Source organism: Mycetomoellerius zeteki, unplaced genomic scaffold (assembly GCF_001594055.1).
Source record: "Mycetomoellerius zeteki isolate Tzet28-1 unplaced genomic scaffold, Tzet1.0 scaffold524, whole genome shotgun sequence".
Taxonomy (NCBI): Eukaryota; Metazoa; Arthropoda; class Insecta; order Hymenoptera; family Formicidae; genus Mycetomoellerius; species Mycetomoellerius zeteki.
The window spans coordinates 469-61,879 of record NW_017257528.1 but is presented as its reverse complement, the minus strand read 5'-3'; the positions used below and the strand labels follow the sequence as shown (position 1 = coordinate 61,879).

The following is a 61,411-nucleotide window of genomic DNA, read 5'->3' as shown; positions in this document are numbered from 1 at the left end:
CAGAACTCTGAACGAAGTGTATAGAAATCGTTGGAACTATTGTAGAACTATCGGAAAATGCCAAAAAGAAGGCTGGAACTGGCTGTTAAGAGGTACTTTACTCTTGTGGTGCGGTGCCAGCGCTCAGATTAAAAAATTATTTAAACATATTTAAATGGCAGAACTCTGAACGAAGTGTATAGAAATCGTTGGAACTATTGTAGAACTATCGGAAAATGCCGAAAAGAAGGCTGGAACTGGCTGTTAAGAGGTACTTTACTCTTGTGGTGCGGTGCCAGCGCGGTGCCAGCGCGCGGTTTTAATTATTATTTAAAATTACTTAGAGGCCGGAACTATTGTTAAAACCTATCAGGAACTGTAGAACTCATCGAGAACTATAAGATTACTTGTTTTCGATTGATTTTTTCGAATTTTGCGGTGCCACGGGAAGTTAGCACCTCAAATTTTCAAGTGTTATTTTTTTTAGCTAAATCAACGGAACTATTTATATAACTTATCAGGAACTATAGAACTATTGCGGGTGCCAATGGAACTCTTATCAAAACTTGCGGTGCCAAAAGATGAGGTGCCAACTTCACACACGTGGTGCGGGGATGGTCTGGCAAACGAGCCACTCAGAACGGCGCGCATGGGGAGGAGAAGGATAGCGCTTGAGCAGTAGGCTGGTCGGACGCTTGTATTCGCCTATCTTTAAACGTTAATATCTCGTTAAATATTGCGTCAACTGCAAAATGGTACAAAACTGTTTTGTTCCCCTTGATCCAATCTACGTCCCCATTGTGTTTCGATCCGTTTTTTTGAGACACCCTATATACATTAAAGTATACACATACATATGGGAACATATGTATACATGTGAAATCGTTCGTAAAATACGAACCTCTAACAATTGATAAAATCCCTTGTTAGTATATGTGTGCGTGTGTGTGTCTTGCACACAAGGCGTTCTATCGTGATTCGTCTGAGACAACACTCGCCAACAGGTAAGAGCCTGTGGCCCGTCTATAGGTTAGAGCCTATGACGCGACGAAAAACGCGCAAGCACAACGCTCGCCAACAGGTAAGAGCCTGTGGCCCGTCTATAGGTAAGAGCCTATGACGCAACGACACCGTGCAAGTATTCCGCAGAAATCTGCGTTAATCCCCTTCCCCTCTACGTGGCGTAGATGCAGGAAGTTTCCACTAAATATCTCACCTAACCTAGAACTTTACTTACTCGATTCTCCTCTTCTATAACGACCATGGTCGTTATATCTCTTAAATTCCTTCATCAAGCGTCTCATCTTTCTCTCTAATCTATTTTCCTTAGAACTTTCCGAACTAATGCTTCTGTATTTTCTCTTTCCCATCTTTATTTCCGGTAAGACGGAAAAAGTGATGTGGCCTCGGCACAAAGAAAAAGAATGACGCCCGGACCGGGATTATAGATGGTAGACATTTTGACTTTGAAGCTTGTGGCGCCCCGGCATATGGTTGAGGAGTACTACGTTTTATCTTGAGGAAGAGGCGCGAAATACAATTAGATATATAGGTTTTATATACAGGGTGAGTCACTTAAGATCGGCCACCCGAATAACACCCACAGTTTTGGAGATAGGAAAAAATGTTTCAGATGAAAGTGGAACGGTTTCAAGGGGGATATATTTTGGTCATGTTGTTTTTCTTCGAGGTGGAAGCGTCAAAAAAATATGAAGATCACCTCCTTTTTTTTAATGGAATTATATAATTTTTTTTACGTAATATGATTCCTTTAATTATTCTGCATAAAAGTATTAAGGTAGAGATATAAAAAAAACAGTAGTTTATGAAATATTTTATACTTTATTGTGACACATATTGACGTAAAATGTTAAATAATTCGTAAACTATTAATTTTTTTATAATCGCGCGTACCTTAATATTTTTATGAACAGAATAATGAGATGAATCAATTGGTGGAATGAAAATACATAGTTGCTTATTTAAAAAATTATCCATTTTACATACATATTTTTTTTTAAAGCAACTGTGTGTTTTCCTTCCATCAATTGATTCATCTCATTATTCTCTTCAAAAGTATTAAGGTACGATTATTAAAAAATTAATAGTTTACGAGTCATTTAACATTTTACGTCGATATATATCAGAATAAAGTATAAAATATCTCGTAAACTATTGGTTTTTTGATATGTCTACCTTAATACTTTTATATGCAGAATAATTAAAGGAATCATATTGTGTAAAAAAAATTATACAATTCCATTTAAAAAAATGGAGATGACCTTCAAATCTTTTTGGCGCTTCCACCTAGAAGAAAGACAACGCGACCAAAACACGTCTCTCTTGAAACCGTTCCACTCTCATTTGAAACATTTTTTCTTATCTCCAAAACTGTGGGCGTTATTCGGGTGGCCGATCTTAAGTGACTCATCCTGAATATAAGAATAAATAAAGATATGTAACATCATAGCTTACAATAATAAAATTAGACAAGTAAGCAATAATAACGTGTAAAAAAATGTCATATGGATTTCGTACAACTCATCTATTCACAATCTTGCATTGGATGCATTTCAATGTCTTCTCGAAGCCGAGGTATCCCAAGTCATTCTTTGATGGATTGAACAAAGAGGAATCATTAGCTCATCTCCTTTATGTTTACACGGGCCTCTTGAATGTAAGCGCCGATCTCTCCACTGTACGTTCCAATCTTTCAAAACATTCGTACTTTCGCTTCTTCTCTTCCTCGGACAGCGAAGAAAAACGTGCTCCATCCGTTTCGAGCTATCTCGATTGAATTCGCGACACGACTTATGCCCAATTTCTTCATTTCTAGATAACTTTATTCAAGAGATATCTTCCAGAATACAATGGAAATATCTCCTGGATAAGGTTATCCGCAATTTATCTGGAAGTGAAGAAATTGGGCATTAGGGCATCCCATAACTGTGTGTATTTCCTTATAAGCTAAACCGATTAGGCGCGTAATAGTTCCTAATTCAGCTCCTGATATGTATAACAAAAATATCGTATGTCATCGTACAACTCATCTATTCGCGATTCTCGTAAGGGTGGGATTTCATTTATGCGTTTTTGTCATACAACAAATTTTTCAAGCCTGTTGATTGGCTATACTCTTTAGGATAAAGAGATCCGAGGACCTCTTTGTCCTTCTCTCTCTCTCTCTCTCTCTCTCTCTCTCTCTCTCTCTCTCTCTCGTACGACAAAAACGCACAAATAAAATCCCACCCTAAGACTGCTACCGTTATCATAATTATCATCTTTTTACATGCTACGCGCGGTATTCCCTATTCCGCACGTCCTTTTATAGAAATCGACAGCGCTTTAGTCTTCATGGGGCGCTGCTCAAATGATTCGATAGCTATTTTTCTACAAACGATAATCAATCTTAATTGCAGCAAATACGGAGGCTTTCAAAAACTCTACAAATGAAATTAAATTTCAGAATTCGATGGGGATGATCTCATAGCGCAAGCGGTCAGTTTCTTCTCAGCCGGTTTCGATACGTCCGCAGTACCTATTGCTTTCACGTTATACGAACTCGCATTACAACCTGATATTCAGAACACCCTAAGAAAAGAAATACACCAAGCGCTCAACAATTTCAATGGAAAAGTTACATACGATATGGTGCGCTAAAATATTATCTGTTCCATCAAATAATTTCTGTAAAAAATGCTGATATAAATATTGTTTATATTTTTGCCGAACCAAATACTTTTTTCATCTACCGATTTCATTCCTAAGTGAATTTTAAAACTTGATAAATCTTCAATATGTAAAAATAACATTTTTATTCTACTAGATCACGTCGCTACCGTATATGGATATGGTGATGTCGGAAATTTTAAGAAAATATCCACCAGTGGGATTTCTGAATCGCAAGACAATGGAGACTTACCAAATACCGAATTTTAATCTAGTACTTGAGAAGGATATGCCGGTTTATATCCCAATGCTTGCTCTACATTATGATTCGGAATATTTTCCTAATCCTGAAAAATTCGATCCAGAGCGATTCAATGAAGAGAACAAACGTAATATGCCATCATGCGTTTACTTCCCTTTTGGAGACGGTCCACATGTGTGCATAGGTGAAGAAATTAATTTTAATTATCATATCAAGGAAAGATTAAAATTGCCAATCACACGCGAAATTAAAATCAGTAAAAAAAATGGAAGATGACTTTATAACTACACAAATTTAAAATTTTATATTTAGACAATTAAGTTACGTACGAGTTCTTGTATTTGAATTATAAAATTGAATTTGAAAACATAAATTAAGTAGCGTATATTTTAAGATGTTTTTTACATGCACAGATTGCGTTATAAATAAATTAGAAATAAAGAAATCGGCGGAAATAAATTATGATACCTATATATACAATTACTTAATATTGATGCGATAAAATCTCAAATCATGATCATTGATAGCGATTATGCAATATTATTCAAGACCTTTTTTAGTTTAACTAGACTCTATGATTACAGAGAATTATGGAATTGATAATTTCAATTAGTTGCAAATATAAGAAAAATAAAATCAATTAACATTTAGAAATTAATTTTTTTTTTTAAGATAATATAATAAGTTGTATATTATTGTACATTTTACAGGTACTCGCTTTGCATTTTTACTGATGAAATTGACGCTCATTAAAATATTGAATAAATATGAAGTAACACCATGCGAAAAAACTATGATACCAATGATCATTGACCCAACAATGGTTATGACAGCACCGTTAAATGGCGAAATATATCTCAACATGCGAAAAGCTAATACTGTTACTGATTAAAATTTGACAAAATAATATTGATATATTATGGTATAATCACATTTTTGTATTAACATTGTACCATTTACAGGCTAATCTGTAAGAATAAATCGAGAAATTTTTTAGCATGAAAAAACTTCAATTCTTACTTCATTATACTCTGGTAGTTGCAAAATGAGGAAAATTCAATTTAACTAAACTTCAGAATAATGACTCTACAACTATCAACATGAAACTTAAAATATATCTTGCTTACTTATTAAATTATAAAAGATAATAATTAAAGAGGGATTTTTGTCAAATATTTCTTCATCACCCGCAGAATGATGGTTTTTCTTTTATTCGTCGACATTGTAAATATACAGGGTGTTTCCAAATTAAATGGCAAAACTTCGGGAGCGTGTAGAGGAGTAAAAAACTAAGAAAAAAAGTCCTATAGACATATGCTCGTTTTTGCTCCGTTTCAGAGAAATCGAAAAAAAATGTTTACATTTCTTGCCATATCTAGCACCGATTGATATATATATATATATATACATATACAGCTATGTATATATCCATTTTCATTCACTTACTCTCATTTACAAAAAGACTAACGATCGATCACGCGGGCAAGCTACTCGCCGGGCGATCGACCATGTGGATTTACTTACAATTATGCATCTGTAATATGTAACTACGACATCTCGGAATCGAATGGAATGATTGATACCATATATCGATAGTATCTTTTATATATTACATATATAAATATATATATTTGTATATATATATTTTTATATATAAATATGTATACTTTTCTTCGCGCGTTTTGTTCAGTGACGGTTTATAATATGGTTTGCGATGATTTCAATTTGTAATATAAATAATACACACGATTACATATAACGTGTTGATCGTATACATAAGCAGCTCTAGTTCCCTTTTTCAAATATAATCCTTCTGATCGCATTTCATAGGAATGTTTATCTTATATATAACTCAACAGGATCGGAGGATTATATCTGAAAACATACATTCTAACTGTACAGATTACAAGACTGATAGAACTGGTTTGTATCTTTCTTTTTCTCATCAACACGCCTACGGTTAGAATAATATACACTAGATACTAGTGCATTAATTGCAAATATCTTTTCACATTTTTTTTGAAACCTCTCAAAAACGTCATTAAATGTAAAACAACAAATCAATGAGAAATAAGAAATTTTCAAAAGTTTTGTTAAAAGTTAAATATTTTTATTTCGAACGCTAACATAAATACAAAGTTAAAAATTACTGCAACGTGATTTGTTTTTATTTCTAACTGTGTCAGGAAGACGTTACAAATATTACGATTTTTTAATTTAGGTATCGATTATTCTATTTCGTCGTAGAATAGCAAAAGTAATGACACTATATTGACGCCAATTAATCTGATTAAAATAAATGTTTCTCATCAAACAAGATTAAGATTGAATTGAAGATGAAACAATCGTTCTTCAATTCTAAATGATATCGCGTAAAGGAAAGAAATACGCCGCCACTGAACAACAATAAATCAGTACATTTCTTCCGCAATGCGTGTGTGGGATTTCTATCGATACTTTCCACACAGAATTATACATGCTTCCATACACAATACCATAACATAATATCGATAACATTAAAATATCGCGCTAGTAACTCGCCCGCGAGCATTAACTATATTTTTGTTCTTCTCCCCTTAACTCTTCATATATATCAGGTAAATATATATAATCTATTTATTTATTTATATATATGTAATTACTTTTGTTCATTATGTGTACATGCATGTACGTATATACGTGTACATATATATCATATACATACATATACACATAGATATATACATATAGGATATTCCATTTTTATTGAATTATCTTATATCGATATAAATACAGATATATGCATCACATATATCTGTACATATATACACGTTCTTACGTGCATTCAAATTACGTCGTACGCATAAATTTTATATAATTAACATTCCCCTAACGATGAGACCGATGCAACAATCGCGACTGATTTCTTTTTTTCTTCTCTCTTGGCAATCGGTGACTTAATTTAACGCCATGTGGAAAAGGGACGGCGAGAGACGGAGAACGGATCTTGTATAAACACGAAATTTGTCCACGTGATTCAATTATTCGAATTCACGGAGGACACACATCGAGAGGTTTTGTATTAGAATTCGAAATCGCTACGATACACAAAGCTGTTTAAAAATAATATTAATCACAATTTGAAATGTCAACAAAGCTGCACTAGTTAACATCTTTATAACCGCGTTTTACTCAAATGTGTTTATTGTGCATTGAGCTTACGCCACTTCTACGAACATCTCATATGTCGCTATGGTAATAACATTTTATAAGCTCGTTAATTATTTTAATAATTATCGAACACTCAAAGGATTTCAAATTAGAAATGACATTATCATAGCGGATTACTTTTTAATAGCAATTGGTATCAATGTTAGCATACAGCAATTATTCAATAATTAATAATTTAATTTAACCATTAATAATTATTAAATGTAAAAATATATTTGATGATTGAGTAATAAATCAAATTAATTTTCTGTCAACACATCAAGCCGTCTTATTTTTACATGAGAACGAATACGTGGAGGAAAGCATGGAAGAAGTGAGAACTTTCTACAAAAGTTCTAAAACAGTTGCAAAACTTCTAAAGTTCCCTTTCATATTACTTCTCTGTGTAATATTAACTATAAAAGGAGCATTTTAAAAATTGGTAACTTTGGTTAAACAAGATTGTCGTATACACAATAAATTGATAATTTTGGTATAAAGGTATAATAATAAATAAAGTTAAGCGTGTTAAACACCGATTTCTTCTCTTCAATGTTAATATGAAAATGGAGACCACAATGAATTATGCGAACGCGTTTAAATGTATTTTATCCCAATAATTGACGACGATAATTGGAATATGAGAAAAATTCTAGAAGGACTAAAGATTCAATTGACGAGTAAAACGATGCCGTATAATACGGTTCGATTGGCCCATTGCATTCCTTTTCATATTATTAATATATTTCTTTTTTATTCATTTATTATGCATCTCTGATCATTAGACACTGGAGAAGCGATGATCAACGATCTTATAAATTGAATTTTACTCCACATTCTATTTTAAGAAACTTAGATTTTAATTTAAATATATTTTTTGGTTATCTCTGAAAATCGTTGATTATGTTTTAATTAAGTCTTTGAGAAATAGTCGAAAGTGTCGAAAATGTAAGAAATTGTAGATGAAGGTCTGACTAGTTTCGGAAAAAAGTACCCGAAAATACACTGATCCGAAAATATATTGACTAATTTTAAATTTAGAAGAAATTTATAAAAAACTATACACTAATGTTTTTATTTATAAGAGTCCTTGTATTAGAAAATTTAAAAAATTAAGATAATTTTTCATATTTGCATGGCAAGTCCGTTTAATATAATACAATAATAACTTTATTAAATAATTATTCATTTCTGTAAGGAGGACATACTTTTGAAAGATTAAAATCGAGAAATTCAAATTTTTCGCTACTGTATAATTAGAAAAAGTTTTAAAAATAATTTTTTAGTTTTTGAGTACCTTTTTCCAATATCGATCTTGAACACTAATAACGATCAGGCACAAAGAGCAAGCGATATAAATGAAAAAAGTACATTTGATTTTTTGTGGGATATAAAATAGAAATATTTTAAAAACAATTTAGTCATGATACAACTCTTCTACAATAAATACTTGATTGTTTCATTCAAGTTTAATCTATACAACTCGAGAAAAAAACTTGCAGTTTGATCATATTCTCATTAACATTATTAATTTGCAATGTTTTAGTATCCTTACATAAAAAAAAATTTTTTTAATTAATTTTTGTTTTCAAAAGTAATAAAAATAATATTTTCGCATTATTCACATTATCCTATTTTTATTTATTGAGAGATATTTCGCACAGTGTTTCATTGATTCGGATAAAATCTAATTGAGATTAGAATTTCTAGATAGAAATTTTATTTCTACGATTACTTAGTAATCTTATTTCGAGAATCAAATGCCTTTTTTCATCCACATCACAAATTGAAAATTTGATTATTTATTATTATAATATGCGTTATACATTAACGCCACTTTCTTATAATTGCATTTTTCTATTTGTTTCAAGTTTTCCTTTTCTTAAATATTCTTTACTATTTTTTCGACAGTAGCTTTCTTATATTGTAAGAAAATGTGAATACACTAATTTAATTCTGAAACTCGTGAAAGAGTTATAAAAGATTTACTGTGTCTGATATAATTATCTAGTTTTCGATTTTGTGTCCCGACAGCAGAATTTGCTGAATAAGAAGATTGCGCAATTAACACAATCTTTATTCTTTCTCTTATACATAGAGTTTAAAATTAAAATTAATTATTTAATGTTTTTACACATAGCTTTTCCGCTTGTGTCGTCATGCATTCAGTTCCATTTAATTTAATCGACAAATCCTAATTTTATGGCATGGAAAAAAAGAGAGAGAGGAACAAATCATTTATCAAATAATCGGTCAAATAATTGACAGAATCGTTCGCTCGTTCGTTCACTCGTTCGCTCGCACATCGAGTTTCTTCTCACGAAAACCGTCACAGAAAATAAAATGCGCCTGAAACCAACTCTTTTTCCTTAAAAACAATAACATAAGACTAGAATTCAACAATACATACGGTTTTTAATCGCTGTACAAACGTAGTTGATAAAGTATAAAAGTATAAACAGATAAACATGAAAAGCAAGACGCCGTATAGAAGTAATTCGCACATAATGCGTATGTTAAGAAACCAAAATTATGTGTTTGAATTTTTAAACGGAATAATCATAGGAGAGGACAGTTCGTCAAGAGATCCATGAAGAATTGGGTGCTTCTTTGTTTCGAAGTTTACTCTTTCTCGCAGTGTTTGATGTTTGATGAGACATTGAGAACATTTCACAATATTTCCAATCCGCCAATCTCTTTCAAAAAATTTTAGCCAGATTTGTTTTGCTTGATTAATACATCAGCGAAAACAAATCATTTTTCAAGCTTGATTGCACTTTAATGACGTAGCTAGATAAAAGACAGCCTGCGATACAATTATCAACAAAAAAAAAAAACAATTTTACTGAAGTATTTAAAAATTTAGCTACAAACAGATCTGAAAATAATTTTGTTGGATTATCAAAACACTTAAGTATATTGTACAATGAGTAATGCTACAAAAAGTTTTGACATTTTAGCAACTAGCTTAAGCGTCTTAATTTTGTGTGTGTGTGTGTGTGTGTGCGTGTGTGTGTGTGTGTGTGTGTGTGTGAGATGTGATGTGATGTGATGTGATGTGATTATCCTATATAATTATAATTATTTGATGGTCTAACAAAATTATTTTAAAATTTATATCTAGCTAAATTCGAGGAAGTTATACGATTTACAGATTATCTCAGTGTCTTGAGACATCGTTAAATGCCAACATTGCAGTTAACTTCATCAGGACAAGAAGCAATCTGATACTCTGGAAGTCATAGTTTTTCTAGGGAATTCTCTTTCTATACGCTGCTCAGATCTAGCTAAATTTTTTAATTCTTTAGCAAAATCGTCCTGTCCGTGTAGCGGAAATTTCTCCGATCAAATGAATCGATGAGACTTTTCACCGCGTGAATCTCAACGAACAGTGCAATAATTATTCCGACAAATCTATCTCATTTTCTCTTTTCACCGTGGCAACTGCCAATTTTAGGTAAGGTGAAGTTTTTGCGAGAATGAAAATAATCTAAGAATATTCTAGGATTCGAGAATATATGTGTATACATGTCTCTTTTTTTTCAGAATTGGAATAATCACATGTTTTTGGAAAACAGTTATATCTCCATTTTGAGAATATTGTCCAGGAATTTTGAGAATATTACCTAAAAACACGTGATCATTCTCAGGATATTCTAGAAGCAGTCAGAGAATATTCTCTTATCCTTACATCCTTGATTACATAGTTCGTGAAACTTAATCATCATACATCGATACAACAGAGCCATGTTTACATATCTACTTGTTTGTCTTCTTCCTCTTCCTTTCCGTTTAATTATCCACTTGCTCGTGTATATTATAGATTTATATATATTTTTTTTATGCACAATGGATATGTATATATCCTTATGTCTTTGTATACATCTGCACTTTACCTATATTTATATATGTATAGTAACGAACAACATTAATGATTACGCATTAGGCTACTCTTTAATTGGACAATAAATAAAATAGTTTATATATATAGCATACATTTCCTTGTATTCCACAGGCCGTAGGTGCCCTTCACAAATAAATGTATCTCGATTTTTGCGATCGTCATGATGTAAAACACTCAAAGTCGATAACACGAAATAATGGTCTGAGGATTCCTCTGCAAGAAGAATTTTAATTCAATAACGGTAATCATATATTGTATTTATCTAATGTTTTCTCGATAAATAGCATATGCTCGAGCAAATACGTTCATTCAAATTGACCGTTTCCAATATTATACATGGAGAATACATTTAATTCGTATATTACAAATTCATCGTGCACTGCGACATTGTGAATTACTCACAAGAATTTATAGTACATTTTATTTCGCAAAATAGAATATAGTTGACGCGTTCGATTGGAGATTTATCCACCGCAATTATTAATCTATTAACAACAATTACTGTCACGATGATAGAGAAGTACGCGAGGTAATTCTTGCATTAGAAAATTTAAACGTCTTAAAAAATCTTTTAGAAATCATTTTATTCGTTTCTTTTTTTATGAATGTAAAGATTTTCTCGGAAATTTCTTGGTCTAAATTAGCTTCTTTAGATATTGAACTTTCTCGCTCGAGTCTTAGCTATTGCAGCAGAACAAGTTCTCAGGCCACCAGCCGCGGAGGCTGAGTTTCTTGTCAGAGGAATCCTCGACCACCAGGACGTATCACTTGATCTCCTCTCTGCTTGGCGACCTCGGTGGATGCGGTGACAACGGCGTTTCGTTCGGATGTCTTTTTGGCCGGAAGCTAGCTGTCAATGAGGATATCCAGCCGCTTTGTGAGCCGTGATCATGCAAGGAATCGCTGTTGCTATTGCTCCGAGTGCTATCAATGCTCATACCAGATTTAAATCGCGAAAATAGTCCAGGTGACGATTTTTTCGTCGTAGCGGGTGAACAGAATGCGGAATGCTTCTTTCGTGACTTAGACACCTCTTTGCAAAGCATCGAGTCTAGACTACCTGTGTGAGGACGTTCCTCCGCCTTCTTAGGATCCAACACGCCTAATACAGCAGCCTCCGCTGCCTGTTTCGCCATTTTGGAAATATCTTCCATGCTGGCCGAACTTCTTCTAATTTCTATCTTGCCGAGATCTTCTTCGATATCGCAGCAGGTATCATCTGGATTGACTATAATTTCAGGCTGTTGATTCTTCGAACGAACGTCTATTTCAGGGAACTCGATGTCTAGAGTTTGTCGAGTCTTCGTTTCCTTCAAGCTTTGCGACTTGCCCTCGGGATTTGACAAGTTTCTGCGGTGCTTGGAAAACGAACGGGAGCCAGAACCGGCTGCCGGTAAAGCCTCCAAAGAAGTGGACGATCTCTTCTCTTTGGCAAATACCGTTCGCCAGCTCTTATTCTTACTATCTGTGGACTTTCGAACCTTTGGCAGAGTCATCGCCCGTTTGTCCACGGGCGACAACTCCACCACGGTTGCAATGGCTGCCTTGTTGCCGACCTTTACTGAGGACTTAAGCAAGTTGCAGCGCTTGCAAATAAACAATGAGTTGTTGTACCTCGACGAGGTAGTCGTGGCCGAACCACTACTAATCGAGTTACTCTTATTAAGCATCTTCGAAGTATGCTTCGGTTTCGGACTAGGCGAGTCCTTTGAGTCGAAGCTCATGCTAAGGCGATCCGTAAAGTTCCTCAGTCGTGAGAATAGAGACTTGTTATTCGGCCCAGTTTTGTCGTCGCAGCAACATCGCAAACCGATCGATTCCCGACTACTGTGAGCATCCCTGCGGCTTGATCTGTTTTCCTGATCGTTCTCTATGACATTGCTGGTTTTCCTCACATTGTTCTTCGGCTGCGAGCGGGCCTCCACCGCGACGACATTACCGTTTCCCTCAGGCGTCTTGCTTTCAATCTTGGCGTCTAAAATAATCGTCTCCTTCTCTGTCTCCTCAAGGATTCGCGTGCCTTCGGCAGACCTCGCGCTCACCGGTGAGCTCAGGTCACTGCTAAGATTCTCGCCTTTACTGCGTCTCCTTTCGTAATCGTGATCACGGACAGCTTTGGCCAAATCGTGATTGTGATAATCCAACGAAGACTTCTCCCGACTGTGGACGTCGAGCCGGTCAATGTACCCTCCGTAGAGATTTTGAACTTGAGCGTCTTTTCGCTGATCTCTACCTCCGTGGCGGTTTCCGGATCAGAGCTCTCGACATTTTCCGCCTCCTCCATCGTCAAATTTTCTGTGATATCATCGTCGGTGGAACGCGAACGCGAATGAATTGTAGTGGCGGACCTTTTTGAGCGCATGCTATGCGACGATGTAGACTTGATAACGGTGGACGAACTACCGGTAGCAGTTGATATGTTGGATGGGGCCGACTCCCCGACGTCTACGACGCTCCTCCGATGATGGCGCTCATCTTTGGCTGCTTCGTTCAGTCTGCGATAATACTCCAGAGCTTCTCTGACCGGTTGAACTATGAGATCCTGAAAAATAGAATTTCATACGGATTTAGTTACATAAACACACACACACACACACACACACACACACACACACACACACACACACACACACAAGTAACTATATATTGCTAATTACTTCCAGGCACAGATAGATAAGTTTATATATGAGAAGATGAAAAACCTGCAACTCGGGTAGAAGTTCACCGAGAGCTTCGAAGAGAGGGAGAAGAACTAGGCCGATGAAGCTAACTTGGGAGGACGGCTTGGTCACTTTATCGCGATCCATGAAGGGCGTAACCGGAAGGCCCTCGAGTTTCTCTGCGTCGCTCTGCTTGAAGAACTCTTGAAGCAATCTATCCAGCCACGGTTCCGCGACTTCCATCGGTCGTGCCTCGTTGCTTATATCAGCCACCTTGATCAAGATCATGGACAACTGCGAAACATAAATAAGAAATTAAATTGATCAGATTAAATATTTCATTAAATACTTCATCAATTATTAAATACTTTAGTCGTTGGTGGATTACCAAATTTATGTGCGCCTTGCTAGTGTAATCGAATTCGGGAGTAATGTCAATGAACTGGCCGAGGATCTCGTTGTGTCGAGCCATGTCGGTCGCTAGGATGCATCTTATGATGCCCTCGCGAACTATTCTATATGTAGGGTTGTCTAAGGATGCGAGAATGTTGCACTCGGGCGCCTCCAAGACCCGGAATGCCACAGAGCAATGATGATTCTCCAGAGGCGAGATATCGTTGTAGCGTAACGCCAGCTCAGTCCGCGCGTTTATTTGATAGATATTATTGTAGCCCGGATGGTCGAGATCGTGGCAAATACAGGAGACAATCAGTATGAGGACCTCGAGGTTGCCGATTTTCGACGGAAGGTCCACCGCCCAGGCTATCGCGTACATCTAGATACAATCGGTTAGCACTGAGCCGATAACTCAATTCGATCTGCTATAGATTAAAGCGTATTGTTATACATGTATTGTAATCGCTTGAGAAGTAATTTAATTATATTATACTGTAGAATAATGCAGTTAACGCCAATTAATAAGTGTAATCAAACAATTAGTGTAATAAACAATTAGTCATCGTAATTACTGCAATATTGTTCATCACGCTTATTATTATTATTATACATCTTCTTGCGTATCAACATGTAATTACAATCACGCTATCACATAACTGTTAATTATCTTCGCGGAAAATTGTGCGAATTAGAGCAGTACGAAGACGAAGAGATACTCACCATTTGTGCCACGCAGAAGCAGTGCCTGAAATTGTGAAATGGCACCTCGTTGTAATTATTGTAGACTTCGTAGAGGAAGTTCCTCAGAATCGGCAAGGGAATGTTGAATTTTTGAGGTAGGTCGAGCTCGACGAACATCGTCTGCAGCATCAGCAACAGCTCTTCGTCTTCCCACTGTCGCGCGTCGAAAGCCGGCGAGCGTAACCACTCGCGAACGTTCGACGAAACCGTCACGTCACTGAGAATGGTACAGAAAATTATATTTACCATTTTCTATCAAGACATGATGACATTTTCATATTCGTGATATGTGTGTGTTATTAACTTTACTAACTAATAATTAATTTAGATATGTTTAATTAAATTATTCAGTTAAATAGAATAATCTTAAGAAAACAGAAAGTTACTAATTAACCACTACGATTGATGATTAAATTAACACCTGTCGTCCTCTTCATCAGCATCATAGTAATTGTTTATTTCGTCACTATTTATTGCCTCGTTAGATAATCTATTTTATTTTATTCGAAGAAACAGATGAAATAAATCAATTTGAATATGTGAAACAAAATTGTTAAACATACAGAGAACTGTGCTAAAATTGATTTACCGAGAGGGTAAATACCGGAGCGTCAATTGCTGCGCGAAACTTAGCACCCGCGTCAGCAATCGGTCATCCAGGCACGCAGGATTAATCGGATTAATTGGTAGAGTACTTTGGCCAACAGCTCTTCGCTACTTTGACAGATAATGGGTTATCTGCTCATGCTGCTAAATCAACACGGGCTTAATATACGCTGAGACAAACGGGATTGTATCGGACGCGGCATCGATTTGCCGACATCACGTGGAGTATTGTCACTTATACCACCTCTCCCGAGAATAGCTACGTGCCTAAGAGATGCAATATCCGTCATAATTTATGATAATATACCAACCTAAACAATTGTAAACTCATTAAGTCCTGGAAATCTCGAGCCACATGTAATGCTGCACAACGTACGATGAAATTGTATCTGGAGACACGATAGTGTCTCGGCGCTAAGCCAAGCGCAGCGACACTGCCGTACCTACTTTACGCGAACCGACGAGTTGCGGCAGACTGAGACTATCGGATCTCGGTAACGGTTGAACTGATCAAGTTCTATATACGCTCAATCAATAGCCACCGCTTTGATTGTATAATAAAAGCACTTTTATTTTTTTTCTACGTGCCCTACAAGCGGAGATATTGCGATGTAAAGTTCTAATGCCTGAATTTTAAGATACGTCGTTATTATTTATCGTCGTCAACCAAGGGAAATGTACGTTTCATTTTTTTGATAATAGATGGTTTTTGACTTTATGTCATCTATCTATATATACCAACAGACTAACGTTGCATTGAAATTACATATACGATGTGACGCGCGCGCGGCGCAAATTATTTATAAAAATGAAATATCGAGATTGTCGTTGAAGAACTATGTATCTATCTAGTCTAGATATTTACCGCGTCGAGGAAGAGGGTGTCTAGATGTTTATAATCGAGGAAATAAGTGTCTAGATGTTCGTAGTAGAGGAAGTGGGTGTCTAGGTGTTCGCCGTCGAGGAAATGAGTGTCTAGGTGTTCGCCGTCGAGGAAATGAGTGTCTAGGTGTTCGCCGTCGAGGAAATGAGTGTCTAGGTGTTCGCCGTCGAGGAAATGAGTGTCTAGGTGTTCGCCGTCGAGGAAATGGGTGTCTAGATGTTTATAATCGAGGAAATAAGTGTCTAGATGTTCGTAGTAGAGGAAGTGGGTGTCTAGGTGTTCGCAGTCGAGGAAATGAGTGTCTAGGTGTTCGCCATCGAGGAAGTGGGTATCTAGGTGTTATCTACAATACATGTCCGCTGTCGAGGAAGTGGGTGTCTAGGTGTTCGCCGTCAAGGAAATGTGTGTCTAGTTGTTCGCCATCGAAGAAATGGGTGTCTAGGTGTTTGCAGTCAAGGAAATGGGAGTCTAGGGGTTCGCCATTGAGGAAGTAGGTATCTAGGTGTTCGCCATCGAGAAACTAAATGTCTAGGTACTCGCCGTCGAGAAAGTGGGTGTTTAGGTATTTGCCATCGAGGAATTAAGTGTTTAGATGTTGTCTACTAGGTGTTGGCCATCAAGGAAGTGGATGTCTAGGTGTTTGCAGTCGAGGAAGTGGGCGTCTAGATGTTCGCCATCGAGGAATTAAGTGTCTAGGTATTCAGTAAAACACGAAACCACAGCAGCGGATCACTTCTGATTGGTTACACGATTATGCGACACGCGGCACATACGCCTCATGGAACTCCAGCATTAGGATCTCTAACTCGTAACTTGCGTCAACCAATCAAATCGTATCAAATTGTATCAGCTACTACGCGTTATTCTAGTTGAGACGATTTGATTGGTCTTTGTATTCCTATTGAAGGATCTTCACATTTCAATCCAAATGACTTTAATTCTTCTTATATGAAATTTTTATATTGCAATTCATTCAAGGATATTTTCCTTTCCAACCATAGTAGTAATTATAAAATTTTATCATTCGTATCTGTAAAAAATTACCTTTTTAAAAAAAGATAAAAAAGGCGCTTAGCATATACGTGCTTCTCGAATAGAACCTAAGTGATACATATCTTTTTATCATTTACATAAAAATAAAAGGTATGATATCAACAACTGATATCAAGTTTAAAAAAAGATTTGATATCAACAATTGACGCCAAGTTAAATTTTACCAAGTTAAATTCTACCAAATTAAATTTTACTATCCTCTTATTCCTCCCAAAGAAAAAGTAATCAATAATATTTTCATCGATGGTTTTTTTATTCCAATTCAAGTTATAATGGCTTTATTCCCCTTCAAAAATTATTACATGAAAATCATTATATCACAAAATTTACTAAATCTAATGATATCTATTATTTGTATAAAAGATTTGATGTCAGTGTTACGTCCAAACCCTTGGTAGGTTTAACTCAAGGAGATAAAAGGAGGAAAATGAGAAGGTGCGGAAGGACGCTTAGACTCAGTCTCTCAGGTATACGCGCAGAGGCGAACATCCGAGAGTCGAACGTACCTTTTGTTGCTCTGGAATATGGGTCAACGTCCCAAAGAGACCCTATGACACTTGTTTCCTTTGAGCAGTGCGAACGTCGGTCCTACTTTTGGGTCAAGGAACTTAATCCTTTTTATCCAGGGATTGGACCACATGCGAACTTAAGAACGTAATGGGGAACGGGATACGAGGTGTTTCAAATAAATGCCCTATTGGGCAAAGATGTTCATTTTAAATGGAATGAAAATTAATACAAATTTATTTATAAAATAATAATAATAATAATAAGATATTACAAATAATGTAGGGATTAAATATGTAAATTATAACTAATCTTATCTAAACGGTGAACGTGTGTGTGTGTCGCGATTTACAAAATACGGACCCGAATAATAATAAAAAAAAAATACATAAATAATCGGGTAAGTGTATGTGTGTTCTGTTTTAAAGGTGGTAGGAGAGGAGAGGGAGTCCCTATTGGGCAAAGATGTTCATTTTAAATGGAATGAAAATTAATACAAATTTATTTATAAAATAATAATAATAATAATAAGATATTACAAATAATGTAGGGATTAAATATGTAAATTATAACTAATCTTATCTAAACGGTGAACGTGTGTGTGTGTCGCGATTTACAAAATACGGACCCGAATAATAATAAAAAAAAAATACATAAATAATCGGGTAAGTGTATGTGTGTTCTGTTTTAAAGGTGGTAGGAGAGGAGAGGGAGGGGGTTATTGGGAACTAGTGAGGAAAGCGGTGCAGGAACATAAGGGTCGGAGGTGTCGGTACAGGACGGTGTAAGGGGTGAAATTTCTTGAGATATAGATTACGACTATTCTGTCTGATTCGTTATGGGCTACGGAATAGAACCTGAATAATTGGTCCCACTCCGCAGCGGAAGGACCGGAGGGAGATGAAGGTGGAGGAGGGGTTGGAATTTATATAGGGGAAGGAGGTGGAATTAGGTCTTTGAGAGGAGGGTCGGGGGAGAGAACCGTTCTGAGATGGGGAGAGGGAAATATTGAAGGATGTCAAGGATCGAGGGATCAGGGATGGACGAGATGGATAAATCTAAGGGAAGGTCTTCATCAGGAGGGACAGGAGAATAGGAAATTTCTGTATTATAGTTATCCGCCGCTATCTGGGCGGGCTCAGGTTCGGTCTGGCGGGCCCGCGGATTCCTTCGGACGCATGTTCCCATGAGCTTTCGCGGAACCCCTAACGCGCACTATAATAGGAGCGAGGGAGAATGTGATATATATATGTGTGTGTGTGTGTGTGTGTGTGTGTGTATATATATGTATTAGAGTCTATAGTCAAGCAAAACTTACTGTTGGGTTGAATTAGAGAGAGATTGATGTGCGAGAGGGTTGCGCCGTCCCCGTTCAGGTTGTAATGAGTTCTGGACCGGGCCGGCGGTTCGACTGGACTCGGCGATGGATCGGTTAGAGAGGTCAATCTGGACTGATATTTGACCCTCCGCTCAATCGTGTATGAATCGCGACAAATGCCTTACACTGAGTTAATAGTGAATGAATGCGCGATCTGCACTGTCTCGGTTATACGACGCCCGATCTTAGCCGTTTCGGTTTTAAGGTTTCTACTACTACTGCTGGCGCGTTCTCTCGCGAGCTTCTATTATACCTCAAAAAGGGGCGTCTTTTGCTTTGTCCAGGGCGATTGTTAAGTTGCAATGTCAAGCTGTGATTTACATTTTTTCTTAGGTCTTATCGTGGTTGATCTCAAGTGCATTGAAGGGGAACTAATTTACGATTTTCTCGAGTCTGCGGGAAAATTGCTCAGAGTGGATGTCAAGCTTTATTGTATCGCGAAAAATATAGCTATAGGTAAACCATCATTTATGATGTTTAATTAGTTTTCTTAGGATGTTCGCGTGCAGGGTAACCATTGTCAATCTCAAGTCTGATCCCAGATAATGTTAATATGGGAAGTTTCCTTGAAGCATTTTATGTCTTGGCGCGACGTGGCGTCGGCTTTATTTTTACCTAATATGGAATTGTTGGTCAGCTTCGGGTGGCGGCTTGGGTGTTTGCTATTTCCTTATATGAGTATATTTCGCAATCGTACCATTTCTAGCCCCGCGTTTTTACCTAATATGGAAATGTTAGTCTGCCTCGGGTGGCAGCTAGGGTATGACGTAGATATATAGATTTCGCAAATCTAGCGTTTCCTCGCATCGGCGTTGTTATTCTTTCCTTCTTGAGTGGCATTTATGAGTTTTCGTGGAAGCTGTTTAGGTCTTCTAATTCTTAAAAATTTTTGACAGAAGACTGCACTCGAATCTCATAAATGCCATCATCAGTCGCGGCGTGGAGCCGTCTTTCGAAAGAAAAGAATCGTGGCGTCTACGGGGACGTAACATCAACAATGGCGCAAAGTTGAATCCTATAAAATTTTTATGACGTTTTTTTAAACTCTATTAAATTAAAAATTAAATATAACCCAAGTGATATTATCTTTAACCCAAGTAGTATTATCCTCATTATTTATTTAATTCTAATGATACGTATTATTCGTATGAAAAAAAACCCAAGTGGTGCTATCTTTAAAAATCCAAATGGTACTATCTTTATCAAGTTAAATTCTGCCAAATTAAAAAGCAAACCAAAGTGGTACTATCTTTAATTTTTATATACAATGAAATCTAAACAACATACATCAATAACTGATATCAAGTTAAGAAAATAGTGTGTTTTATCATACAACAAAGAACATGCAACAGTGAGTATATATGTATATTATCTAATGACATATATCATTTGTATAAAAGATTTGATATCAACAATAGGCGCATCAAAAAAAGTTAAATTCTAATGTATCATGTATATAAAAGACTAACAAATTAAAAAGTAGAACCCAAGAGGTATTATCTCTATTTTTATTTGATTCTAATGATATCTATCATGTGTATAAAAGATTTGATGCGTGTGTGAAGTTGGCACCTCATCTTTTGGCACCGCAAGTTTTGATAAGAGTTCCATTGACACCCGCAATAGTTCTATAGTGTTCTTGAGGTTTTATAAATAGTTCTGACGATTTAGTTAAAAAAATAGTACTTGAAAATTTGAGGTGCTAACTTCCCGTGACACCGCAAAATTCAAAAAAATCAATTGAAAACCAAGTAATCTTATAGTTCTCGATGAGTTCTACAGTTCTTGATAGGTTTTAACAATAGTTCCGGCCTCTAAGTAATTTTAAATAATAATTAAACCCGAGCGCTGGCACCGCACGTCAAGAGTAAAGTACCTTTTCGTAGCCAGTTCTGGCCGACTCTTTTTGCTATTTTCCGACAGTTCTACAATAGTTCCGAAGATATATGTAGGATTCGACCCGAGTACTCGTCGTTTAGTATGTTTAAATGATTTTTTAATCCGAGCGCTGGCACCGTAAGCAATTTCTTGTTATCATCTCACAGGAATCGTATGGGGTTGCAAAAAATTTTATTTCGTTTTTCGAGTCAGTATATGAATTGAAATCTGATCTTTAAAACGGTTTATTTAAAATTTATTTGGATCTATTTTAACGATGTACCGTACTTCGAATAGTTTTTTTGAAACAGTAATGCTGTGTGCCGCCGGCATTAGCGTAACCCGAAGTACACCGCTAGGAGATTGCATGGTCGAACTTATCCTTCGCGCGTGTGTGTGTGTGTATGTGTGTGTGTGTGTGTGTGCGCGCGCGTGCGTGCGTGCGTGTGTGTGTGTGTGTGTGTGTGTGTGTGCGCGCGCGCGCGCGCGCACGTGCGTGTGCGTGTGTCTCATAGCAGAGATAAGGACAATTACCAGCGCTCGGATTAAAAAATCATTTAAACATACTAAACGACGAGTACTCGGGTCGAATCCTACATATATCTTCGGAACTATTGTAAAACTGTCGGAAAATAGCAAAAAGAAAGAGAGTCGGCCAGAACTGGCTGCGAAAAGGTATTATACTTTACTCTTGACGTGCGGTGCCAGCGCTCAGGTTTAATTATTATTTAAAATTACTTAGAGGCCGAAACTATTGTTAAAACCTATCAGGAACTGTAGAACTTATCGAGAACTATAAGATTACTTGGTTTTCAATTAATTTTTTCGAATCTTGCGGTGCCACGGGAAGTTAGCACCTCAAATTTTCAAGTACTATTTTTTTTAACTAAATCGTCAGAACTACTTATAAAACCTATCAGGAGAACTATAGAATTATTGCGGATGCCAATGGAACTCTTATCAAAACTTGCGGTGCCAAAAGATGAGGTGCCAACTTCACACACGCAGATTTGATATCAACAATAGGCGCCAAGTTAAATTCTACCAAATTGATAAGTAAAACCCAAGTGGTTTTTATATATACAATGAAACTTAAATATATACGTCTTTGTATTCCTATTATGAAGGACCTCCTTATTCCAATCCAAGTGGTTTAATCCTTCTTTAAAAATATCTTTGTACTCCTATTATTTAAAGAAGAATTAAATCGCTTGGATTAAAATAAGAAGATCCTTCATCAAGAGACAGGGTACCCAGTAAATGAGAATGGATTGAAATGGATTTAGATTTTCAGAAATAAGGATTCACAGATGTTAAAATGAATGCTTTTCAATCTTGTTTATAGGAATTGCACGAAGCAAATGTCTATGTCTTTTCAAATCAATGGATGCATTTTTATTCATTTATAGGAATTGCATGGAGCATATCTCTATGACATTCAATCAAAAAATAATATCAGATTTTTCTGTGCATCGCGTGAATACTGTTCAATTCAAAATTTTGAATAGGAAATGCAGTTTTTCAATCCAGTTGCATCCAATTGAATCCAATTGAATAATAAAAAAAGTTAATTTAAATAGAAAAATTTTTTATGTAAAAACATTTGACGCTGATAGCTTTTAATGTAATGACAATAAAATAAGAAAAATAAAAAACATTTCCACGAGAGTAAAAATATCCAGCGTGTATACATTTGCGCGTATATATATACAATATATATATACATATATATGAGTGAGTTATAAGAGTCGGGTAAGTTGTGAAAATCGTAAAAACTATTAAGTTTAAGTTTAAATAAATAAATTTGTTTGTAAAACATGTATTATGAAAAATAAATAAACAGTAAACTAATTTTTATTCAGTGTAACATTCAGATTCACTGTTATTTTTAAATTATTGTTACCTTTATTATCTATTTTTATTAATTATTATTTTAAGATATTTTTCATAGTTTTTTTTATTCGATCTAGCAGCGCCAAGTGTTTTTACATAAAAAATGTTCCTATTTAAATTAACTTTTTTTTTAATTCAATTAGATTCAATTGGATGCAATTGAATTGAAAAACTGCATTCCTTATTCAAAATTTTGAATTGAACAGTACTCACGATGCACAGAAAAAGCTGATATTATTTTTTGATTGAAAAGCATAGAGATATGCTTCATGCAATTCCTATAAATGAATAAAAATGCATCCAGGATTGAAAAGACATAGACATTTGCTTCGTGCAATTCCTATAAACAAGATTGAAAAGCATTCATTTTAACATTCGTGAATCCGTATTTCTGAAAATCTGAATCCATTTCAATCCATTCTCGTTTACTGGGTACCATGTCTCCTGATGAAGGATCTTCTTATTCCAATTCAAGGTTTAATTCTTCTTTAAATAAGGAATACAAACATATATATATATATATATACTTAGGTTTCATTGTATATATAAAAACCACTTAGGTTTTACTTATTAGAGTAGAGGTAGAATTTAACTTGGCGCCTGTTGTTCATATCAAATCTTTTATACACATGATAGATATCATTAGAATCAAATAAAAATAGAGATAATACCTCTTGGGTTCTACTTTTTAATTTGTTAGTCTTTTATATACATGATACATTAGAATTTAACTTTTTTTGATGCGCCTATTGTTGATATCAAATCTTTTATACAAATGATATATGTCATTAGATAATATATATACACACTGTTACATGTTCTTTGTTGTACAGTAAGACACATTGTTTACTTAACTTGATATCAGTTATTGATATATTTTGTTTAGATTTCATTGTATATAAAAATTAAGGATAGTACTACTTAGGTTATACTTTTTATTAATTTGGTAGAATTTAACTTGATAAAGACAGTACCATTTGGATTTTTAAGGATAGCACCACTTGGATTTTTTTTCATACGAATGATACATATCATTAGAATTAAATAAATAATGAGGATAGTATCACTTGGGTTTTTAAAGATAATATTACTTGCATATTTACTTTTTAATTTGATAGAATTTAACTTTATAAAAATTTTATAGGATTCAACTTTGCGCCATTGCTGACATCAAATCTTTTATACAAATAATAGATGTCATTAGATTTAATAAATTTGGTGATATAATGATTTTCATGTAATAATTTTTGAAGGGGAATAAAGCTATTATAACTTGAATTGGAATAAAGAAACCATCACCACCCCCATTATCTTATAATAGTAATATAAAAATCGAAATAAATATTAAGACGATGATCATCTGCAAACTTTTTTACTGTACAGTAAGAAATTACAGAATTTAACTTGGCACCAATTGTTGATATCAAACCTTTTATATATATCATATATATAAAGGATGTAAAGGATTTCATCAACTCGATTAACCCTAATTGATAATTAATTGTCAACCATAAGTGGTCAATTCTACTAAACAGCAAATGCGATTAGCCATCAGTTCCACAGCCGATTATAATTACGTCGTATACGTGTCTTTGAATATAAAATGTTATTTACATAATTACACATTGTATCTCTCGCTCAACGAATGATGTTTAGTTGTAATATCCATTTTTCAAAAGGGGAAATTAAAAGGATGACAAATCGACAATTAATTATAATTACATCACTTCATTTTAAATTACACTTTATTATGCTTAGTTTTTATTCCACTTGCATTTATCATAATTAGTGAATTGTATAAGTCTATTTCATTTACATTTATCATAATGAACAAATTGTAGAAGCTTTTTGTAGTTTCTTATATCTTGCCTAATTGTCTCCCATTTTCCTTTATACTTATCCAGAGTTTTTACAACCTTGCTATTTTACAGAACCGCGTTTAACTCACCATACGTATGAAACTGCGCAATTAGCTGAATAATGATTGTATAACACGTAATTAGTGCTTGAATATTTTCTTTTACTGTATTGATCTTTGAACGATAGATAGCTAAAGGACAGTATCTAAAAAAAAGTAATTCTCATTTCAATGAAGTAGGTAATAAAAAGTCGACATAAAAACTCGTTACTTTGAAATAAAGCCTTTGACAAAAGGTGGATGATATAAACAGAAGATGCTCCAGAAGCGTCTTACGTTCTTTCAACCGCAGAAGACAATTGGAACCGTGCGGGAAACGGTCTTGCGCGAAGGACCTTTACAGCATGTACAGACGCTTATTTGCTGACGACCGCTAATTGGCAATCCGTATTTAGCTATTAGGACATCGAATCACGGTACGCGTGATAATGCGCGCTTTGTGATGCGCTCCCCATTATATACGCCCCAAACCGTGACGGGCCTTATTACCTAGATAACAGTAACTTAATAGCATTTCGCGGTAACGCGACAGAGGCCAACTAACCACCGTCGGAGGGCCCGTCACAGTGAACGGAAGCGAGCGGGATCCGCGGGTGAATGGAAATGTTATGTGTGCATAGCATCTCCGATGTTTCCTCAAGTAAGTCGCACTTTTTTATTTATGCCTTTCAATGTATCGGTATTCTCGCATTTCTTCCTTGGCACGTACAGTTTTTTAGACAGCATATTACCGTTTTAATTTGTTGTTAGTGTAAAATCAGGGTTCGAATTTTACTGTGATATTTATCAAGTTATTACATACACATTATTATTGCATTGATTGTTATATTGTACAAGAATCCTTTGTCGCATAATTTTTTATATAATTATTATCGATAAAATGTGATATTGTTTGGTATTAATTTTACTTATCTAAAATACGTACATAATAAAATGTAAATGTAGTTCTTTGAGATAAAAAATATTATAGAGGGGGGAGAGGGGGAGAGAGAAAGAGAGAGAAAGAGAGAGAGGGAGGATTTCTTAATGAAACATGTGGAACAGATTTTCCTATACATCTTCGAGGAAGATAATCTCGACGATCGAGGTCATCACTCGCGTAACTGCTTTTTCCGAATATCTCATAAGAATAGAAACTTGTGACATAGAAGAGTTGAACGGGGACAAGCCGGAAGATGGGAAACGATTATGGCACACGGCATTTACAGCTTCGCCTCGATAAGGAAGCTTCGCCCGGAAGCGCTCTAACTTCTCCCCGCTACAGCCATAATCGTTTGCAAAGAATAGTTGGTAAATTGCAGTAAACGGCAGCCTGGCTTAATGCACCGTACCGAATCGCCGCGAGTATAACGCTTCGAAGGAACAGAAACGCGTCTTGCCGCGATGCCATCTAAATGGCACGATTTGCATGTCGATGCGTGACTGCCACTAGAGACAGAAACAATCGGAGAAAATATTTCTAAACACATTACTCATTTTATCACTGATCTTTTCCACACAAAGAAAGGATATTTAAATATCTCTGATAATTTTCTATAAAAAAAAGTGTAGATTAAATATTATAGTGACGTGAATACATTGTATGCCGATTAAATTAAATCATTCTTAATAATACAATTAATGCGTGACAATCATAGCACAGAGAGTTGTGTGTCTACTCTCTGTGCTAAAATCTCGGGTTTAAATTCGGCTAAAAACATTGAATTTTTATTTTATCTCTCAGAAGGCAATGGCCAACTACAGAGAATATCTATGCCATAAGAGATTCCCTTAACTGTTCGAAATCAGTGTTAAAATGTAAGTCCTATATATCTGCTTATAAAAAGACTCATTCTCTACAGATATATGTAGCTTTACTATTTTCCGGGAGGATTCGGCAGTGAGCTATGCTATTAACCTGCTTCCACAGAAATTACAAATACCACAATACTTTTATAAAGAAACGGGGAGATCAAGGTCCAACTTGAAGTGTTGATCCCTTTCTCTTGAAAGAGGTCAAAGGCCTGATTTGGGTTGTCACACCAATGGTGATAATGTATAATACAATTAATAGACTGAAATAAGATGAAGTTTATGGCACGCTGAACATTACACTTTTTATCATTTTACATAGCGTTTTATACTTCTGATATTGTGACAAAAAATTATAGAAAATTAAACAAAATAAATTTTAAAAGGTATGTGCATATATTCTTTTGATATCAATAACATATATGAAAACATGTCAAGCACAGAGAATATTCCGGAAATCGTGGGGAAAAAAGGTAATTCCTCATGTAAATATAAGTCGAAAATATGGAATAAAGTTTAAGGCTTTGTTCTCAGGAAACATTTTCAGTAATTTATAAAGTAATAAAATTCATCATGCGTGAATATCCTATTTTATTTTCGATCTTTTGTGTATTCTCGATTACCCAACACGATAAACACATGAGCAGAGATAGTAATCTACTAAGCGAGATCCATTAAGAGTCAAAACACACATACATAGCGAAAATATTTAAAGTCTATTTTCCTGAAAACAAAGCTTCATATGAGGAAATGTTATTCTATATTTTCCACTTGTTTTTTACAATGATCTTTCCGGCTGTACTAAAATCGTAGAAGTATATTCTGTATATATGTATATATATCAATATATGCGAGAATTTTTGCACAATGCGCCATTAATAATTTATATGACACAGTATTTCTTAAAATTATAAAATAAAATTTATTACAATGTGTGAAAATGGGACAATATTAATGAAATTATAACGCACTTGTGTCACTTGAGGTAGATATTCCGAGAATTAATACAACCAAGCTCTCTTGCTTCGAATCCATCTGCATAAGAGTGCACTTCGAGGCGAAATAGGATTGGGCATCTTAAGCCGCCAAAATAACTTCGTGGCTTCGCGAGAGAGAATCTCGGAAAACTTTGGGAAATCCTTCGGAAGTCTACGGTCCCTGCTCATAACCCATTTGTTGATTTTTCTCCGAGAACTTTCTCCTCGACCGATGATAAATTACGGAAGTTTAATTAGTGGCAAAGTTTAACGCGCCCGCGTCAACTGTAATCATGTTGTTATACTTTGCGCAATGTGAAATATCTCTGGAAGTTCCTGGATGAAAATTTACAACGCGCGGTACCATTTGCGCGACACGAAATCATAATGGCATTTAAAGGTTTACTGCATTACCTGCTATACTCAAATCGCGCTCGTTGCCTATTATTACATTCATTTTGATATTGATTCTCCCGAACATCCTAGTCAATCGATAATCAGATTACGTGCCACGTATGCAAATGAATCTCAGTCGTATAACAGCTCTTCGGGCGGGATGTTTTAAAGCCCTCCGAGTCAAATGAGCCGCAAGTTTATCGCTTCACTTGCGTCACGCTACGCCCTATGAATATAAAGGAGAAAATTACGTTGCAAATACGACAAAAGGCATATATATGCGATGCATATGCAAAAGATACTCCGTCGCGTAATTGTTTCGCCGAACATTTTTTTTAATTTCTCATGTCGCATATTAACACGTATTCAATCTCGCTGATTTAGTAGTCGTGCGCAGAACAAGTTCAGAAATTACTCTATTCTATAATATCGGAAGATAGAAAATTTTCTCGCAATTGTAGGGCGTGTGAATGAAAAATTATATAAATTCATGATACACACTGCGTCACCTTCCTGAGAGACGTGGCGAGAATTGATTTTAAGACAATCAAGCCTTGAAGCTGTCGATAAGAACGACCAGATAAAGACTTCGCACGAAGTTTATTATAGAGGATTGATATTGTTGAATATCGATCTTCTTAAATATCATATTCTTCCGCTCTTTACGTGGAAGACAACTACAACGGAGATGCGCTGAAAGTATTAAAAAAGCCTCGTGATTTTCTCGATCGAGCTGCGTGTCACGCATCTAAACGTACTACGTGCTTCATAAAGTACTCCAACGTAAAGCCCTCGAGGGTGGAAGGTTAAAGTTCTTCAGGGTCTCTCTTTATAGCGCCCGGTTTGCCCCATATTAATGTACGTGGAATCACACGCGCGTATTAAGGCGCTTCGAAAACACACACGGTTTTATTTGCTGTATCGCGTCTAATAATATAATGGATACTGTATAAAAAAATCCGGATTTTACGTAACTGAAAAATTAATTTTATTGGAGCGGTCCAACGTCCTTAGAGAATATTTTTTTCTAAAAGACATTGTGTCAGTATTATCAGTAAAAAATTATTCGTCACAAATATGTGGAAAAATATAATATTTGAAAACATACAAATTTATCTCAGCTAAATGTGACAGTGCATTCAAAATATACACAGCCGTTTTATTCTTATACGATTTTCTTTTTTATATAACTCTTTTTCTTCATTATTTTTATTACATGGAAAAAGTGAACATGTAAGTAAAATTACTAAAATAATATTGAAATAATAAAAAGTTCCCAAAAGTAACAATAGTAAGAATAAGTAGCTTCTAAATTATTAATCATTTAATTTTTTACGCTTAAATTGGCTATTTAGAATGAATTCTTTTATCGAAAAACGTGAAAAACATTCTTTTCGCATAATATATTGTCTTCTAAAAAATAACTCGAGAAAGTTAACATTTCAATGAACTACAATTATTGCCGCAATATCTTGTACGATCGTATTTGCTGATGAGATATCGGCTCCAAGTTCATAGAATGACGCTTCTCATTTCAATGCGATATCGCTATATCGATTCGCAATCTGGCACGATCGCAGCGGTGTGGAAAGTTGAGTAGAGTCCTACGCGAGACGATAGTTACTCGCCACGTTCGCGTTTAATTGCGTTTGCAAACGCACCCTCGGGCGAGTCAGCTCGACGAGACATTTTGATGGACGGACGAGCGACGTAAAGGACATTCTCACATGTACGATGTTACTTCTGCCTTGCATGTGCGAGAAAGAAACCTTGACGTCAGGGCGGTAAAGGTCGAAGTGTCATCTTTGATCTTCGCTTTACTGGCGGGCCTATTTTCTCTCCTGCTTCATTTGATGAATCAAAAACAAAATTTTCATTACAAACCGTCCATGATGCATATATTCTCGCAGTCAGATTGTACACGTATTTGCAAAAAGGTATAAGTATAGGTACAACAAATTACCCAATATTTGCGTCTACAGGCATAATTTGCGCGGCACAATTTGTTAATTAGCCACTCTTCCAGTTTGGCTAATACGATCCGTTAATAGAACACGTATAGTAATTTTGCACGATTGTTAGTACAACAATTGTTGTTATAATACCATGAATGTAATACAATAGCTTGATTACTCATGTAATATGGTCGGGATATCTGCAATTTAATGCTTCGCAGCAATAAGCTTCATTTAGAGAACAAATTTCAAGATATTTAATGAAGAACAATTGAACCATTAAACAACTAAGTTTATCAAATTCCTGCCATAATAATATCTGCCAGAATTAATTGCAAACTAGAAAATCACTTTCATATTCATAAAATATTAAGAGAAATATATAAAAACAAGCATATAGAAAAAAATCGTTACAATTATCATAATACATACAATTATAATTTATCATCATTTCTTGTGCCAATTACTAATATATTATTTTGGTGGAACTAGAAATATGTATAATTATTATTACTAACACTACAGCAGTAATAACTACAAAAATTAAGCCCTCATAATTATTTTATGATGTAATTGTAATCACAAATACCAAATTCTTCTTTTCTCTCAATGTATTTGCGGACAGTCAGTGAAATTTCTGATAACATGAAACAAATCGATGCTTCTGCAACGCATGCAACGTGGAATAAACAATTTAGGAACGATGTATCCCGCATTATATATCGAGACTTGCAAACACGCGATCGTGTTGCAATCAAATGAAATCGGTAATTAATTGTCTACTTGTTAGTAGGCTTAGCTCCATCCAACGGATTGACGTTCGTTTAATTAAAAGCCGTGGATTGTCTTCGCCTGCAGGTAGGTATTTAAGTCCGCGAAGCAAAGTTTCTGCATCGCTGCTGTCGAGACATAAAATGGCGTTTGCGAAATCCCGCAAACATACATTCGTATATTCATCAACTCCGGGATTACCCGCTATGTATCTGGGATCGAAATCAATAATCTCACCACACGCATCACGATAAACCTGTATCTCTGTTCTCAACAAATATTTGTTTGTAAATCGCAATAAATGAAAAATATCGTATGAAATTTGAAGATAAACGGTAAAATGAGAGATGCGTATTGCAAAATAAATTGTATCTGAACTAACAGTTAGGAGAGATACGAATAAGCAGATAAAATTATTCGTCTGACTGTTGTCGGATGAAAATCCTACCCGAATCCTCATCGTCCCAAATACGACATGTTATTTCTGCTGTGCTACGAATTTTCAGGTAAGCCATTGCAACTGAGTGCAAAAACGTATTAAATAAGATTTCACTCGAAAGCTTGGAAAACTTATTGAAATTCTTTTTTACAATCCTACATTCATATTATAAATTATAATAGACATACATTTTATAACAAATAAAATAAAAATCATTCATTATCTCGTATTTAATCTCAAAAATGATAGAAAAAAGAAAACAGAAAAAAAATTTAACGATTAATTTCAACAATTAAAAGCAAATTAATTAAAAATAAGTTTCGACTAATTGTAAATAAGTTTCTCGAAATAAATGAGAATCTAACAATAAGTTCTCCAATCACTTATCGTTCATCGGTACCTTGAAGATTTCAGAGTAATGGCGATCTGCGAATCCGTCGTACTTTATTCGCTTCGTTTTATTCGTCTTCACGCAGAAGTGTAAGAAATCGCTTTGCCCCGCACAAGCGCGACATTTTTGATATTCGATACCTGACGGCGAGATCGCATATTTCGCCGGGCGCGGAATAAGTCGAGCTGCACAAACCAGACGAAGAAGATGCAAAAGGTGTGGTTGTGGATGCAAGACGCACGGCTTATAGGCCGTATAGGTAACAGCCGCATTCCGAGGCATCCCGACACGGTCGCGGGTACATCGCGTATGTTCCCTATTTTAAGCACCCGAGGCTCGCCCTGCATCTCGTCACGCTTTACCACAGTCGCGCATCCCACCTATGAGATTCGCTGAAATTATGCCGGGAAACTTCCTACTTGCGTAATACGAACTAAAGCAACAGCGTCTTTCATTTTCTTTGTTTTTGTTTATGGGAAATCAGATGCGCGAAGACAGCGCTGTTCCCGTGGAATTTTTAGCTTCATAGTGTTATGACGGACACGATGGACACGACGGGCAGACTCAATAAACTAAAATATTTTCAGAATATGACGAAAATATAACCGGAGAGACTCCGCGATATACGATGCTTAGATAAATGAGGTTTTATTGAGCGAGGAAAATCGAGAAAAGTCATTAATTCTCATTTTACGCTAAGAATCACGCGGAAATAACTACATCAATAAAGGCGAAATAAAAAATCTAACCAACATAATGCATTAACTCATAATCAGATTTTTATCACGACGCAAAATGAATTATGACGTCATTGTCTGTAATCCGCTTCTTGTCTCTTTAACAAACGTAGAATTTAGCTCGAACATGATCATTAATTCTATTTATGTGGAAAACTTAACAAAAAATGTCAAACACATTTAACAAAAAAATGTTATCAACATAATTTAATATTTCTTAAATATAAATTAATATAAAAATAAATATTAGGTTGTAACAAAATTCATAGTGTTGCAAACTTCAAAATTCAAGCAACTGTAACTTCGTTAAAAATGAACAAAATTTAAATTAAAAAAAGAATTTTAAACACTAAAAATTGGAATTTTCTAAACAAAATTTGTATACTTAAAAAATATTTCTATAATTTATAAATTATATAATTTAAAGAGGCAAAGAGAGAAGAAGTGTTCAGGCATTTTTATATAAAAATATATCAAAATCAATTTATATAATTAAGTAGCTAATTTCTGTTAAATATTGTATAATCAAATGTTGGATAAGTATAAGAGGAAATATCCAGTAAAGCTAAATAGAAGAATTCAGAGAAAAAGAAGCAGACTGAAATAAACTGTAATTAAATTAATAACAGATGCAGATATTTCTCGGGAAACGCATTCGCACACAAGTAACTCGTAATTGGAGATGTAAAATACGCGTTCGTCGATTATTTGCGAGTCTATAAGCCATAAACGATTCAATTGTTTCTACTACGGTTCTCACGAAATTAAAATATTGAAATTCTCTCTGAGATTCATTAACGCTTTATAAGTTATGAGTTTTATTACGTATTTGTTAAAAAGCGACTAAAATGCACGTTTAAGCATTCGTGACTCTTATTTTGCTAAATCTAGGTCCAATATCGGAAAGTCGCGTGCACCATTGTATGATTCAATTTTAAGGTAATACATTTCATTTTATGGTTATCCGAGCTAGAGGAAATGCGATAACATGGCTCGTATTCCGCGTCGTTACTTATACACATATTTTATTCCCATCTTACATTTACGCTGAACACGCCCTTCTTGTTAGTTAAATAAAACCAGACGTAATGTTAATACTATTGCTAATGTCAACATATAACTTGTGATAGATCAAGTCTGACAGATTCAATAATCAATAAAATCGGCTTTAATAATAGAATCAATTCGTAGTAGTATTTCGACATCTGGTCAACGATGAATTTTACCACTGAACTAATCAAATTATTTTATACCTGTCATTGTCCATCGTATAATAACTATTCACGTTCGAAACACTTTGAAGCTACTCTGTGCTTCCAAGTTGTATCAGCACAATCGGTACAGGTTAACATTTAATACGCGTTTAAAAAATATTACTTCTATAGTAATAAATGTCAAATATTCTTTTTGTGGAATGGAAAATTAATTTATAACTCTTTCAGATGATTTGATGTTCAAAGAATTATTATTTTAACAATGTTTTTTTATAAAATGTACTCTCTAAAAGTGAATCAGTGTATTATCACTGACTTCAGTGCTACACTTATAACTGTAATCAGCGAATATTTACCGTTTTTCAGTAATAATACTGATTCATTTTGAGAAGTTATAGTTTTTACAGATTGAATTTGCAGAAAATCATAACCTCTAAAGTGAATCAATGTATTATTACTGAAAAACAGTAAATATTCGCTGATGACTTCAGTGCTACACTTATAACTGATGTAATCAGTAATAACTAATTCACTTTTAGAGAGTACAGTACAAATATAGTGAAATTACAATAGTATTTTAATAATTTTTCTAATAATAGTTTTACAATAATAATTTAAAATTACAATAATACATTTTACATTAACGTTTGCTCTGTAATAATTAACGTAATTTTTTTACAAATAAAAAGGTAATAAAGGCAAAAATGTATTTTCACACAACAAAATACATTTATTATAAAGCTTTTCGTTATCGTTTTTCCATTTTTTTCCGTGCATGTTCATTTTTGTCAAAATAAATATATTTTTTATTCCGATTCCGCAATTCGTTAGATATATCTGTCACTTGCATTGCAGATGCATCTTAACAAACCATCTGTTTTAGACAGCACAAACTCGATATGTCAGCCTTATCTGGGATTTAGTAGTCGCCGAACTGTTAATAACGATGCTCTCGCAGAGGGCATAGATTTCGTCCATCTCCGAGGTTTCATCAGTCCACGTTTGTATCAGCATAGATCAATCAATATTTACAATCTATCCGTCTTTCGATTCTTGTTTGCGATGCGTATGCCCTCGATTATGTCGATTTCACAATATCGAGCATCTGCATAATACACCCAACGCGCAAGAAAATACCGCCAAATACGTGCAAGAAGATCTCGAATATGGAAATCCTAATCGCGCCACTTTCATTTAAGCTAGCGAAATTAAAAAAGCTTTTACACATACCTTTCGCAATAAAAAATTCACGCGTTAAAGTATCTCGCCACCGTGATTAATATCGCAATCTATATTTTATTAAACGTATTTCACATTGTATGCGGCTTTTATTTAAGATATTACGACGCATAAGTATAAATCCGTTTTTAATTAAAAATTTTTTTAATTAAAAAAAAGGTATATAATATTGAATAAAGAAAACGTAAACTAGGAGAACAGAGACAGGCATTCAGGGACACACGACTGTTTTGCGTGATGAGATTTTACGATGTGTCGAGAGATTGATTGTTTATCTTCACCGTTGCTTCAAAGGGGAACTGATCAATACTTTATTCTCAGCGATCTTGCTGATATTTCAGCAAATCGATTAATTTTACTCCTGGCGAATTGTTTATTCCTAATTTCCCGATAATTGTCTCTCGTAAATTCTCCATACTTTCTACATCGCTTCATAATTAATTTCCGCACCGCATCCTTTGATCTTCGACGTTCAACGTGGTAAATTAAGCCATCAATGGATGCTTTATTGACTAGGAACTTCAATAGAGGATATTTCAATAGCAATTGCAATATGGCTTTATAATTATTATGGCTTGTTTATCCCCTATCTCTCATTCGTTTTATAATAAATGAATCGATTGTTCCAAATAAATATTAACACATTATATACATATGTATTACCTAGAAATGCTCTAATGAGAAATTAATAATTAATTATCAATTATTAATTTAATTATTACAATTCCTCTTTTGAAATTTGTCGGCTAACCAAAAAACTAAATAATGAATAATTAATATTAATCATCAATATTATATCAACTTGACTTTCTCATTGGGAAACGTTAAAATTTGTTTATTTCTGCCATGATATCAATAACAAAACGTTCTATGATTTTTCGATATTGAGAAAAGATCTATTATAAATCAATTGAAGAAATTCATGAGTAAAAAAACAGGCGCGAATGGTGAGATATTCTGCATACAACAGCGAAATCTCCAGCGCGCGCGTTGAATATTTGTTAAATAACATTTCCCTTAGCTAATTAATTTTCGAGGTTGGATCGCGTTTTTAGCTGCGCGATAGACGATCAATGCATGCGCCGTGCATCGACGTTTAATCACAATGACTTGGGGAACGCGGAGGGTTCTCGCATTACACCCGGAGTAGAGAACGGTGGGTCGATCGGATCGCTATTGGATGACAATGTAACTGGAAACAGCGGCATATTGCTGCTTAATAGGATAGGATTATCGCAGCCGCTTAATCATCGGCCGCGGCACTACAGTCGTTGATGGCTTGTCCGACACAACGGCTTGTTGGCACTTCGATCGAAACATGCCCCGCATTGGCGATCCTGCCCACATAATATCGCGGCATTAAGGCACGGAAGATCCATGCTGGCTTAGGATGGATAAAGTACGTCGATAAGGAATTTTTCTGCTATCAGCGGCGTTCTCGACAGCGTCTTGTGCAATTTTATCGCGGAAATATGAAATTTATTTTTGTCGGAGTTTTCTTATTGAGGTGTCAGGTTTGACACGTTAGTTTATATACGTATGTGCAAGAATCTGTTATCGTTTACTAAAGGAGAATACTATAACAATGAAGGAGAAACGTTGCGTCACGTACAGTTTTAGCGATTACATGATACAATCTTAATTAACTCACCAGATATTGAGGAACTTCTCCCGAACTTTCCGCTTCATACTATCACTCTTCCGACGATACTGCAATCTACGGCAGGATTCCATATAAATGGGCTCCGGAAGCTTGTAGAAACCTGCAGAAGATGGAGATATCCAGATTAAGCTCTTGGAAAGTTTTGAGTTTTTGCGGCAGGAACTGTGCCATGCAACAAAGGATCGTGAAGGAACATCGAAGATGGAACGTGGAACACCGGGGCAATTTTTCGCAAACTCTACGTCATTTCACGTCATAACAAGATTTTATGAGGAGAGTTTCATGTGCTAAGAGTTGCCTATACACGTGCCGTCCCAGTTTCACCGGCTTTCCCTTTATCGGCAGATTCTTAGAAAATTTTCTATTCTCTCTTAGCACAAGGCTTTTTGTAAAGGATCAAATTACACAGACGTAATAAAAGTGCAGATTACGAAGTTTTCTGAATTAAGTTTCTGCGATATGCAAATAACCCCGACTCACATTCAATCAAAAGATAACGAAAGAAGGTTGAGATAGTGATTAATATAACGGCCATACATAAGCGGGGAATGTTTTTGTTCGTCCACGCTTGAATCAACCTCTATATGAGCTCAACTAGAAATTGAAGATAGGAATAGCTGGAACGGTTCCTTGCATGGACAAATATTTATTCAGCGGCCAAGCATGCCCCTGTTTATCCGCTCATATATCCGTCGCTGGTCTCAGATCGGGCGGCATCGTAAAATCTCTCGCGAACTTTTATATCTGACCGAGATGACCGACCTATTTTAACGTAAAGTTCGATTCAGTATAAGACGTAAAATCTCAAAAAGAAAAGTTATCGCAACAATTGTGTTGAAAAAGTCAAGTTAAGACATACACATACATCTTAAGATTAATCTTTTACAATAAACCGGAGGTACTTCACTAAAATGTTGAAAGAAAGTACATCACGTTTTAAATTATTATTATTTTTGTTATTTCTTCGTAGTACATTATCTTTTCCTATTATTTATATATTTGTTTAGAATTATTTGCACGTTATAGTGAAGGTAGCCGAGATATCTTTCGACTTTATCGATATACAATAAAATTGCCCAATAGTAATTGTGTTTTAACAAGTGTAATTTCCTTAGTTATTATTTAAGTCTCTTATAGGTCTGTTTTTTGTGGCTGAACTAAGGTGCACTTTTGGAACTTAAATGAGAAAGGTATATGAAAATCATGCGTTTCGCGAGTTTTCTCCGTGTCCAGATCCATTCTTGGAATGCCAACGTTTCGTGAACCTTACAGTCCACTTCATCAGGGCGAGGAACAGCCTGATACAGCATCAGGCTGCCAGACTGCAAGGTTCACGAAACGTTGGCATTCCAAGAATGGATCTGGACACCCAGAAAACCCGCGAAACGCATGATTTTCATATAGGAAGTACCTGTGAAAGCCTCAAGAATATTGAGAAAGATATATGTTTGATATTTTTGTCGAAAGCGAGAAAGAGAGTTTTAGTGCAGTCTAGTGCAGGAACAAAAAACAGACCATATGTTCGGAATTAGTGGGCAACTATTTGTATATCTAAATCGCAACAAATTTTTCAATTCGTTGAAAGGATTGCCGTGTTGCGTGACAATTCGATTTCCAAACATTTCCGAATTGTCGAGGATCATCGAGAGCAAAGAATTTGTGAGCACTTTTTAGACTGCACTCTTTCATTAAACGAAGATATCAATAAAGCTTTTGTGTTAAAATTATTATCGAAAATTTGGAATCGGATATCATACAAAATAATCTTTAATACGTAATACGAAAACCATTTAAAATTAATGAACGAATCCATTCCACATTTTCATCTCTTTAGACTTTGACGTTACTAAAATCCCATTTCTGCTACTTTTTACTCAAGATTTCGCTAAACAAGAGAATACTTAAACAATGAATTGAACTCGAAAGAACGGATTGAAAAGGAAGAAAAGCGCCAGTGGCGCTTTGCTCTGACAATGTCCATATTTATCTTCAATTTCATTTCTTTTTCACTACACGAAGCAATAAAACAAAAATTCCTTGTATCCTGTACAATATAGAAACAATCATGTTTTCTGTATCGGTACACCAATATATAGACATCCATTCTCGAATTTAACATGAAAGAGTAGTGCCGCAATAATAAATTAATTTTAACAGTAGCGTGCACTTCGGTGCATTACGATAATGGATCCATAGGTCCATAGGTGCAATCATTCGTCGAATAATGACGGCCATCCGCAGACGGCCAGAGCATTTCACTTCACTAATGTTCGCTATTTAATGTCAAAAAAGTAAGACATTATCCCGAATTTCTCCGATACGCTGGATTATCCCATTCACTTTTATCGCTACGGTCGCCGCCGCGAAATCCGATTACGAAGTTCAATTACGAATTCTCCAATTACTTATTACTTATTTCCAGAAGTTTTGTATATGTTACTTATTTAAGCAACTAAAGCTGATCATTGTCATCAAAATTAGAAGCGATGATTATTAAATTATAAATTATATCAAATTATAAATCTAGCTCGTTATAATATCTAAAAATTTTTAATTTTATAATACATAAAAGTCAAAATCGAACGTATGAAAGATATTATTGTATAATATAATAAACTTTAGAATTATATGTTATAAGCCGCTTATAATATATTATAATTAAATTTAATCTTTGAGAATAAATTATATCGTCGCATTAAAAAGTTACAAAAAAATACAATAAAAATATCTCACAAGTTCTGTTAATTTTTGATGTGACATTTACAGAATGTTCCTGAAATAAATCAGCCAGAGACTTAGGCATAACAGGGACACTCTAAATGCAGGAACGAAGTATGTGGTTACACTTACTAAGCCAGCTCAGCTGATCATTGTTCTCCAATTTGTTCTTGAAACTGTCCACTTGGCGTTTGAGTTCTCGTAGAGCGAGAGAGGGTGTGGCGTATAAAGCTTCCTGATGTTCTCGTAGTTGTCGCTCTAAAGCCGCCACGCGCCTCTCTAAAGCCCAAAGTACCTCCGCCTCGATCACCCCGGAAGAAGCGGGATGAGCGCCGACGATCTTAAAAAGCAACCAGCTAAGTACGTAAGTGTATTCTATGCGCGTTTAAAATATTTTGTGTAAAAGAAAATTAACACATTGTCTAAAATAACATCGCGCATTTGTCCTTTAATCATTTTAATCAGATAAATTAATTCGTTTATTTGTTCACCAATAAACTGTTTATGTAATTGGACACTTTTTGATAATTTTTATTTACAAATTTATGAAATATTACAAAATAAGATAAAGATATGTTATAAGAATATAAAATATTATAATAAAATTAAGAATTTAATTAATTTAGACAATTTTATGTTCATTATATATGTATCTTGAAATTTTACATTCTAACTCTGTTTGAATTTTTCCATCAAGAGTATAAGATAAAAAAAAATTTGTAAACATCAAGATACAAATCTATGCGTATTTATCGTGATCAGGAAAAATGTCTTTTGCATTTTATCAAATGAATTTTACATTCATATCTAATGAACATAGATCGATCTCCTCGTAAATATGTACAGAACTATATACAAATGAAGCAGTTATTTATGAAAAATAATTTTTTAAATAATTTATGAAAAACAAAGTTTTAAACTCTTACCAAAGTCGCGATAAATTCATAATGAACTTTATCATCAATGTTATTTCAAATTATATAATAAGGCTAATTATGATAATACAACAATTGTTCAACGCGCAGATTAAACGTTCATTATACTCAAATCAAGACATCATTTGTTTCAAACCCGTCATTCCTATCGTAACAACCGTAAAATCTGATAGAAAGAACACAATTCTTTCATTCATCAAACTTCTTCGAACAAACTCTTTGCCTTTTTTACGGAACAACTTCCACAAAAAAACACTTATCGAAAACTATTTCCTCAAATTTCTTCGAAAATATAACAAGAAACTCTCTGCCTTTCTTACGGAGCAACTTCCACGACAAAGAACTTATCAAAAACTATTTCCTCAAATATGTAATTAATTACGTAGAATAAAAATTTAAATAAAGTACCTGAAGAACATAAGGCGTGTCGGGCGTGTTCGCCGGTAGATGAGTTGAAATATTGAGGAGCTTGTCACCCTTGCGAAGCTTTACGATGTCCAGAGGACCAGCCTCTGCCGCGCTTCTAAAGAGTTCTGCAAGACAAAACGTAGATTCTCTTTTGTTGAATTGATTTCCATCCATTCTTTCCTTCTACCGGAAGAAAGTTCGCTTGCGCAGTTTCTTAAATTTATTTTCATCTCGCGACGCAACAAGACGATTGTCATTCTACTTCCGAATTATCATTCTCATATCCGCCGTGAAAGAGCGAGAGAAGAGAAAATGACGTACAAACAATATTTACGATACCCGGTTTCGATCCCCGCTATTAACTGTCCGCCGTTTACCACCGTTTACTATATTACCGGAGGTGATATTAACTTTATTAAACGCGCCCTGCTGGCGCACGGGAGATCGACGGCCGTCGCCCAATTACCCCGGCTTCCCGACAATGCGACCGGTAAAAAACGGTGACACGTACAAATGGCCCATGGCCGCGCGACGCGTGCATAGCATCCCGCCCGTCACGAACGGCGACATACTCTTTCCGGTATATCGAGCAAGTAAAGGGAAGAGCGATGGAATGGTGTTTTGTAAGTGCATGTTTTATTCATAATCGAAGCGCCACGCTACCCACGGAGTGTAACGGCCGTGTATTACTGCGTCCCGGTAATTACGATCGACGACACAGTGTCGGAATGACGGCCGTAAATGTGCCTTCCTCTCTATCTATATGCTTCTCGGAAAGTTTCAGTTTCAAATGAATAAATAAAAGTGGATTCTAGATATTGGTTGCTGCAATTAGGATTCTCTTTATTTTTAAATTTTAAAATATAAATTGGAAACACACGAATATAGAAATTCGAAAGAATTCATGAATATAGAAAAAAATAAAAGACGATATAAAAATTCTGAGTACAACTCTTAATTAATTCGCGGAATGCGACGCATTCTAATGGGCATTTATAATTTAATATTTAATTATCCGGTTCCTCGAAAAAATCGCAAAATTTGCGAGAATTAAAATAAAACGTGAATATATACAATAATTGAGAAAGATCAACCGAACTTATCAAAATATGCAACATTGACTCACTTTTGGAATACCGTAACTCTCCTATATAAGAACATTCCGTATTCATACGCGAGCGAACGTGTATCATTTCGAAGAATAACATCAAAAACTGTACAAAAATGCGCTGAATAAATGATACAATCCGTGCTGCTTCCGTTTGTCTTATTTTAGCGAGTACATGCAGTAACTTGAAATATTGAAGAGCTCAACACGTATATAAACGCGTATTCGGCTTTAGATTCAACAGCAGCATCCGACAAGCGGCTTCCGTAATAACTAATAAATGAATTCATTTTATACCCACGAAATATAGATGAATAACGTAACTGCATGGTCCAATTATCTTGCGAATGGTGCGATGTTATGTCGATATTATATCACATCCAAATGAAATTGCGTGGTATTTCCATGAAAGCGGGTAATCTGTTACTCATTCAAATTACAAGCGCAACAATGATCGATTTTGAATGGTGCATCTTAAACACACTAACGGAGAGAGGGAGAGAAAAAGAGAGAGACGTATTTTTTCGCGATTTCAATGTAAAATACACATCTCGTCCCGTTCTCGTGTGAAAAATGGAACCGCAGTGAAACCTGGCGCGATCATTTATAAAGAGTCCACACTTTTCAGTTTGCCCCCTGACTGACGTGCACGCCTTGAAGTAAAATAAAAATATTCCAAGAGCACGTTTTCCCCGCACTTGTCTCGGCCAAGAAAACGGCAAGAGAACGGAATTCGAGCAATGAAACATGAGAAATCATAGTGTTTCACGATTTATCTGAATCGAGGTTGAAATGAAACACCTAGTGGAACATTGTCACGCATTCGTTTCGTTTTATGTGCGACCTTTACGAGGGAGCGCGGCTATTTTCGTTAGAATTTCACCGCCAGAACTGGGAAAAGAGATTCGCGTCCGCGGCGAAAGCTATCGCCACCAAAGTTCGGTTTTTGTTTTTAGTGGCACAAAAGGCAATCAAAAAATTCATCACGCTTCGCGAATTGAAATAGGCAAGCTGTATTCAGCGCCTGCGAAATATAGGTTAATTATATTTTATTCAACAATAAATTTGCAAAGGATTCAAAAGGTTCATGTTCATCCATTGCGCTACTGAAACTCTCGTTATCTGTACATTGTAAATAAAAGTAGAATAAAGATAACAATAATAATAATTGTTTACTAGATTCCTCATTGTAACGTAGTGATATTAACAAGCGCAGGAATATATCGTGACATTTTAACGTAATGTCTTCATCCGAGTTGCACACTTTATCAAAGAGACCTCCTGGGAATGTGGCATCTTAGGATCATTAAAAAAAGAATGTGGCAATAGTTACCAAATGTCAAGTGAAATAATTTCAATCAAATGTTTGATAAATATAATAAAAATAATTTTACTTTTCTAAATATTTAGCAAGTACTATAAAACATAATAATGTAACCAACCATTTAAGAATAATAACTAAATATTATTTATATATAAAAAAGTAAAATTATTTTATATTATATAACCGAATATTTGATTGAAATTAGTTCACTTAGTATTTACAGCTTCACTCAATATTGGCTATTTTCAAACTCTTTTTTAGTGTAGAATGTCCCTTTTAGAACATCCTCTGGACATTTTTAGGACATATTTTCTTAGAGATTTGTGTTGTACGAATTGATATTCGCGGGTATGGAAAATACCATGACGCTGCTGATAATCGCAAACCACGTCAATCGAGCCACGTTTGATTTATTGGAATTACAGCTAACAGTGCGAGGAATGTCAGAACGCATAGCATAAATGCAACGCGTGTCCACCACGCCCACGCACGAATTTGAGACGCTAATTGAACCTAGAATCGTTTGCCGAGGCGGCAACAGCGGCAGCGAATAGCATTTACAATACAATACGTGAGAGATGCAACGAGATTTATTGTGAATCTCACCCACTAAGCGAGAATTTGACGTTTTTTTTTAACGTATGACCTGTGTCAATGGAATTTGCGAGGGTGCTTTAATTAAAAAGATTTAAAAACAAATAAATTAAAAAGATTCTATTGACACACGCCGCATAATTTTCCAATACGTCGGTACAGCATCCACCATATAGCACCGTTTCAGATTTCTCGCAGTGCAATGTATTGAACTTTCTGCTCGTGCACGCGTAAATCGTCGCGATATAATCGAATAAAATAAAGCACATCTTTTATTAGCTTTGGATATTTTTATATAACGATTTTCCGCTTTTTAAAAAAGCTTTTTTCAAAATTCATAAGCATTCTCACAGCGTTCATTTTACGCGCAAATGGAGCTATTTCTAAAATACAATATAATACTTCTATACGGTAGGAATAAAATTGCTACATAGTTTTTCTTTGATCACGAATCATTAAAATACGTAGCAATATGATAAAACAATAACACAAATTTTATGATTTCATATAATACGTAAGGTAATAGTTAAAATAACGATATTTGCGTGATATACATTTGTAAATATTTGTTCAGTGTCTATCAAATTTAACTATTATAAACAGCGGAAATGTTACGGTACAATACAGTAAAAGCAAATATTGTGTATCAACCTCGAGTATTGTTTAATAAAAAAAAAGAATCACAAAGGAGAGAGAGAGAGAGAGAGAGAGAGAGAGAGAGAGAGAGAAAGAGAAAAAAGAATATTGGCTGGGTTTCATTTTTTGGATTGACATAAAATTATATGCAAAAAGCAATTAAATTTTTTATTTTTAGTAGCTTTTTATTTTATACCGATGTAATACGTAACAAAAAAACCTGATTAAACTTCGCCAATGCAGTCGATTCACTAATGTTGTTCGCTCAATTACGTTCCAGTCCATGCTTGCGTCAGTCGGCGTTCCGTTCCGCAGTAAAAGCGCTCGAGCACTCCGTATAGCAAGTGCGATTACAACAATCGCGTGCACACGCGTTCACTTTTTTTTTCAGAGTACTTAAACTTTTACGATCAAACCATCGAATTTTCGTCCACGTCTCATCGGCGTTATGGCACTGACCTGGTCAGGGTCCAGCTCCTTCTTCCCTCGAGAATTTGTTTCACCGACGTGCTTACGATTTACATGATAATGTACTTGGAATCTAGAGCAGGACGGAATATCTCCCACGCGCGCGGAAAATCGTCGAAATTGGCTTGAAGATATTTGAACACTTGTATTACTCAAATAAGTTCGAATACGCGAGATTCCTGACGCAGAACACTCGAAATCCTTGATTAATCGCGTACACAATACGTACACGATCCGAAGATTTATGGAGGTTTATGGTGCTTTTCCCTCATTTCTCTTTTTCCCTCAGTACATATTTAATATCAACGTATAAATTTTAATTAAATATAATTCCTTTCGTAATTTTAAAATTATGTCGTATAATTTTAAAGAATATATGTAATAATATTGAAACTTTCGAATACATGTCAATTATTCAATCTCATATGAGTTCACTGTTTAAATCTTAAATTCAAAACCGTGTTGTAACTTTTCACTCTTTGAATATTCAAAATCGTTAAAAATCCGGTGTAAAGCTGAAAAATCACGTTTTCCATCAAATTGAATAACATCAGGCCATTGATCGTGAAATTGATGACTCGAAAGTGAAACATCCGATCATTACTCAACTTCAGTAAAGCTTAATAGAAGTAGACATTGATCGAGAAAAAAATATTCGCTGAAGAAGTTGAAGTTTTACTTTTCTTCCCTTTTCCCTTCCGAAAATATATTGCGACGTTGCGGATTTTCTTACGTATAATCATGATGTCGAGAGTCGCACGGAAGAGGAGCAAGTGAATAAACGTTCGGCAACAAATTTCTGACAAAATGAAGAGGATGGAAAGAAAAAAGTAAGGCTGAACATATTTTTGCGGTGAAAAAAAAGTCGTCTGAAATCGAGCATGCAATGTGAAACTGAATATTTCTCTTTTTTTTTTAACCCTCTCTTCCAGAAGAGACACATGATGAATCGAAATATCGATCTCTATGTACAAGTGTTTATTGGTCACTATTGCTTGTGCCACTTTAATCGGGTTACCGCACCATATTTTTCTCGTAAATACCGCGATTCTTTTATTGGAGGAAAACCAATACACAGTTCATACAAATAAAAAGATATCCTTGCTTTGAAGAGATATAGAAATATGTCCATTTGATATGCAAAAATCAGAACCTTTCGTTATCGGGGCTTCAGCTTGTTGAATCCAGACATGATAAAACTTTTCATTTACAGAATGCTATGTAAATTCCCAGTTGCAGCTCCGAGTAAGGTATATCTTAAAAAAAAAAAAAGAAAAAGAAATAAAGACAACATTGTTATTATGCACGGCTTCTGTATATATAATATCAAACTATTCTGTATATAATATAATATCAAACTATTCGGCTTAAAATAATGCAAATAATTGCTAACGCAACAGTACATCTCATTCCGTGTTCAAAAAATTATTTATTTTTCACGAGGTGCTATGAAGTATAATAATAATTATCAGCATACTTGCTTTTTGATAGCAACTCTTAAATAATGGCGCAAAAATCGTGCAAGTCGCAAAAAAAAGAAAGGAATTAACGGTAACTCCTTCGTCATAGTTCCGGAATTCATTGAGGAACTTCACGTCGGAGGTTAAGCTGAGATATCCCAAATAAGTCTGTTACTCCCGCGAAATATGCACCACGATGAGGAACCATAAACGTGTACGGATTACGTGAATAAATAAAGTAAAAAGTAAAAAAGTTTTGCGTTCACTGGTCACAAGAACTTATCGTGGACTTGTTCGCGTTTTTGCCGGCGTTATAAAACTGGAAGAACTAAATTCTCGCGATCCGTAAATATCACGGATAATAATCCTGGCAGTTTCGCATTTAAAAATATAGGCAGGTAGGCGTTGACGGGCTATTTTTCTAATACAAACATTGCAGAGTTTTTATTTTTCTATACGAAAAGGGCATATTACACGTAAAAATATATTGCATACGTACACACAGACGCGTATTATTTTTATAAAATCAAAGGCTTAAATAACAATATCGCGTAAACCTGGAAATTAAGGGGATCCTAAAGTCGTCTGTGTTTATCGATTCAATAGAACTTACACACGTACGGTTTAAGTGTCATTGACACATTATTACACATTACTGTAACATCAATAACGCACGCACACATTTTCGTATCGATTAGGTGTTCAATACCCGTTTCTATCACTAGATGTAACTGTAACCTTTTGGTTTAACTTACTTTTTATCTTTTTCTAGTTCTAAGAATTAGAATAGAATAAAGAGTAAATTAAGTCGAGACTAAAGTTAATCTATATTGATTCTGGAAAAGGATTTTCAAAACTGTAAAAAAAAAGAAGAAAGAAATTGCGACACAAAAATTATTGCGTTATATTATTGCGTTACATTAGGATTCCCTTAAGCCTTAAAAAGTAATTTTTGTTTAAACTTTATAAACAGTCTGATGGGTATACGTTTCTTGGATAAAGGTTAATCCTTTCGGTATGCTCATACATAAGGACAAGTATCGATGTTTCCTAGCGATATATAATGGATATTTCTGGAACTATTGTCTATAGCGTGTCTCTCTACAGTGTGTATCGCCCTCCTCCATTAGAGAGTTAGAGAAATTCAAGCCACTTAGCAAACCGCGAAGCACCTCGAGCGTCGAAAGGTTGAACGGATGAGTCTTAAATTAGACTCACCGAGCGCAGTGTAAAGGTCGCGGGAGAGAGATCGCTGGGGGTTGGTTGACGAGTTATAAGAATTCGCGAACAAAACTTTCATCGAACGCGGCATGCGCGATCGTTTGTCGAGCAAACGCTCGGCTGATCAACCTCAAGGAGCGGTCGGTGTGGCCGACGGCGCGACGCGATATCGAGCACTTTAAGCACCCTCCGTAATTCAGGGCGACGATGATTGGCCGTCTCCGAATCACGTACCGTGTCGCAATTAGACCTGATCGTACATACACAGTGTCAATAGACTTTGAACCAAAGAGTGCTTCTAAAAAGGAGATTGAGGATGCCCTCAGAGTAAAAATAAATCCGGAATCAAGGTTTATAGAGTTATAGAAGCGACATAAATTACAAGAGGTAAAATAAAGTATGGAACATTCTCTGTGCGAAAATAAAATTCGTTTTAATGACAAATATTGCCGTGCAGAATATTTTAACGTGACGAAAAATACGCGAAATAATTTATACGCTCTTCTCATGAAATACTTTCGCAAGTTCCATAATTTATTATTAATCTAGCTTCAAACTAAAATAAAATTCGCATTTATGTGTAATTCCATGTCGCTTACCTGAGAGATGTGACATTCGACAATGTAAATTAAACTTTTGAGCATTTATTTCAAGTTTGATTTAACTAGATTAATGGACATATTTCGTTTTCACGCAATCAATTTTCGCAAAAATTTTTTCATAATATATAAGAAATCTAAGCGCTACAATTATGATTTAATTCATATAATTTAATTAATTTAATTATTAAATATGTGCATTATACGTATAAGTAAATACTTCAGTAATATTATCATTATTTGCAATGAAAAGCACTATAAAAATTCTGACGAAAATTTGTTCGCTGAAAATCATATTTAAATATATCTGTTCCTCTGTCAAAAAGAGCGCGGTTTGATTAACAGCTAAATTAAATATCCGTTTGTCAAAGCTAGTAGTGTAATCGAGTTCCGTCCGTATGCCGAAATAAAGCAGCAATTTCGAATGAAAGCCCCACAATTATTCCTTTTATTTACATACGTCAAAAACTTTGTAAATGTTTTATAAAATTCCCATCACTGGCGAGATGCATACTATGAGAATCCCGATGAATATCGCGAGCCGCGTTGCATCTCGTAACGAGATCTTTGTTGTTGTTTTAATTATCTTCGTTAAATTAATGAATTTTCTCTTATAAAATACAATTAAAATCTTTTCTTCGTTCATCACCGCGTCCGAATTTATGAAACTCAACGTACTAGCGAGACACGGATGCACGAAACTCGTTACGGAACAGAATGGCCCAGTCGTTGGGTTTTATTGGTAGTTTACACGCGACGAAATGCTACCAAATTCGCACGATGCAAAATGAAATGAAGCATATATTATAACCGCGCATATACGTACGTGAAGGAAGGGTGACGGCGAGATCAGTGGGAGCAGCTATCTTCTAGCCGTCCATTGACAATAATAGGATAATGAATCGTGAATCATGAACGTACGGCGGACGATTATATTTTTATTGTGACCCACGCTCAATTTATTCATTATTTTGTTGAGGCCAATATCATTGGGGCGAGGTGTAGGACGCGCTATCGCCGTCGGAAGGCGTTCGTTCGAGACGGCGTCGCGTCGTTAGCGACGTCGTAGAAATCTACCGCTATACATACACGTCCAAAGAAATCAGAAACTCGCGAAAAACTTCGTTCAAAACGACGTATTTTGTCTAGAAATCCATTAAAATTCCCCGAGAAAACTACTTTATCAATGTCCAATATCAATTAAAAAAATATAATTATTAACATATTAAAATATTTATAATACAACCAAAAGGAAAATGTGATTCTCCTTATATTATATTATACGACAAAACATATATGTACATAAATTAAAATATTTTCGTACAAAACTTAGTTTTCACGAAAATTCACTTGAAAAGATATCTTCTTTAAGCTTATGTACTCTTCAAAAGTCTCTTGCATACAATCTTTACAATGACTATCAAAATATATGTAATACATATATAACATGTTTATATATATAAATATATAAAAGAAGAGAGATAAAGGAACAATTTAAAAAATAATAGGAAATCATACGAATTACTAAAACATATACGTAAAATGTAAAAATCGTTTATAATTTTTTAGATAAAATCATACATATTTAATTCATAATTTGATAGAAATTGTTAATACGATTTTAATTATATCTATAGTGTATCACTCAAATTATTATTAATAATTGTGCAAATATAAAGCTTGTATTATCGATGTAATTCTATAAGTTGCGTCAATATAAATTAAATACACCGCGATAATATTCGAATCTTTGCTAATAATGTTGTCGCGAGTAAATAAAGCGGTAAATGAATAAATTTTTCAATACAACGATGCAATATTGTTTCTAACCGTTCGCATAATAAATGTAACTTTCAACAGCAAAAAATTGAGTTTCCGACACGCCTAATTGCGGAGGTGATTCCTGTAAATGGATGTCGTGCCGCGCAGCGAATCCGTGTTCCATCTCGTGCATTCCGGAAGCGAATCCCGGAAGCGGTTCCGCCGCCGATAATTCCGCGGCACTCGATTTCCGGGATTTCGCCCAGAACCTTGTTCCGGCGACGGATCTCGACGACGACGGAAAATTCTCAGGCATTTCTCGCAAATAAAATGTGACGAAACGGTTGGTGCATTTCCAAATGAATTGACATATTTACGAATAATGAAGGAAGAAGGAAGTTTTATTCGCGAATAAAATAAAGAACAATTTATCAGTAAACGCATGAATGGTATTCAAAATTATCCCATATTTAAACGCGAATATAAAGTGTAACATGCTATAAAATAAAAGTATGTATTTTTACAATTTTAGTTTATATCAATTAGCTCTATTTTCCTCGTTCACAAATTTGAATTTTTTTTATAATAACCACAATTCTTCATTCCGTCTTTCTCGTCACAATTAAGCTATATAATTTTATTTATGCATCGTGAATCAACGATAATACACGAATCTAAAACAAGTATGTTGACAAAAAGAGGAAACGTTTCTTCCACTCGTAAAGCTCGTTTCCGAAAGAAGACTATTTCTCGACAGGAAAGTTTTTTCAAGATTTCGACAATGATAGAAATAAATCGATTTAAAGCCTATTTAGGGCAGAATAAATCGTGTCACAACGTGGTTGACTTATTCATAGTGCTACCATAAACTTCCCTCTTCAAACAAGATTGTTAAATCAATAGAAACAGACTGCACTCGATAAGAATCTTATTTTTATATTCAAGATTCGAAGAGCGAAAATAACGATCCTAGAGTTTGGCACCGTTATTTGCAGAGTAAATTTGTAAAGAAACAAAGAAATATTCATATAATATTGAACTGTATATCTCGTCTTTCTCAAAAGCTCATTTATATATTTTTCTCATGTAAGTAAACTTTACTATATAACTGTTTTCATTTTATTCTTATATTTATGTTTCTTAATTAATTTTTAATTAAATAATTAAATTAATTAAATGATATTTCTATGTCTCTCTGTCTATTCAAAGCAATCTTTGTGGCACAATATTAGCACTGTTATAATTGCAATTTCTAATACTGTACACATATTATTTAAAAATAAAGGAGAAATTGTCAATATCGGAGACGTCTTTTGCACAACTTGGCAGGTAATAGAGGATGTAAGGGATGTTCGAGACATGGCTTGATTAGATGGCAGGTGGGGTCACAAGCGTGTTAGAGCCTCAGCCTATCGATCGATATTTATGTCTATATGTGTAGAGGCCGTGTATTGCATTAGGTAAATGCGTAAATGCACCTCGTTACATGTTCAAGCTTCGCTTGAAACCTTCACAAGACACTAAGGAGAGACTCGAAAATTGAAGAGGAATTAGTTTCGAGTAATTTCTCTAAATGAAAGCATAATTGGAATTTTTTCAAATATAGAATGGAAAGTTGTGTTATTACGTTTCTCGCATTAAACGGAATTTTCTCGATATACATTACATTTGTATTACGAGATAAAAATGAAAATAAATTAAATTATTGTCTATGAAAAGGCAACGAGAATTATCGCCCCACCCATACACACATAGCAATGTGATTTTGAGGTTATTCGCATTTTATTTGTGTTACAAAGAGACGCGTCAGAATGTCGACTTCACATTGCAACAATAATCTCGTTGTAACGAGAGCGTATAATGACGGCATCAGATATTAATTTCTCGTCTCGGATAATGAGATATCATGATAACAAAAGCTTGCTCATGACGTAGCAAAACGGCTCGATAAGTTTACAACGATAGCAAAAACATCAAAAGAAATGACGTAAGACAAATTGATTATAACAAGAAGAATACGTTGCAAGATTCCGAGGACCAATAAAGATGACTATCTCCAATAAAAATGCGATTTCTCGGTGTAACGTTGTATAATTATTAGAGATAAGATAGAAGAAAAAAAATACAAGTACAGAAACGACATCATTGGCTTTTGTCATCAGAGTCACAGCGATTAAATAAAAACGCGTGCTTATTTATTATCTTTGTTAAGTTCATGATAAAGTAGAGATCGTCTTTTATGCATTGGACTATTCTATTTCTTGTATATATTTTTTTGCTTTGCTGTACACAGAATAATTAAGAGAATACAGAGAAAGAGAAGAAAATCTTATTTTTTTAAAAAAGTGTGTGTGTGTGTGTGTGTGTGTGTGAGATGAAAAACAAAAATTTAGATAATGTAAGTAAAAAAAAAGTATAGATGTATATAAAATATAGAAAAATAAACTTGATTAAATTTTAATTTAACTTATATTGTTGTATAGAAATTAATATTAAACTATATATAACACAACTATTTAAATAAAATTAATTAATAGTCCGAGGCAAGAATTTTCTAGTGAAAGCAACACTGAGAAAATTTTCTGTCCAATTATTTCAACTTCTCCAATCTGTCGCTTGCAGCATATTATTTTTTCTCTCTGCAATCGTTTACGTTCTTTCTCCCCTGAAAGTACAAAAATAGGCCCGAGGGACGTGCAATTCCGCTTATGATCAATAAAACGGTTGAAAGCGGTCGTTCACGTGTCGGGCAATGTGGCCGGCCGCCACCTAAAACATCAGCGAGACATTTAGGGCTGCACCCACAGTCGGGCATTCGATTTTCCAGTTTGACCAGTTCTACTTTAACAACCCTTCGCGAAATTACAAAAACTACTATAAAAAGCCTGTTTTACACAAACGTTTTTTACGTGCCGAAAAACAAAAAGTTTCAAAACGAAAACTTTTCTTCATTTTTATACAAATACCGTTATAACATCCGTCTTTTTCTCTCCATTGTAACATCGTCTTTTTTCCTTGTGGTGCCGTCTACGTTTGCCGGCATAGCTCGATGAATAATTATCGGAAAAGCCTCGTTCCCGTATCAGGAGAGACGCGTGTATTTTCTGTACTTCGTAAGGCGTCGAGAAATTCTCATTCCCGGCGAAAAGCGGAGCTTCGATCTTGAGCCTCGTGACGAGATATCGATCGGTTGCGTGGCATCCTCACGGCATATTTTTCGCGGAGTCGGCCTCGTTAAAAGGCTTTTTAGTTAAGTGGAAGCGACGAGGGTACGAGGACGACTAGCAGAGTATTCCATGACCAGTTTACCAGGGTGGAAAAACGTGAGAGTCTATAGTATCCTGTGGGGGAAAGGATACGACGGTCATAACAACGATCGTAACAATGACATTTAATAATCTTGGGAACACAAGGTTGAAAAGGTAATTAACGTGATGTTACATTCTTAAAACCAATATTGAAATCGATACAAACGAGCTTAACTTTCCCAACACATCAACATTAAAATTTAATAAAATAATGGATGGGTGTATTCATAAACAGAGATACACAATTGTATTTTCTTAAATCTCTTAAATCTATTAATCGAAATAATCATCTTTCTTTTTACGGGGATTTTTAATATCCGTGTAATGAATCACAGAAAAAAATATGAAAAATGTAATGAAGAAAATTTATTACATTAGCAATTTAAATTATAGAAAAATTAGTTGAATTAGCATACTGATAATGTTTACAGATATAATTTCTTTGTTGAACCATCAAATCTTCTTATTGTTAGTTATAAATAGTGAATTCGTCCAGTAAACTATAACTTTGCTGAACCACCCAATCTATTTTATCCATGATAGAACGGAAAAAAATTTTCTATTTTTAGCAATGGAAATTTGATATGTTTGCTATTTTTATATACATCAATCTTGACTGACGAGCAGAAACTTTCAGGGAAAAATCATGGATTAGCCTGACGTGCAATCCTCTCAAGCGTTAAACAGGAAAGTTAAAGGGATCGGAAAGCTCTCGGCTTTAGGAGAACGCAACAGATCGGAGATCACCCTGTGCGATAAGGCCCCGTTTACGAGACTTGTCTATGTTGTGGTATGACTTTGTACTGCCGTGTAACGTCGCTGGTAACATCATTGCTGACAAAGCCGGTTCCCTTAACAGGCGTACAAGGTTGTATACCTGTTGTAATTGCATTAGATTTTAATTAACTAATGTATCCTCACGTAAGTAACACATCGTTAAATTCGCATACCATATCATTGACCGTAATCATACTATTTTACTATAATAATTAACCGATAATAATAGCACTAGACACGAGGGGATAATTACTGACCGAATTTGAAAATTAAAATATTTTATTCCAATAATGCGTTGATTTCTAACTGGAACAATAACTAATTAACGCATCATCGATTAATCTAAGTTTAAACGACTTAATTAGATTATTAAATTACATTTTGTATAAATGCAAAAGCTTTGTTATTAAAAATAATTCAAATTGCAGAGTAACTAAAATTTCATTAAGATTCTATAAAAATTACTTAGAAGAATTTTTTGTTTCGAGTACGTTTTACATTTGTTGAGTGCTATAATGTCATAGATAAATAATGAAATAAGGCAACACGAATCACGCAATGGTTAATTAAACAATGCTTCAAATTACCCGAAAGCTAAATGAGAAATTCATTGTGCTGCTATATAAATAAAATTTTGATGCGCACCGCAGTAACAATACAAAAAGTATGATAATAAAAGTACAGTGTATAATATATTATAAAGTATAATGCGCATTGCAGCAAGTAAAGTAATATAATAAAATACGGTATGCTGTAAAGTGGCGGAAAGAGAAAAACTATGTCAACCGAAAAAAGAGGAAAGAGAAAAAAACCAGATAGAAAAGAAATTAAAATTAGGTCAAATATGAGCTAAGTATTAACGAGGAGGATAAAAAATTCAATCTGGCTGCTTCTGTACGCTCTCGAGATCGTCGTCGCTTTCCTCAAAATCGGGAAAATTATCCTAACTGAGAGGGTTGAAAGAGTTGGGACAAGTTGCGGCACAAGTGCGTGCTCATGTCATTTTACCCTTTACAGACGGGGGATCGTAAGGGGCGCCGGCTCGATCAGCCACTCGACCGAGCAGAGAGAAACGGCATGGCGCGGCGCGGCGCGGCGGTTCGGTCGATAGGTCACGGTACGAAGGTGAAGTGTGTGCAAACATAATTTTGGTAGTGCTTCGAAGAGAAAGCTTTCATATCAGGCGACCGGCAAAAGCGTAAAGCGAACATCTCGTCCGCAAGATTGACTGGCTCGCGTGTCGCGTCATGTCGCGTCACAATCGATAATTGATTAAATCTTACGAAACGTCAAATATTCCCTTGCCTTCCGATACACCATTGACGGGGAAGAAGCTTCTCACACTTTTATCCGCGAAGTATACTTTCGCATGGCCATAAAGCTCGAGTGAAAAGTTCAAGACGTAGGACAGATCGAATAGGATGTTTGCCTTGGTGTGAAACATTCGGCCAGGATAAAATATTTTTCCTGTCAAAAGATTAATGGACAGCTAACTTTCCCGTTAATGCTTCTTTCTCTTGCAATTCAGTTGGATTGTGCTGATAAATTGAATACTGTTGAATAAGTAACACGTTCTTATTCATATCTAGACTTATAGAACTTTAATGACGATAAAAATTCTTAAGCGTTGATTATATGGATAGTATTTAATAAGGATATCTAATATGAATAGTAAAAATAATAATCTTGAGTCTCTAAAAAACCGTTATCTTCTAAATCTTTTAATTAGCCATTAATATCCGACTTAAGAACTTATATTAACAAATTTATAATATTTTTACGCACACAGTGAATATTGTTAGCTTATAGTACTTTTTCATAGCAAAATTGTTATCGTGATGTAATTACAAATTTTTATCGCTATCGTTCCTAATATAAATTATTACTATATTCATATTAAAAAGTTACTCCATTTGCTAACAACCTCTACTAAAACTCCTGTATAATTTAAAAAAAAATGTATACCTATATTAATAAACATGTGAAAGTATTTCCATATTTAATTTTCTAATAAAAATGTCTTTATAAAAATGGGCATTTCAAGCGCTTTGATTTTATGAAAACATTAATATAACTTGCAATTAATCTAGAATTCTGTTTTATTTTCGCCAATATAGACGACAATTTTATGAAAACTGTTTAGTTGAACGTTGCCACCGCGCACAACACATGTGTGTACTTTCTCACCACGCACGAATATTTCGCGAACGCTGCGTTAAATAAATAAAAAAGTTCATTCGAGGATGACAGAAAAGTCGATGAAACTTTTCGCCAGCGAGGTAATAAAACTTTCCCACTCACCCTTGAGTTCCATGTCCGTGACCTGGTTTGCCTTGTAAGTAGTCGTCTCCCTGCGGTCGCCGACGATGAAGTAAATATTGGTGTACTCCTCGTTATCGTTGCTGCCGGTTCCGTTCCTCGTCTCGTGGTCCATGGCCACGCGGATAGTTTCGGCCTTGAACCGCCTGCCGCTCCTCGTCGCTCGGCCTGATTGATGCAGTTTTCGAGACTACCCGGCCTTGCTATTACGCGGGGCTGTCGGGACACAAAGGTGAGAGACTTAGACACGAAACCGTCATCATTCGCAATAACAACGTTCTTCTACATCTGTTTGTCGAGTTTCGCAATGTAACGCTCGCTAGGCACGAAGAAGAAGCAATATTACTTCGCGCACCAATATTTTCACACTCGTGATTATATGTTTCGTTACTTATTACGTAAAAAATCGAAAAAATAAATGAATCAATAAGCTATCATGTATTGCCATGTCAATAATACCTCAAGATTGCTCGAATTAAAGTTTGATGTATCATAAACGTGATGTTTCATCATACACAAGATAGCCTCTATATGCCAAATAAAATAAAAAATAAAAAATAAAATAAAAAATAAATAAACTTATTCGAGGATAATTTTATTTTCACAAAAATATAACATATCTCTTTTAATCATTTAACGTATTAATATTAGAAATACTTATTAAACTAGAAATAACTTATCCGAATATAATTTAACTTTCAAAAAATGTGACATTTTTCAATCGGGAAAAGTATCAATTTATGAAATGTCGAATTGGAAAATATTTAAAAATAGTGATTTTGCGTGGTATATATATATATATATATAGATTGTCAATTAATTAATCCTTTTAAGAAAATACTTCTATTTAAAAAAATATCGTATTTTTAAATCACAAAAAGATAATTAAAAATTAAATACTAAATCAAAATCTTCCCAATTAATAAAAAAGAAAAAGAAGTAGAGACGCATATAAGGTCAGTAATACTCAATCAAAAATCCAAAATTGTCTCACCTTTGGTCGGGTGTGGAGGGGTAGCAACACCCTCGGCGAGCTCATCGTCGCATCGCCGGCCCGGCGGCGGCAACGACCGAGCCACCCCCGATTATCGCACCTATCGAGCTCGTGTCTGCTGTTACATGCGACACCTGCCGCTTGCTTCGGGATTGGACGTACCGGGAACTCGTCAACAACGACGATCGACGATGGGGTGCAAGCGTGGCCGACCGTTCGTCTACAACCAGCCGGCACCACGTTTCCTCATGGTCCATCCTGTGACGAAAAGAAATGAAATGTGTTTGACTTTGATAACGAAAATACATATAATGTTGTTTATTTGAATAGTTCAAAGTAAACATTTACTAAACATATATTTATTTAATACATGAATTACCATTAATTTACAAATGACCATTAATTTACAAATAAGAATTAAGATTCGACAGCGTAAATATACAACATACATACGTTTGAGAGCGCCAATAAAAGCGGTCAAAGTTAGATGTTATAAATATATATTCTTAATTTAAAAAATTTTTAATTAGGTATCTCAGATATGACTGTGCACCGAAACATTCGGGCATTAACCACAATCGATCTGAGACGCTAATAATATAAATATGATGAGGAGCCGAAACATTCAGACATTCCTATATATGAAAATAATCCCCCCTAAACTAATTCGGTAAAGAATTCGTATAACAAATCAAACTAACAAGACTCCTTATAAATTAAAAGAACTAGGAAAGAATATGGGCAATCAGAGGCACCTTGTGATCAGGGTGAGCTTCCTAATTTTCGGGATAATTAATTTTAATTTTAAAGTTTTCTGATACATTAGTTTTCCATTTTCTCTTTTTAATATTTTCAAAATTCCTTTTCTTCTTTTTTCTTTTTTCTTTCTTTTATTTTTATCCGAATTTTGGCAATTATATTCTCGATGCGGGGGAACTCACTATGACAAGTTAATTTTTGTTACATTTTATATATGTGAGGATTTATTGTCTCTGAAGAAGGCTCAAAAATGAGCCGAAACATGTAAGCGCGTTTATTAAAAAATAAAGAAGTTTTACGCTTTATAGTCGTATTATTTACGCAACGTCTTCCGCGTTTGACTCCCATTCTTTTCTAGTTCGGTAAAGAACTTATTGGTATAGAATTGATTGGTAAAGAACTTATTGATACTAGAGATAATTAAAAATTTTTAAAATTAAGAATATATATTATATTCATAATGTCTAACTTTGACCGCTTATTGGCGCTCTCAAACGTACGTATGTTAACCATTAATTTAATTTACCTATCTTTTTTTATTGAGTAAATATTTATTTACTGTAAGTAAACGTGTACTTAGTATTATACCAAGAAATATGTATTAAGATTTAGTAAATTTTTTTCAATGTACCAAAGTGGAATTTTTTTCAATGTACCAAAGTAGCGCAAGATACGAAATGTGTTTATTGCTTTTGACTTGTTGAAGCGAAAGTGCTTTGATTACAGGGTATGGTAGTGGACTTTCCCCAACAACAGTACGCAAAGTACAGGTTGCGCTATAACCATTACAGTGCCGGAAATACATATATAGAATTGAAATACAATTGAAATTTATCATGAGAATTAACAGCAAAATTCGAGATCTAAAAATTACATAACAATTTAAATGCTAAACGACGTACTCTAATTTTTAATGAATAATTTTTACAGTTATTACATTCTTCACTTGCCGATTTGTACTCTGTACCGCAAAGAAAAATTCAAGAAAATCAAGAAACAGAATTCACTCTTCTGGTTAAGAAAGATATTTTTTCTTTGCTGAGAGCAATTCTTCCGACGCACACATTTCTATTCAGAATTAAAGGAAGCATTTTTATGATTTTGTAATAATGAGAATGAAAAAGCCACAAAACATGTAAGACTTTTTTGGGACAAAGAGATATTTCGGAAACAAATGATCCGTTGGAACATTGCGAAAACGGAAGAGCTTTCGATCTCAGGAAAAGATGCCCATCCCTTCGGTCGTCTCTATCTGTTTCTTCTCGTCGTACCTGCCACGCCCAGGTGAAACACGTGGGCGTGAGAAATTTACGATTTCTTTGCCCAAGGTCGCCGGTGGAAATTAGAGCGATATAGCTGGTACCACCCTCGGCATTTACCACCTCAAACTACGTCAGGCGACGCCTCGGAAGAGAGGATATACGAGCGGTGCCGTAAATTTATGATGACATTTTCGTAAATTTGCCCTGAGAGAGCATCATTCTTATCACGACGTTATTGCTACAGGATATTAAAATTTACACTATTATCAGAAGTAAATATCGATTTTTCCATTAAGCATGCGGGTTGGAAGATTTGTATCAAAATTTCTAGGAACATGATTTTTAATAATCTTACATCGAAATTTTTTTGACAAAAATATAAAAATCGGTGTAATACCGATTTTAATCTCCGAATCTAATTTAATTATAATTAAAAAATTACACTGTAAAAAATAAAATGTTAATTTTAACATTTTTACATGTCTCAAAAAGTCCACTATACGTTTTTAAGTTAAAATTAACATTTTATTTTTCACGGTATTTACATAATATATTGCACATTTTATAAATTACAACTTCAAACAGATAACAAAATTGCGATTGCAAAATAAATCGAAATTCATTTAATCTTATAGAGATAAAAGTATATGAGAAGTAATTTTTAAGATAATTAATCTTTACACCCCCAGAACTAAATATTAATGTTTAAAGACGAATTATTAGTTAAGTTTGCAACCTTCTTTCACACACTCTCTAGGGTATGTACGAGGTAAAAAGGCGTAGGATGCTCGAAAGGGAGTAATCATTCCTCAGCAAAGTGGCTAACTATGACGCAATATCCGCGTGACTTTAGACTCCAGCTTTCAGCAAATTTCTACTCTCTGAGACGAGCCGAGTCAGCGGAGAAGATCGTGGAGTCTAATTGGATCAGTATCGAATGCTTTTTCCCTTGGAGAGAGCGCAAAAAGCAGGCTAATAACGATGTCACTAATTTCCGTTTATTATTCACCGCGACAATAATTTGCAATATGATAACATGTTGCTTATTAGGATGTAAAAAGTATTAAACGACGAATATAATAAATAAACAAAAAAACACGTAGAAAAATATACTAAAAACTATTAAGGTTATGACATACAAAAAGAATTTAAACAATAACACGTAGTGGTAAGCAAATCAACACTTTGCATTTGCTATTTATTATCTTACGGTCTCTACTGTGATTGACTTATTCGCTATTACGAATTTATTTCCTTACAGTTTTCTGTGTCACGGCTTTTAAGGGGGGAAATACCTTTAGAAGGCCAAAAATAAGCCGATTTTCGGAATTTTTTTGGGAAATAGGGAAAAATTTATAGGACACTTTTACAATTTTAGGCACTTTTTGTTTATACTTTTAATAAATTTTTTCGTAAAAAAAAAATAAAAAAATGGCGAAGTTCTTTGAAGGTGTTTGGAAGGTGTCGTCGCGCGCGCTTGTCGCGTGCAAGCTGAATTGGCGTGCAGAATGGTACTCGTTGTATCGACCTGAAACAAATAATTCGAAGAGTTTTTATTAATAAGGTTGTACCATTGTCGATGAACCTAAAAACGCGCAAAAAAATCAAAATTAACAGTTATACGCTTTAAAAAATTTTTTCTGATTTTTCATAAAAATTTCGATCTATTTTTCAACAAAAAAAATTATTTTTTTAGACAATAAACAAACACATTTAGGTTCATCGACAATTGTTTGACAATCTAAAGATGCGTGTAAAATTTCAAAGCGATTGGTCAAATAGTTTTTTTGTAATCGTGTACGTTAGTTTCAAAAACACTGTTTCGAGAAAAACGCGTTTAAAGTTTTACGAAACGAAAAATATAAGTTCTTATAACTTATCGGTTAGTCTGTGATTCCAGGTCCATATAATAGACCTTCCACTTCTTCATACAACATATTTTCTAGGTTCGATGTCCCCTCTACAATAACAGTCAAAGACGATTTAAAAAAATAGGGTCTTAAGGGGATGCTAAAGTTGTTCTATTTTACCATCATTTCCATTCGGTGAAATATCTCCGAATTGAATTGACGGATTGCAAAAAATTGTTTTTACAGAATTAAAGTACGCACAAACAGGACCTCAGCTGTATCGGATTTTAGGAGAAAATCGAAGAAAAGTTTAAAAATTCGCTTACTTTTAGCTCGTACAGCTGACACCTCAGGTCTATATTTGCTTCATACAAGAGTTTTATAGTTTATATCTTGAAAATAAGCATAGGTCTGAGGTCAC

General features: G+C 34.8%; 2 protein-coding genes across 2 annotated transcripts in view; one reads left to right on the top strand and one right to left on the bottom strand.

Moving 5' to 3' along the window:
• Positions 1-4,880, top strand: part of LOC108727759 (cytochrome P450 6k1) — an 11,790-nt gene extending 6,910 nt beyond the window's left edge. The window contains exons 3-5 of the mRNA XM_018455995.1: positions 3,446-3,630; positions 3,806-4,094; positions 4,621-4,880. Of these exons, the coding sequence (XP_018311497.1) occupies positions 3,446-3,630; positions 3,806-4,094; positions 4,621-4,802 (656 nt within the window). The 3' untranslated portion in view covers positions 4,803-4,880. The remainder of the gene's footprint in view (positions 1-3,445; positions 3,631-3,805; positions 4,095-4,620) is intronic.
• Positions 4,881-10,184: 5,304 nt separating this feature from the next.
• Positions 10,185-57,381, bottom strand: Pde9 (phosphodiesterase 9). The gene is given in 10 exon segments (XM_018455996.1): positions 10,185-13,167; positions 13,170-13,545; positions 13,706-13,957; positions 14,052-14,438; positions 14,780-15,017; positions 36,478-36,589; positions 39,340-39,547; positions 40,551-40,675; positions 56,108-56,341; positions 57,120-57,381. Coding segments are annotated over 9 exon segments (3,231 nt in total). The 5' UTR covers positions 56,241-56,341; positions 57,120-57,381; the 3' UTR covers positions 10,185-11,767.
• Positions 57,382-61,411: the final 4,030 nt, after the last annotated feature.